Source organism: Lycium barbarum, chromosome 6, assembly GCF_019175385.1.
Source record: "Lycium barbarum isolate Lr01 chromosome 6, ASM1917538v2, whole genome shotgun sequence".
NCBI lineage: Eukaryota > Viridiplantae > Streptophyta > Magnoliopsida > Solanales > Solanaceae > Lycium > Lycium barbarum.
The window spans coordinates 2455426-2527514 of NC_083342.1; the positions used below are offsets into that span (position 1 = coordinate 2455426).

The following is a 72089-nucleotide window of genomic DNA, read 5'->3' on the forward strand; positions in this document are numbered from 1 at the left end:
TATAGCAATTTCGCCCAAAGTTGGAGTGTGTTTTGTAACCTTTTCCCAAGATTGAACTTGGGCACCAAGTTTTAATATGTGTGGTGGATACATTTGTTCATGACATTACATGGCATCAAATTTGGAGACCAAGTACTTCTTGCTATAAATAAAAGAGCTCCCCGTAGTTAAAGACACACCCAAAAAAAAAAAAAAAAAATTGAAGAGCTTCTCTTTCTCTTTGTCTTCTTCTCTTCTTTTAGAGTATTATTGTAAGAGAGTTGTGTGTTGGGAAACACTTGTGTGAACCCTTCTTTGGAGTGATCTAGTGAGGTTATTCTCTTGGGATACTTTTTGGGGTAATTAGAGTATTTACTCTAATTTTGTACTCTCTATTGTACTCTTGTTGATATAGTGAAATTGCTCCTCTCCACTTGTGGACGTAGGTCACACTGACTGAACCATGTTAAATTTGTGCCTCATTTATTTTCTTTGCTTGCCGTTGTTATCAACTTACTATTGTCTTTGTTATTGTCATTATAACGTTATTTGATTAAAATTCCGCATTATCCGGGTTCTCGATCCTAACAAACCACATAAGAGGACTTTTAAGTTTAATGGGGGAATTTCAACCTAACTAAAGTAAAATTTACACGGCAACAAAAGACTTCATGATGCGGAAAAATAGATAGGTTGAAATTCAATTTGCCGATAAATAGATAGAATGCTTTCCATATTCGACTAAAATGCGCCGGGAACCGACTAGATATTTATATTCAGTTTTTAGCATAAGTATTACTCCATCCGTCCCAAAAAAAAATTGACACTTTTCGCTTTTCGAGAGTCAAACGAGTTATTTTTTTACCGTAATTTTTTCATACATCTTTTAAATATTTTAAAATATTAATTACGGTGACTTATAATACTTTTTACGTAGTTTTCAAATATGTAAATTTTATTTCGGAAAAATAAAAGATCTTATGTTAAATCACACGCTCAAAATAAAAAGTTTGGCTCTCGAAAAGTGAAAGTGCATATCTTTTTGAGACAGAGGGAGTAACAAATTGTGAATCTATCGATAATATTAATTATAAAAATGATGGTATGTACTTCCTCCGTTCACTTTTACTCGTCCACTATGGACTTTGCACACTCCTTAAGAAATAATAAATGAAGTGCATATTTTACTATAATACTCATATTATTTGGTGTATAATTGTATTGAATTTGGAAAATGATTTGTAATGAGTAATTAAGGCTAAGGGTAAAACCGAAAAAATAAATTATTTTTCTCTTGATATGCAAAAGTGGATAAGTAAAAGTGAAAATTTATTTTTGGAATACTGAACAAGTAAAAGTGAATGGAAGGGAGTAAACAAGCTATGGAAAATCAAATTCCGAATCGATTCAATTATTAACATGGAGAAATGGCCTGCATTTGGCTAAAATGCGCACGGTGCAAAATTACACCTGAAAACGGAGTAGACATTTCAATTCAAAGTACTGTAAATATTAGCAACAAATTTTGTATCTATCGATAAGATTAATACTAATTACATTATACGAACTAAACAAGCTATGAATAATCCAATTCCAAATCGATTCAATTAACAGGGAGAAACAGATAAAATGCTTTCCACATTTGACTAAAATGCGCAGGGTGCAACGTCGGAAAACATAGTAGATATTTCAGTTCAGTGTGTAGCGTAAATATCAACAATTTCATCAATAATATGAACAATAATTATGATCTTATGCTAAAATTGCGCATAAATGACTAAAATGAACCGGGAACAGAGTAGATATTTCAGTTCAATATAGTGTGTAGCGTATTATTACCTCATTGCATTTATACTTCTGTTCGATCTCAGTATCATCTTTATCCAGCTTAGGTGAAATGAGAATCACCTTCTTATTCAGTTTCTTCTCCATTTTTTGCCTTAGTTTCGACGAATCGAATTTCCCGGTCATTGTTACCTTGTATATCGTTCCATTTTCCTCAACCTTCATCGTCGAATTCAAGTCTACTCACCAGAAATTTCACAAAAAGGAAAATCCAAAATTAAATCAAAATAGAAGCAAAAATTCTTCAATTCTAATCGTTTGGCTATGAGAATTTCACTTTTTTCAGATTTTTTTTTCACTTTATTTGAAATTCAGCGTTTGGCCATGAAAATGAAGTTGTATTTGGAATTTAGAGAACAGCTGAAACCTTGTTTTCATTTTTTTCTTCACTTTTTTTTTTTCGCTTTCTGTACATTCAAATAACCAAATATTCTTTGTAAAAACTATAATTAAACAAAACTTCATCTTTTAACCCCAACTTCAAAATTCCAAATCAAGTGAAAGACATTTGATTTTCATGGCCAAACACCTACTAAATCAAAACATAAGCAAAAAAAAAAAATATATTCAATTATAAAATTTTCAGATTTGTAATTACCATGCAAATTGTGAATGCATTTGAGAACTCTTTTGGTGCAACCTTCACAAGAACAATGCATGTCTATTTGGAGAATTGCAGTAACATTTTTCCCGCCTTTTTCCATTTTGTGTGAAACTTTTTTTTTCTTTTCACAATTTGATTTGGTTCTATTCTCGTTTACTGTACTTATAGATTTCCTTTTGGGCTTTTAGGCGACCAAATAAAATTACGCTACGTTTTATACTTTTGGAGAGTATACTTTAAGGCCCAAAGACCAATTCACAAGGGTGATTTGCTGAAATGGGATCATTTAAAATTATCGTGTAAATTCGCAGACCCAATAATCTCCCTCTCAAACTGAGTATTACGTGGCCAATCACCACAATCCACGAGTCCCATCCTCGAACTAAGTTTCACGTGGCCCATTACCACGATCCACAAGACAATTTTCGAGATTCGTTGTGTCACTCACATGATCGAACATTTATGGTCACCAAAAACTAGCTTCTTCTTGTGCACGTTGTCTCCAAGCTACCTTTGGCATGATAAGGATAGTAAACGAGCTCAATGTCATCACACTCAGCCATCTACATAGCCGTCTTGCCAAATTATGGATTCTAATACCAATTGTTGGACTAAGTCGGCAGAAGATACTTTTTGACATAATGTACTTTTGACATAATGTGATATTGTCCGGTTTGAACCAAATCCCCGCCACTACTAGAAAATTGGGAATTTTCAATGAACGTCCAAGTAAAAAATTAATCGACATTTGGCTTGGTGGTAAATTTTCGACGTAATTTTGTTCGATTCCGTCGGTAACGTCCGTTGAGAATTTCCTAAACGACAACACATCTCTCAAAGTACCCTCGCATATTATATATAGTTCTCTCGTCTTTTCAACTAGTAATATATGAATATGTTCGCACATCCAACGTATATTGGAATTGGAAAGCAAACTACAATCTTTATTTATAAACCTGATCATAGTACATGTTTTATTAATTACAGAAAAATACAAAGAACCAGCAAAATTCCGAGACAGTAAAAGAAAACAAGCAGTGGGTTCTCTTCTTTAACAGAGACAGGCATGATATTTGGCTCATAATAATGGTCTTCATGTACCAATGCGTATGTATAAACTGGCAATGAATTGAAGTATCGAAACTGCTCATTACTCTTTTCGGCCTCGTTGCTCCCAATTCCGCCAATATCATCTTCATCTTCCTCTTCCTCTTCTGTTGCAATGAGTTCAACTCTCTTCTTTAATTTTTCTTTTAATTTTTTCTTCAGCTTCGGTGGATTCAATTTACCAACTGATTTTACTATGAACTTTGTTTCTTTTTGCTCTACAGAAAGTACCACAGATGAGTACTTATTGTCCTGTAAATCTCGAATGCATTTGTGAACTCTTAAATTGCAACCTTTGCAGGCACAGTGCATGTCTATTTCAAAGTGTGCAGTCACGCTTTGATCGTGTTCGTCTTCCATCACTTGAATAGAAACACCAGATCAGTAGAAATGTAAAATGAATAAATTGGTTAAGTTGTGAAGGTCTTTGGCTAGCTCAATATGTTCAATTTTTATACATGACTATATTTTATAGTGAGCTTCAGGTTAATTCATGAGATTCCAAAAAGTTCAAACCGTGTGCATCCAGGTTCTGAGAAATTACCTTCCAAGTTAGAGGCAACTGCCCTTGTGGCCGTGTATTTTTCTCACAACTCGGGTTGTACTTGAGTGTGGGTCTAGGCTAGTGTGGGTGTTAGACCATCAATTCTTGATTATTGAAAAAAATCCCGACAAGGAGCACTTCTCTTTTAATGGGTCTTATGCTGCACGAATTCGAATAAGCTGAAGTCTCAAAGCGAATATCCGACACCGTGTAAAAATTAAAAAAAAGTGTAATTTCCGTTTTTTTTAATACTCCCTCGGATAAAAAAAAAGTCCACTTAGCCATTTGCACACCCCTTAAGAAACTACTCACTCCAAGAAAAAAATATGTAAATTGACTAAACTATCCCTAATTAAATAGACATTGAGATTTGATCACATAATAAGTGGACACTTTTTTTGACAAAAAAAAAAATGGCTAAGTGCATATTTTTATTTTTTTTGACAGGGAGTAGTTATGTAGCCTATTTGCGCAGTTCCATTTAAGGCGCACCTACTTTTCAAATTTATTGCATCCATAGCCATTTAAGGAGTTTAGCATTAATATTACCGTTCTTGCAAGCTTGAATAAGTGTTTTTGAATTTCAAATACGAAAATTGAATTTAAATCAAGTGGTGTCGTGAAAAGCTTGAAAATATTATAGAGATAAAGAGTGGTAGGTCAACTTCAAAAATTCAGCGTTGAATATAAATGTTTGTAACTTCAAACATACATATATGTTTGAAGTTTGGAATAATTGGCAAGTCAATCTTCATGTTTGTAACTTCAAACATACATATATGTTTGAAGTTTGGAATAATTGGCAAGTCAATCTTCAGGTAAACAAAATCGAAAATTTCGTCTTGCCAAGCCAAAACTTAGGTTAAAAATATTTTGCTGTCAAATTTCAAACACGAATTTTTGCAACTTAAATCGTGTATGCTTGAAATTGGTTCCGAATTGGCTAAACTTATAAATTTTGAGATACTGTCCCTGGGTCTTAAATGGTGTTCCAAAATTTGCTATTTGTGCGCACTTGCCCCCTTAACGTTTTGCAAAAAGCTGCTCCTATTTTAATGTGATCTCTAAATCTCTGAATACACTATTTCAAATAAATTGCGAATACTATTTCACAGTATAGATATTATTTTCACTTGTTTAATCACCACTTCAAAATGTTGGTTACTCCATGTATTGGCGAAAATTCGTGGAAGACTTGTGAAGTTTACTAAGGCTGCATTTGTTTTCATTAAGATTAAGACGTCTGAATCTGAATATTACGATGTCGTCTCTAGATCTGAACATAGAATGATTAAGACTGTTTGTTTTTTAACGTCTGAATGTGTATAATTTATTAAACGTAATAAGTATAATTCAAATAAAAAATAATTAAATATTATATCAATAAAAAAATCAAAATAATAATTAAAACAAAATAAAACCATAAATTGCAATTTTGTGTTGAGCGGTGTGAATTTGTATCTGCATTCCTACTCAATAATGAAAAAAAAATAAAAATCATAATGTGGGGTATAAATTATAGCCTTTTGAAAATGTGACCAACTTCTAAAAATTTTGCTACAAAAGTGGCTACCTAGCGTAAATAATATAAGTAATAGCCTTTCTCAGTTTAGGCCCACTAGCTAGAGCCCCAGTATACCTAATATTTTTGTGGAATAATTACTTGGCATAGCTACCTCTAATAGGTAATTATTGATAATAATTATCTTTTAATTTATTTATATTTAGTAGCTATAGTGATTTTGTAAATTGTCAGCTATACCAAAATACATCAAGCGACCCTGGTTGGAGTGGTTATTGGGTATGGGTTCTGCCCCTGCCCGCCCAGGTTCGAACCTAGCCAACCACATTATTCTTTGGCTCATATTGTATTTTATATGTATTTGGCTTCTTGTCTCGAATACATTTAAATACATGTGACATCAGATGAGATTGAATACAACTGAATAATGTATTCAAATACAATGAAAATACCTAATGTAGCTACGAATTGTAAATATGAAAAAGATAGTTATGGACGGTTAATTGCTCCTAAAAGATAGTTATTTATGTAAGTTGTCCTATTTTGGTGCATATGTATGTATGGATTGGGCTTAGCCCATATATGTGACTTAACCCAAGTACATTCCATCTATCAGATTGAGTGCACTAGTAACCACTTTTAGAGTTGTTACTTAAAACATATCCAACATTTGTAAGGTATTTAAAGTTTAGCAAACACTATATTAGATGCCGATTTTTCATCTTCACTGTTGTACTCCAATTTCTTATTCTTCTTCTCCCAAATTGCAGTAGTCGAACAATGCAATTTGAATTCTTGAGAGCAGCTAACTAATAGAGCATACAGCACAAAGGATCATTTGTTACTAATACTCATCATGGTCTACTAGTTAATTATAGACCATCCTCGAACTAAGTTTCACATGGCCCATTACCATGATCCACAAGACAATTTTTGAGACACGTTGTGTCATCCCCATGATCGAACATTTATGGTCACCAAGAACTAGCTTCTCCTTGTGCACGTCGTCTCCAAGCTACCTTTGGCATGATAAGGATAGTAAACGACCTCAATGCCATCACAATCAGCCATCTACAAACCTGTCTTGCCAAATTATGGATTCTTATACCAATTGTTGGCTAAGTCAGCAGAAGATACTTTTAACAAAATGTGATATTGTTCGTTTTGGACCAAACCCCAGTCACTACTTAAAAAAAATAGAAATTTTCAACGAATGTCCAAGTAAAAAAATCAATCAACATTTGGTTCGTCGGTAACATTTTCGACGTAATTTATCGATTCCGTCGGTAACGTCCGCTGAGAATTTCCTAAAAGACCTCACATCACTGAAAGTACCCTTACATATTATATATATTCTCGTCTTTTCAACTAATAATGTGTGATTTTGTTAGCACATCCAATGTATATTGGAATTGGAAAGTAAACTACAATCTTTATTTATAAACCAGATCTTAGTATATGCTTTATTAATTAAAGAAGAATACAAAGAACCAGTAAAATTCCGAGGCAGTAAAAGAAAACAATCAGTGGGTTCTCTTCTCTAGCAGACTCAGGCATGATATTTGGCTCATAATAATGGTCTTCATGTACCAATGCGTATGTATAAACTGGCAATGAATCAAAGCACCGAAACTGCATCTCATTACTCTGTTCGACCTCGTTGCTCCCAATTATGTCGATTTCATCTTCATCTTCGTCTTCGTCTTCAGGTGCAATGAGTTCGACTCTCTTCTTTAATTTGCCTTTTAATTTTTTCTTCAGCTTCAGTGGATTCAATTTACCAACTGATTTTACTATGAACTTTGTTTCTTTTTGCTCTACGGAAAGTACCACGGATGACTTATAATTGTCCTGCAAATATCGAATGCATTTCCGAACTCTTAAATTGCAACCTTTGCAGGCACAGTGCATGTCTATTTCAAAGTATGCAGTAACACTTTGATCGCTTTTTTCTTTTTCCATCGCGAGATTAGAATTGAAGAAAGTGGTTAATAGTTCCACTTTTATACGTGACTATAGTCTATATGGACTATGGTAAAGTGAGCATCAGGTTAATTTACGAGATTCCAAAAAGTTCGAACCGTGTGCATCCAGGTACCGCGAAATTGCCTTCCAAGTTAGAGGCAACTGCCCTTGTGGCCGTGTATTTTACTCACAACTCGGGTTGTATGTGAGTGTGGTCTAGGACGGTGTGGGTTTTAGACCTTCAATTCTTGATCACTGAAAAAAATATCGATAGGGAGCACTTCTCCTATAATTGGTCTTATGCTGCACGAATACGAATAAATTGAAGTCTTAAAGCGAGTATCACACAGTGTGAAAAGTTAAAAAAAAAATGTGTAATTTCTGTTATTTTTAATAGTTATTAAGCATAATTTGATCATAAATTTTATACAACTTCCACAAAATTTCTCAGATTGTAGCCTATTTGCGCAGTTCCGTTTAAGGCGTAGCTACTTTTTTTTTTTTTTTTTTTGCATCCATAGCCATTTAAGAAGTTTAGCATTAATATTAACATTCTTGCAAGCTTGAATAAGTGATTTTGAATTTCAAATACAAAAATTGAATTTAAATCAAGTGGCGTCGTGAAAAGCTTGAAAACATTACAGAGATAAAGAGTGGTAGGTCAACTTCAAAAATTCAGCGTTGAATATATATGTTTGAAACTTCAGACATATGTTTGAAGTTTGGAATAATTGGCAGGCAAAAGACATAAATTGACCCCTAAACTATACCCCAAAAGTTGATATCACACTTAAACTTTAGTAGTGACCTATTACACACCTAATATATAAAAAAGTGATATTAATACCACTCTGATGCACACATAACTAGTTGCACAAGGGGAGGTGTAATACACTCGCCCGCCACGTCCGCACCATGTCAGCGCCACATCAGATTTCTTTTAAATTTGAAATTCTTTTTCTTTTAGTTAAAATTTTATTTATACCCCCCACCCCCACCCCCACCCCCCAACCCTTCTTCTTCATCTTCTTGTGCAATTTCTTCATTGTTCTTCTCCAATCCATTTGAAGGGCAGTTCGTGCAATTTCTTCATTGTTTTTTTCTCCAGTCCATTTGAAGGGCAGTTCGTGCAATTTCTTCATTGTTTTTTTCTCCAGTCCATTTGAAGGGCAGTTCGTGCAATTTCTTCATTGTTGTTAAACAATGAAGAAAATTTCCCATTTGAAGGGCAGTGCGTGCAATGAAAATTTCCCATTTGAAGGGCAGTTCGTGCAATTTCTTCATTGTTGTTAAAAGTTCATTTAAAGGGCAATTCGTGCAATTTCTTCATTGTAGTTACGTATTGTTTCTTAATCTTGAACAAATTTGAGTGTAAGTGGGACGAATTTGAGGAGGAATTGGATGTTTGTTCCTTAATTCAGTTTTTCTGGTGGGGTGGTGGTGGGTGTGGGGATTTTTCCGGTGGGGTGGTGGGTGTGGGTGTGGATGGTTGGGGTTGGGGATGAAGAAGAAGAGGTGGAGGAGAAGAGGGAGGGGTGGGTTGGGAATTGATTTTTTATTGTAGTTAAAATTTATTTTTGCTTTAATTTAATTCTCACTCTCCTATTATTTAATTATAATTTTTTTTGTGTCACATCAGCTCAGAAGGTGGAATTAATATCACTTTTTTATATATTAGGTGTGTAATAGGTCATTACTAAAGTTTAAATGTGATGTCAACTTTTGAGGTATAGTTTAGGGGTCAATTTATGTCTTTAAACCTAATTGGCAAGTCAAACTTCAGGTAAACAAAATCGAAAATTTCATCGTGGCACGCTAAACTTCAGGCAAGAAAGTCGAAACTTTAATCTTGGCGAGCCAAAACTTAGGTTAAAATATCATAAATTTGCTATCAAATTTCAAACACAAATTTTTGCAACTTAAATCATGTATGCTTGAAATTGGTTCCGAATTGGCTAAACTTATAAATTTTGAGATACTATCCCCATGTCTTAAATGGTGTTCCAAAATTGGCTATCTGTGCACTTGCCCCCTTAACGTTTTGCAAAAAGCTGCTCCTATTTTAATGATATCTAAATCTCTGAATACACTATTTCAAATAAATTGCGAATGCTATTTCAAAATATAGATATTATTTTCACTTGTTCAATCTCCACTTCAAAATGTTGGTTACTCCATGTATTGGCGAATATTCGTGGAAGACTTGTGAAGTTTACTAAGTTGAACGTTAGGCAATTGGATTCCAATAATCATATTCGTCATCATGACTTACCCTTAATTAATCTTTGTTCCACAAAGAAATTAAAAGGATCAAAACCTAAATTGAGACCGGTATATTAATTCAAATATAATACAATAATAATGCGTCTCAGATTACTTCTTCGATACATGTAGACAAATAAAAATAAATAACATTTTGTTTAGCCGCACGAAATAGAAGATAGTTTTTTCATCAGAAGGAAAAACCAGCAGATACAATTAAATACATAAATCAAATTATTCTAGAAAACGTTAGATAATTAATTACTGCTCCTAAGACATTGATCTGAAAAAGAAATCAAATCCAAATCTACATTTCTTGTTATATAATCAAATTCTTCTATGACATAACTGTAATAAATTCCATAGAGAGTAAAGGAATATGGAAGTTTTAGTATTCTATACACAAAAGCATATTAAAAATAGTAATTAAGTACCTAATCAGCGTTCTTTTCTTTTTTTTTTCCTCCTTCTTAAACTCATCAATTATCTCACATAATTCTGCAGTACTCAGCTTCTCCATGAACAAATCGATCACATTCTGGCCCATAATAATAATAATAATTTGGACACCAAATTATCTTCACATCATCTTCATATTTATCTTGCTTGATAATCTTGACAGATTTTTTCAGCTCCTTTTGCAAATTTTCCACCAAATATTCAGTGTCAATTACCCCACTCACTATCACCAAGTTCCTTGGCTTGTCTATGAATATTCCTTCAAACCCTTATCATATCATAAGAAAAAAAAAATTAAGTCTATTAGGAAAACCCCATCAAATAGATTAAATGGAAGGGGGAAATTTTAAATAGAATAGGCATTTGGACATAAAAATGATATCTTTAAAACAATTGTATTTGAAAATTGAAGTTGTGTTTGAAAATGTATTTAACTTGATAAAAGTTAGTACTATAAGTTTTGTGACTGAAAAACAAATTTCACTCAAATAACCGGTCAAAATCACTTTTTAAACTTGAAGTTCATCTTCAATTTTTTTTTTCCGAACAACTGTCCAATGATATAACTAAACACTATTTTGAACAAAAAATTCACATCCAACGGGCCTTTAGCTCTTTGTAAATTGTAAAAGAAGAAAAATGTTACCTTTTGTTTCGGTCACTATCTTTTGCATTTTCTTGACGCATTTATCACATCCCAAATTCATTTCCAGCGTTGTTTTTTTGGGAATCTCTTTCTCTTTTTTCTCTTTTGGTTTTGGAGAAATGAGTTCCACTTTCTTTTCCAATTTCTTCTCGAACTTTTGTTGAAGTTTCATTGGATCCAATTTGCCAGTCATTGTTACTTTGTATTTCGTTCCAGAATCCTCTATGTTCATTGACTTTACACCTTTTCATAATGAAACAAACCAAAATAAAAAATAAAAAATTAAGCAGGTTTTGGTCACAAAAAAATAAAAAAGGGTATTTGAAAATTGTAGTGTTTGAACATGAATTTAACTTGAGAAAAAGTTGAAGTTTTGTGAGTGAAAATAAATTCACTTGGAAAAATGATCAAAAGCAACTTTTTCAAACTTAAAAATTATCTCTAAAGAACATCAGTCCAATATAAAACCAAACGTTGTTTTGAATTTAATTCATGTCCAAACAGGTCTTAAATAAACCAAGCAACTAGTAGAAATATTAGATGACTAAGAAAAAATTATATGATGAAGAAATTCAAAGATTGTACGTGTTGATACCTTCCATATTTTGAGTGCATTTGGCAATTCTTTTGAAACAATTCTTGCATACACAATGCATGTCTATCATTAGAACAACTTTAACATTTTCATCTTCTTTCTTATTCTCCTGCTTTTTGGAACTCATGTTTTTTTCACTGCTTTGAAATGCTCAACTTGTATTCTGTTTGGTTTATAGGAGAACTTGTTTTAAAATCCCAACATAATTTACTTTTTTACTTCTTTTTTTTTTTGTTGTGTTTAGGTGAGAATTCGCATATAAAAGCAAATCTTCACTCAGAGGTAATAATAATTGTGGCCAAAAGTGGAAGTGCATGCTTTTGAAGTCCTCTTCTGTTCTTCATTTGATGCTTCGAATAGAAATTTCTTTTTTCATTATATTAGACAAAAACGCGTATACAGAAATAGAAGCTTGATGATAAGACCTTAAAGAGACCTTAATAATATGGATGTAATGTTCTAGTTATTATTAATATAATTTCCCTTTCAACCAAAAGAAAAAAAAAAAGAATAAGACCTTTAAGAGCATATTAGGTGGGATTTGTTTTCCAGTTCATGAAGGTTCTAATAGCCACTTTGTGGTCTTGTATTTAGAAGTTAGACCTTTTTTCTAAAATTAGATGTGTGGTTTGAAGTTTAAAAGTAACCATTTGATACTAAAACTTATAGTCTAGTGGTAACAGTAGAAGCCATTTTTTCACGCAATAAGTGTGAGCTCGGTTCTCATTACTTCCTTTCCCCTTTCCCTTCCCCAATCCCCCATTTTTTTATTTTTATTTTTGTAAAAAAAAAAAAAAAAAGGGGGGGGGGGGGGGGGGGTCACTTGCTCTAAAGTTTCATACTCAAAATTAATATTTATATTTAGAACTTGATCTAATTTTGTAAATGTGACCAAACTTTAAAAATTCTGATACAAAAGTGGCTATCTACTCTAAATAATACAAGTAATAATGCCTTCCTCAGTAGCCCACTAGATAGAAGCCCAATATACCTAATATTTTGGTATATATGTATGGATTGGGCTTAGCCCATATATGTGACTTAACCCAAGTACACTCCATCTATCAGATTGAGTGTACTGGTAACCACTTTGAGAGTAGTTACTCAAAACACATCCAACATTTATAAAGTATTTAAAGTTTAGCAAACACTATATTAGATGCCGATTTTTCAAAATGGGTATGTATATGTACATAAATAATAGTGCAACTTTTCAAATTTCAGGACACATGCCTGAATTTGAATTTGTGGTTCAAACTTCATGATACAATAAAAATTCGAACTAGTGAAAAGCAACCTGTACGAATGGTGTAACGATTGTCCCGCTATCTCCGACATGGACCCGGTGAAATTGAATTCTCCGTGAAGATGGCCTCTTCTTCCTGCCTTTTCTGTAAGAGACTTTCTTTCTTGCCTGAGTATGGGTCTACCTGCCTTATTCTTAAATGCCTTACCCTTCCTTATCCTAAGTCTTGGTATGCTTAGATTCCGGTTCCCCAGCCGACTGTTGAATCATAGGCGGTATCTGAACCCTTTTAGAGGCAACAGTTGACTTCCCCTTATTTATTGTGGTCCCAAGAGGCGTAATAACCTAAAAATTGTCCATGATGAATTGCTTTATTCTTAGTTACCATCAATCGGTTTGAAACCACAACTATTCAGAATATTTTCCTACACTATAAAATTTAGTTTCTTCTTTACAAGATTCAAGTGGCATGACAAGGAGCCCATTTGGATTGGCTGAAAAAAGTAGCTTTTAAGCACTAAGTATTGCAAAAGGACATTTTAAGTTCTTGAGTTGATTTTATAAATAAGTAGTTACTTATTTGGACAGAAGTGTTTGATAAACACTTTTTCTGTTAGAATGACTGAAATGACTTTAAAGCTGTTAACATAAAATCTAAATTGATTATTACAAATTTTTTAATTTACATCTCAATTCAATTTAAATTTTAAAATGGGTTATAGTTATTTTTAACTAAACAAAAATAATTAGCTGAAATAACACATTATAATTAATTTATTTGTAATTTCGGTGTAATATATTAAAAGTTTAGTGAAATTGACCCTTTGGATTATTAATACCGAAGGTTGAGGGTAACTGCTTGCTGATTGTTTCTTCCAGTTAAATGAGGCAATCAAGTAGTTTCAATGACTAAAACACAAAACGAAGAATGCTTCAGTATTAATCGATGGAGAAGTAAAAGCAGAAGAAGAAGAAAGGAAGGTGGGGTAAGATTTTTTGAACTACCAGCAGATATATTAGAAGTTATAAGAAATACAAGGGATAAAAAGGTAATATATTTGGTCAAAGTTAAGTACTTTTAATCTGAAAAGCAATAAATTGGAATTCCTCAACTTTTTGCTTTCGGCTTATTTTAAGCAATTTTAACTTATTTGAATCACTTTTCTATCAAGCCAAACACTCCAAAATGTTAAAAATGTCAATTCAAGCACCCTCAAGGGGAACCAAGATAGTTTTAAAATCATAATACAAATACAAAGTAGAATTGTTGGCTAGCATTTCACCTGTCTGTGGAAATAAGTTGGTGTTGTTAGTGAATACATAGTGTTTTTTAAACTTTTTTAACTATGTAGAAGAATGAACGAAGCAGTACAGCTGAAGCAGGCAGTAGTTAAAGCGGCTAAATTTTAAATACTTTGCAAAATATGAATCCGCAACTTTTGTAGAACAAAAAAAAAAAAGTTGAACCAAACTACCACAAAAAAAAAAAAAACATAAGCAGGTTTCATCCACTAATTTAGTGCGTGAAAGGACCAAACTGCAAAAATAAAAGTTTAGCCTTTTTGCGCACAAAATTCGTGCGTGAATAGCCAACAAAAGTCGTGCGTGAATTAGTATATTTGTATATTGGTTCAAGTCTACATGGATACGTAACCACATCTTCAATGTGATAACAAGCTATTAAGTGTCAAATGGTCCCTTTCCTTTACTTCTTCAAATCCAAGTCAACTTCAATATCCACCTAATTCACAAGCCTGCATTTTTTCCTAACCATATCAACCTCCAACTCTTATATTAATATATATTGTGGAGGCGAATTTAGGGTTTAAATTTGATGAGTTTAATTTTTAAAGTTCTTCATATTGAATTCATTATATATTTAAAATTATGGATTCATATTTATTACTATTGTTATAATTTTAATTAATTTTTACACATAAAATTGCTCTCTATGTTAAGTATCGGGTTCAGATGAATTTGGTATCTAGTATCCGCCTAGGCATATTATTTTTTTGGTACATCGCCTCGGCATATATATAAATACAAGTTCAACACATATTTAATTATGTCGTCACGTAAGTATTATACCTAATGTTAAAGCGAGAGATTTACTTGTAATTGTTGTATTTATCATAATTAATGAAGATTAAAGATAATGATGGCACGCGATTCAATCAAGTTAATTTTGATTGTTGATTGATGTATAAAAATAATTAAGAAATTTAAGCATACATGGAGATGGTGATAAGATATGAATACAGTATCGCTGAATTCCAAGATTTCAACTTTGATCCTTAAATTAATAGCTTTATAAGCATTTTAATTCGTCGAAGCTACTGAACACAACAACTAAAATGATCCAAGTTGTGGTTAAGAAAAATTAACATGGACGATGTCGTCGTAAAAGTCTTTCGTGGAATGCTTATCATCATATATAGTAATCGAGAACAATAAAATATATAATAATTTAAACTCCCTCCGTCTCATTTTATGTGATGCATTTTTTATGGACATAAAATTTAAAAAAGAAAGAAAGGGGAATTTTTAAAATTTGTACTCTAAAACAAGCCATACATATTTGTGTAATTACAAATAATCTCATTAAAGATAAAATAAAAATTTTAAAATTAAATTGTTTGTAGATATAAAGTTGTTTTTGCTATATGCCATAAAATTTATTGTTTGTAGCTTGTTATCACATTGAAGATGTGGTTACATATCCATGTAGACTTGAACCAATATACAAATATACTAATTCACTCATGACTTTTTGTTGGCCTATAATTCGTGCGTGAAAGGCCAAACTTTTATTTTTGAAGTTTGGTCCTTTCACGCACTAAATTAGTGCGTGCGTGAAAGACCAAACTTTTATTTTTGCAGTTTGATCCTTTCACGCACTAAATTAGTGTGAAACCTACTTATGTTTTTTTTTTTTTTTTGTTAGTTTAGTTCAACATTTTTTTTTTGTCCTATAAAAGTCGCAAATTCTACAAAATATAGATTATATTTTAAATAAAAACTCTAAAAATAGATAACTAGTGTCATTTGTAATCCATCTGTCTTATGCCCTCTTATTGGACCAAAAAATAAGAATCTTAATATCTTATGCCCTCTTTCAAGAGACGACAAACACGAAAATCTTCAAGTATCGTTTTCTTTTCTATACAAAAGAAAAGCATAAACATCACTATCAAACTATAGCCTTTTAAATGTTTATAATTTCTTACCTCCACGGACATGACAACTCTATTTAGCCAATTTAGAACCATTAATAACCTCGTATGTTTGTACATAATGTAAATTAAATTCCCTAAAACGTTTTTCTTTTATTAAAATACTTTATGTTGTCTGGTTTGTTTTGGGATAATTCATAGCTTACATACGCAAAAAGTACAACACAGCTTGAGCAATGTCCTTGGTAGTTCAATTAATGTGTTATCATTGTACTTTACAAACCAAAACATGTTGTTCATAGTAGTTTTTAGAATGTCCGTCCATAGTGCTTCATTAGCAAACACGGAAAAATTATTAAAGCTTTAAAAAACTTTGACCTTTCTTTGCGAGGAGACCAACAACCTTGTTTTACTTCCTGTAAGTGTACTAGGCCACTGGATTTCCCAACCTTAGCATAAAAACCCGCATTCAGAAATTATAGAACTGTATTCCAACTATATCTCTATAAAAACAACTAATTTCACCGCTCTAAACTTTGTCTTATTTAATTTTTTGCTCTATTATTTTCTAACGCGTACTAGGTACGCGAAAGTGTGAATATTGGGGATCCACTTCACAACCTAACTTGGTTTCGGTATCAATCAAACTCGTAAAAGGGCATAGGAAAATCTACAAATGTTTTTGTTGGGGCTTTAATATCACACATATATCCTCTCTTTCTCTATCTCTCAAAAACATGCACGAAAAGAAACTTCTTTTAAATTTAAATTTGATGAGTTCAATTAATTCCAAATTTTTAACACTAAATTCCTTACATTTTTTAAATTTATAGCTTAATAATCACCTATATTATAGTTGTCTTTAGGGGTGGGCACAAATAACCGAAATCGAATTACCGAATCGAACCGGAATTTACCGTATCAGAGTTTGATTTATCATACCGGACCTATTTTTGAAAGTTTGATATTTAGTATCTACTTTCAATTATTGATTACCGAATTATCAAAATCAAATTTTGAAAATATCGAAACAAATACAAAGCGCACACCCTTAACCATATATATAGGTAACATTAGCGAGTGATTTAGATGTCATGATTGACCTGTGATGCCAAATACGTAATGTCAATGTTTGACAGTGAAGATCTAATCTTTATATGTAATTTCTCTATAAGCTAACGTATCAAATGTTAGACAAATTATGAACATATCTTGTTAAAATATCTTTTCCTTCAATACGTAATTACCCGAATTACTGTATTTAAGTTTGATTTATCATACCGAACCAAACTTTAAAAATTTGATATTTGATATCTACCTGTACTTATCGATTATCGAACTATCGAAATTGAACTTCGAAAATACCAAAAGTCCCCTCCTAGTTGTCGTCGTCGTCTTCTTCTTCTTTTCTTTTTCTTTTTTGGCGTTTGGCCTTTGTCCGTTAGAGTTGGGCCTCCAACGGACAAAAACGAAAAAGCAGAAGTGAAGAAGAGGACAGGATTAATAAGCCACGAGGGGGTGCTGTAGTTTCTACGCGTGGCGAGTTGTGGTTAGTTGAAGTACCAAATCCCACGTGGAGGACATGGTATGTGTCACATGGCAAGCGGCAGCTTAAGTACTTTGTTGGACCATAAAAAAAGCTCTGATAAAAAAGAGATAGGGACAAAGAGTACTCTCATTTTCAAGTACCATCAAATGGTTTTTGGATATCGAGAGGGTAATAACTGCTCTCCAGCACATACTTCACTGTGTTTTCCTCAGTCCTCACTCACACACAACCCTTGACCTAATTCCCACATGTTTGTTTGAGTAACTGTGGTGTTCGAGTCCATTTATCGTATATTTTGATTAAATCTTATATAATATAGTTTGAATAGATACGGAGTTTAAGAGAGAAATGAATTTTTTTGAAATTTATGAATTAAAACATGTCAAAAATATTTGTGTAGCAGTGAATCATTTCATTAAGGATAAAAAAGGAAATTTAAAGTAAGATTATTTCTAATATAGAAATGTATCATTTCTTTTTTGAACAAATTAAATAAGAAAGTGTATCACTTAAATTGAGACAGAGAGAGTATATATTACCTTGACCAATACTAGATATCGAGTAATTCTGCTCGTCAAAGTTTTGATAGATAGAAAAAGAAATCACTTAGGGTCGTTTGATTGCTGGTTAGGAGCTAAGTTATTCATGTATTAAATCCTGCATAAGTAATTATTATATTTGGTAGCATTATTTTGCTACGTACAAATTCAACACACATCTAATACGGTGTTCAGTTTACAATTTAGATTCCCGCATAACTATCCCGCAAATGAATCGATAGATGTTTTCTAGGTAGACAACAAATTTTAAAAGTTTTTTTCTTAAATGCTATTTCGGGCATTGTCAGTGTATTATTTTTTTATACTATCAGATAAGATTAACGTGCTATATCAGGTTACCAATTTCCTCCCACTTACATTTCTTTTCCTAAAATTTAGGCACTGATGTTTTATTCTCTCTTCCCTTCCTTTCAAATCCGCTGTCTTCATCCCTACCAATTAGTTGATCGGGCTTATCTCTTTTTGCCTCTTCTTACTGCCGTAAGGCTTTCATCTTCTTCAAACCCTCCTCTAGTTTGTTCTAAACTCTAATTCAAAATTAAAGTAACAAACTTAACAGACACTTAATGAAAAGTGATATAATTATTCAAAGCTTTCTTCTATTAAAATAGTAGAGTATTAAATAGTAATAAAACTTGGTACATGTAATTTGCAGTATTAGAGTTTTTGTTACATGTCCCCCTCTTTTTGTGCATTGAATGCTAGGAGTCAAGCCTAACCCCCACATCAAGGTCTCACAACCCTTGATATGGCTTAAAATAAATATAAAAAAAAAATAGTAATAAAACTTCAATTTCTAAAGTTCCATTCCAGCAAATTAAAGATCTAATAATTCTTCAGATGCCTGCAGACGCACCCGAAATTTATTAATGAGGACTTACTGTTAAACAAGAAGAAGTTCAAAGTTCAAAGTATATGATGTGTTTAAAAATTATGTAACTATTTATAACAAAGCTCACAATGATTAAAGGGTTTAGAATGACTTCAACCATGACCTTGAGAGAAAAAATACGTCAAAATTGTAAAGAAAACTTTGAGAATGAAATTATTTGTCAGAGTACAAGTAGGATTCACTTTCCTTATTTTTAATTACTCTCGCGTAAATTTACAATTTCATTAAAAAAAGAAAAAGGTAAACTCATTTACTTAAGAAAGTTACTGTATTTACCTTCAAAAATACCTGATAGTGTAAAAAATTTTATACACTAACAGTGCACAAAACTTAAACTCCCGTGTCAAGCACCTTCACAGTTAGAAGGGAAGATAACATTTATAAAGTTTGAACTTCAATATTTGAGTTTTGGTGAAATATTAAAAAAGAATATATGTTAGAATATTTAAAATGAGAGACTAATAATGTTTCATTTACAAATATTTGACCTTTCTTTCAAGTAAAATTTAGCTTCAAACACCGATTTCCAATTACTCGTTTTCCAATTTCGACTTCAAATATTTCTTTAAGCTTTAACTAAATACCTATGTTACTCGGACTCTTCAAAAATAGACACGGGTGTGTGTCGGATCCTCCAACAGTAGTACATTTTTGAAGGATCCGACGCGGGTGTGACATCATTTTTGAAGAGTCCGAGCAACATAGCTAAATACAATATTTCCAAACGCTAGAGACTTCTTCTCGACTTTAAAAAGAAGAAAAGTTCTGAATTATTAATTCTAGATTCAATAGAATCGGTCATATGATATACATAAGTCATAATGTATTGCATAAATAGGACCAAAAATAACACTTAAAAAAAGCACATTTCAAACACTTGAAGTGGAACGAACCAATTTTTAAAATCCATCACACACACACAAAAGAGAGAGCAAGTAATACACACACTTATTCGCACTTATTTTCATGTTATAATATAATATTACTCTTCCAATCTCAATTTACGTGACACTTATCTTTTTATTAGTCCATTAAAAAAAAGATATATTTTATACTTGAAAACATCTAACTATAGACTTCTCATTTTAATTACATTTTTAGGACCGCAAGCTTTATAGACAGAAATATAATAACATATTTAAAACTACAAATATCAAAAGTCTTTCTTTTTCTGCCCATTCAAATATTAATTGTTTACTTGTAAGAGTATTCATTCCTGAGATATTTTTGAAAAGTACTAGTGTGTACACTTGCTAGTTGCAATTTAAAAAGACAACTGTAAATGAACTGCGAAAAAGACAGGAAAATCACACTGGCTTCTGTATATAAGAAATGCAAAAGATTTTTCAAGTAATAATGAAGAGTAACAAGTGAAGATAAAGAAACCAAAATGTTGCCTTTATCTGCATTTGCACCTGCACCTTCTACATCTTTCTTCTCTCTTTCACCTCTTTTCCTTTAAATTTTAGATCATCAATTGTATTTGTATAAGTTTTTCACGTAATAGACATGAATTCGATTTTCTATTGTTCAGGTCCTTTAAAAATATGAAAGATTCAACGCATTAATAACATTTTGAAAAATTCGAGCAATACAGTCATTCCCAATTCTTCTCCTTTCCCCTTCCCTCAATTACTTCATGTTATAGGGAAAAAAAAGAATAAAAAAAAAAGGACCCCATTACGATAAAGTGCAACAAATTTATCCAGGGGCGGAGCTATAGGAGGCACAAGGAGGTTCATATGTATTCCGAAATTGTATATACGGAGTCAAAATTACTTTTTTGTATATGTAGTGGATGTTGATCGAATCTCCTTAATTTCTTTGTGTATTTACTTCTCTTTATATTTTGAATTTCTTTAGTGAAAATTATGATTCATTATCTATATATATATATACTACCCTCCTAAGTGAACAAGAATGGAAAAGGAGGTGCAGGCTCAAGTGCAGGTGAATGACATTTTGGAGAAGGGGAAAAAAAAAGAACCCAAGACTCATGATGCTCTTAATTATATGTATATAATATAGATGATGAATTTTTTAAGTTTCAGGAGGCAGCCAAAGACCGGATTTTCATGGTAACTTATAATTGGAGATAAAGCAGATTAAAGGTAAGGTATCCTTACATATTCTTGAATATCAACTAAACCATATTATTTGTGAACGTTATCTGAAGATCTATGTATAGCAAGAGTATTTGACAGGTCTAGGATGCATTTTATCTGATTTTCTTTTTTGAGAAGATTTTTATAAGATTCAGACTAAGAGTCTTTTAAGGCTTTAGAAGACGTCTAAACCCTAAGGTTTTTTCATCCTTGTTCATCAAATGTATATATATATATATTTAACAAAAAATAGGTGAAATGATGAAAATGATTATCTATTAATGGATTAATTGCATGTATTTTAAGTCTCAATTTATTGGCCATAGGATCTGCTTCTTCCTTTCCATTCTTGTTCTAAATTCACAAGCAACAATTTTATCTTTTGGGTTGATTGGTTTTTAATTCTGCTCATTCTTCATATGTTTTAAAGCTGCTTCATTAGCACTAAATGTAATGAGTAATATATAGAATAACTTTATTCAATCTATAGCTAAAAGGTTGGCTCAGTACCTCATTCTCCTTTAATTGAAAGGACGGTGGGAAAGATAGGAGCACGAATGAGGTAATTTTTCTTTTTCTCTTTGCATAATTAAAATAAATTAAAATGAAATTCAGAGTTTAGTAAAAAAGAATTTTATTCATAATTTCATATAGTATCATGGTTAATTACTCCATTTAATATTGAACGAATGCTATAATTTCATTCAAGTTTAAACATGCGAGGAATTACTAGTTGTTTCTGGGGAATTTTCGAAGTTTAATTGATTAACTACTTGAATTTTGATTTTGTTGGTGGGGGTTCTAACTGATTGATTACCTGAATTTTCACCTAGGTTGTTGGTGAGGTTAGATTCTTCACCTTGGCCGCTCCTCCATGATAAAAAGTTGGTCCGTCTTTTTACTCCATGTTCTTTTTCTGGGGTGTTTAAAAGTACAATAGTTACAAGTCTGAATTAATGAAACTACAGTTTCCTTAATTTTTTTCACACAATACTGGCATAGTTTCCTTGGCAACTCCCAAAATTACTAGTGTATGTTGATGTATATATACTTGTTCATCTTAGCTAAGAGTACACTTGAGATTCGACACCAACAAGTTCATTTCTGATTATGTCATTCACTTCACTAACTGTAAAATAAAGGGCATATTGATATGTGTTTTCTATTATTAGTTCTACATCTGCTTATAATTAATTGAATTTCAGCATCTTTCATTATTTCATCATGCTTTAATTACCACAAGTATATAATAAGGCATAACTGATAAGTAACTCAACTTCAATTCCTTTTGTCATAATCCAGAAGCTATAACCACCCTCATGTGATCTCTTGACATGCATTTCATAACTATGTATGAATGAACTCCACAGAACTTTATCAATTCAACTTATCATTTTGGAGCTGACGAAATGGGCCTGATCCCTTTGAAGTCTGGACGAGTAAAATCAACTACTGTGTGAGCTTATAGCCTAATACTTTATTTTAGTTTTATACTGTAGGTTTTAGTGTGTTACTTAATCTATTACTAATAGTAATCTATTAATAATAGCAAGTTGTTTGTCTTATTTCTTAGGTTGTTAATGCCGATCTTGAAATAGGTCATTCCGACTATCCCGATCTTTTATCTGTTCATTTCGTCAAGTATTTGAATCATACGATTCTGAGGATTCTGAAAAACCTAATTTAAAGTCAGAATCACGCTCGGAGCCTACCGCTATAATGAACAACACACCAACGACCATACTTCTTGCGCTAGTAGGGCTTTTGGGAAAAGCAAGAGTTTAATCACACTTATTAGGCACAACTACCTATAATTATCTTTTAGATGACCATATATATAGTAATTGTCAATGTATAGAAGCGGTGGGGAGCGACTCTTGTTCAAGAGGAGTCAATTAGAACTCTTTCATCGGAAAATTGCACTATATATGTATATGTTCTTTTTTTCTTTTACTATTATACTATACGTTGAATCCCTTAAATGCGTAAGTTACATTTTGACTTGAAAAATTGGTTCCTCCACTATGCAGAAGTTAAATTCTTTTCTTAATTAACGAAGAACTTCTGTTGTCAATATATAGAAGTTACTCTTTTCTTAATCAACGAAGTATTTCTGTTGTGTGGTCAGTCTGATTCAAAACTCTCATCTTCTTAATTAGCACAAAGCGTTGATATTTCCCTTTTCTATTCAACTGTAAACGTGAAATATTACCCTAGTCAAGAAAATACTTAACAACTATGGTATTTTTATTTCATGTTTTGGAGCCACCCCAAACCCACCCCACACGCACCTCCTTGGGTGTCATGGTTAATAATCAGTATGAGATAACACAATTTTTTACGCCAACACTATTTCTCTACTATTGTAATTTCTATGCATTGACGATGTAAATAATAGTTTTGTTATTGAAAGTTAACTAGATTCATTGGTAACCTACAAAAATGGCAACATATTATGATAAATAAGGTTAAATCACAGGGATAATATGAGAATTCATTATCGAGTTAATACATGTAACTACATTCTTTTTCTATCTGCAGATTTTGTCTTGCTTATACCAATTGGTCATATATAGGTTCGAATCCTACTCGGGAGATTTGATTGAGTCTTAATTAAAGTATTCACAAGGGGCTCGCTTTGGCCATTAATTAGTGTGAATAACCTGTTTCCTATCTTTATTTCTTTTACATTCTATCTCATTATATCACACTTTATTCTGCGAGATTCGAAAGTACCTTTAATTTATGCCTTGATCTAGGTCCAAGATAATCCTTTGTTCCATGGCTCAGGACTCTATTTAAGTTGGTTTGACTTTCCTTTGTTTGCCACTATATATTGAATTCAATCTGCAACGTATTTTTCTTTTCCTTGGCATGGTTTCTTATTTTCTTCATTGAAGGACGAGACACGAAGAGTCTGTAAGGGCATCCTACGAAAGTGCTTTGAAGTATATAAAGTCCCAATCATCCCTCTGAATATATTTTTCTGTTTTGTATAGAACCTAACCTCCTCATGTTTCACATATTACAAGAAATTTCTGAACTATATATATCATGATGCTCCTTTGTCTCGGTCTTTTCTTTAACAATACATAAAAATTCTTAGAACAGCTTTTTCTTTTCATTGCCTCTCAAGATATACGGATTTAGTCGTATTGATAGATATGTTGTTGTCACAAAGCCATGGCATGTATTGTCTGTTTTGGTCGAACCCAAAAACGTGTGTACCATGTGAACTTGAGTTATGCCTTATAAAGCTCTTTATTTTCTCTCACATTTCAATTCGTTGTGACATTCGTGTAACGTGTCATGCAGGTGCACCTCATCTTCAGAAGCTTGTCAACCTAGAAGTCTGTCAGTCCTGCTTGATCCGCCCTCATCAACCCATCCTCCATCAAAAGTGTCACAGTTGTCTATGGTAAAGTTCTCTATCCCATTCAAAAAGTCAAGTAAATATTATTTCCCTAGCTTAAGTCTTGTATAATCTTAATTTATTTCTAATTATGTATCTTTCGATTTGCTTCTTCTTTTTTCTGTTCCCCATTTATGTTTTTCGCTTCAAATTACTGGCGATCTAAAAGAATAGGGAGCTATCAACTTCTGATAATATGCTTTTGTCTTCACTTTTGTTCATATTAAAATAAAGGATAGTTCAGTGTACGACGCCATCTTGTGATTACTTAGGATTCAAAAAAGAGTTGTAGCCCAAGGAATGTTATGTAGGTAAGCGTCAATAATTAATTTCACCACTTAAACCTGTAACTCATAAATCACACGAGCTTGTGATTCTATAATAATTGGATGTCATTATAATGATTACGCCGTATAAAAGTGAAAGTGGGAATAAAAGATTTTGTAACATTTGAAATGTTCAAAGTCAATTGTTAGTTGTTACAAAAACAAACTTGAGCATTCATTACGCCATCATTTATGAGAGTGCAGAAAATGTCGCCAGACTTAGCGAGAAAGCGCCGTTTTAATTTATTGTTAAAAGCGTTGGTCATATATATAGGACCATGTTAGAACAAGTTGCAACATGAAATAGACAGACGATCATGACAAATTTACATTTTTTTATTGTGAAGCTTTATACTAGAAACATTGACATTTAAAAGAAAAAAAATAGTTGTGGTGTCCTAATCAATTTATATGTACCTCGATTATTTTACAGGGTACATATTATCTCTCATTATAACAGATACATATAGGAAGTTATCAACTAAAATTTGTCTCTTTTGAGCTTTGGGTTCTAATTTCCCGTAATTTTCGCTCAAGTGAAATCTTTCCGTTGCTTGCAATACTCAACTCCATGTCATTAGCTTGTCTCGCCAATTCTTCGATAGTGCATGACTTAATTCCTTACAAACATGTTTTCTAGTTTATATGTCAACACCCTTGGTTCTTTGAGGACTATTTCACTAGTATTAGGTACCATATTAGATAAGCAAAGATCAAGTACATAGATAAGAGATTGGTATTTTAACGATACAGCATACTCCATAATATTCAATATATATTAAAAAAGGAATCACCGAGATTCTGGTGGGATGGATAAGATCCCACCAGTTATGAATCTTTCATTATACATGTCACTTCTAATTTCACATCATTTATACAATTCTGTTCTTATTCGTAAAAATACATTACATATGCATTTAACATCCAATGAGCAAACTATGCAAATCTTACGGTTCTTTTTTGTAATTGTGCGTTCGGGCTTCATTATACATGTCACTTCTAATTTCACATCATTTATACAATTCTGTTCTTATTCGAAAAAATACATTACATATGCATTTAACATCCAATGAGCAAACTATGCAAATCTTACGGTTCTTTTTTGTAATTGTGCGTTCGGGCTAGTTTGTGTGCACCTCAACTAATTTCACCGTGTACTTGCTACCTCCCACCAGCACAGATACCGAGTACAAATCTTATAATTTTGATCGAACCTTCTCAATTAGTTCTCGTCTGAGGAGTTTCCCAGAAGCTGACTTGGGCACACTGTTTACGAATTCCACCCTCCTCAATCTTTTGAAAGGTGCAACCTACAGAGATATGGAAAATGAAAATAAGACCTTGAAATGCACAAAACACAGATTCGCACATTCACTCAGAGTAAGTCGTAACGACTGATATTTCAAGATTTCCACCTCTCAAATCTACCCAACGACCCACTGGGGTTCCAACAACAACATACCCAATGTATTCCCACAGGTGGGATCTAAGGAGGGTAGAGTGTACGCAGACCTTACCCCTAACTCGTGGAGATAGAAAGGCTGGTTCCAGAAAGGGGTTCCAACAAAATATCAAATAAAATTAGCATGAATGGTTGGTCACAATGTAGGTCCCAGGCCTAGATAAAGGAGTCGGTAGGCTGTATATGTAAATTAGTCAATTAATGGTGAATTTCAGAGTACAAAATATGCTGGTATGTGCTCATCTAAGCAACCGTTATATAATTATATTGGACGGAGACAAGTCTAGAAGGAGTGATATGCAAATTCATTGGGATTGAGGCGTATTTGTTATAGTTGTTTTAGCATGTGAGGTGAAAATTATAATTCGATAAAAACACATCCCGGCAGATAGTCTTATGAGGGTCCATGCCTAACACCAGCCAAATCTTATCTGAAACCAGATTGCCACCCTCCATTATATGAACACTAATTGTGTCAAATTGAATAATTGAGACAATGATGGTGCTGATATGACCCTAGTGACATCAAATCCATTAATTTAGCGGTTCTCTATCTTATCAAGAACCTCCACTAATTAAGTACTTATGTTTTTCTATTAGCTGATATAGAGAGATCTTCTAAGCCAATCATGCAAGCATCTTATGGATATCAACAGAGATGTCATTGTTCCACCAACATACCTGATCCGCAATGAACTTTTTAACATCTTCTTCAGTCAGAGAGCTATTAGGCGAGCGAACAACAAATGAAATTGGAACCTCACCAGCCTCAGCATCAGGAAACCTATAAGGAAAAACTCTTAACTTTCATATTTTCTTTGGATAAATCACCATTCACCAGTAGCACTAGCACATGAAGTACGAATAAGATAGTTTTAAAATTTACTAGAGCAAGACTTACGGGATAACAACAGCATCTAATATTTCAGGATGAGAAACAAGTAGACCTTCAAGCTCTGCTGGTGCGACCTGATAAAGAAATGAACTTGAAATAATCACCCTTGATTGATTGACTTGAAATAATCACCCTTGATTGATTGACATAAAAACCAATATTTATCTGGAGAACACTAAATAATCCCTTCATAATATGAAGTTCCAGCTGTCTTAACTGTTCAAAACTCTTAATTTGCATTTGGAAATGAAGACACACACATTAATGTTGAAAAGTTAATGATGACTAGTAGATCAGTTATTTTCCACTAGGTTATTAAGAACTTAATGTGGATATTAGAGCATGCTTCACTTGTCCCACATAGGTTGCATAAGGGTTTAGATAGTCCTGGCTACTTCACTCACAGCCTTAAGGTTTGGGGGTTGGGTGATCAAAATTCTTTAACATGGTATCAGAGTCAAACTTTGGTGAGCCCGTTTGCACAACCAGTTTCTCTCTTCATGTTCTATTGCTCTGAACTTCTCCCTCAACTCAGCCATTGAACCATTAAAATTGCTCCAGGCCCACTCATTGACCTGTTGAGCCTGGTATGTTTCTCTATATTTCAGACATGCTCCTGTTGAGCCTACTGTCTCTCTATTTAAGAAAGAAACAAAAAACAAAAAACAAAAAAAAAAATTAAACACTAGAACCAAGTTACACACGGGGGAGGGTGTTAGAGTATGCTACACATTTCACTCATCGATTGTGTTAAGAGTTTCAACAGGGGTTCAAATTGTCATGGCCACTCCGCCCATTGTCTTAAGGTTTTGGATTGTATACTCAGCTTCTTTTAACAGAGGATCTTTTACCCATCCTTTCAACTTGCATATTAGTGTAGATAAAGAATCCAAGAAGTTATTTCAGAAGAAACAACCATATGGAAAAGAGAAAGAATATTGCTCTCAATAACGAGGATTATTCTCATTATCACATCAAACTATTGTAACCCAGTGTTCGGATTATTTCGTTCTCTTGAATTTTCCTTTTGTTAAGACTGAAAAGGAGTGAAGATGAACGATAACACGCAGGACTCTAGTAAGCCAGTGATAGTGCAGATGGAATTTTTATCAAATGAGTGAGGAAAATTTTCCAGGAGAAGAAAAGATTCGAGCAGTAAGAAGTATCGAACGGGCCTCCTGTACTATGGAATGCAGCATTTAGCTCTTCCAACTTTTTGCTACATCAGGAACGCTCTACTCGGAGTTCAAAAAGAGTGAGTATACACAATTAAGGTTTTGACCATAAACGGTAGAGTTATCCATCTAAGTGCGGAGCAAGTTGATGATACCCATAGATCGTTTACTCTTTGTTTATGTTATGGAGTGGCATTCCATGTCATAAAGCTATTTAAATAGCATGGGTATCAACAATCTTCAATTTGACTGCAGCATTGGCTATATTATTTTCTTTTAGTTCTTTCAGAGGAGACTGAACGTGAGGAAAGGGGTTCACACAAGTAAAAAGGATAAGCAAGTAAAAGAAACTTAGGTGAATGTAGGAATCAAAATTTAGCTGTGAAACTAATTCATATGCACCACGTCAGGGCACGGACAGCATGGACAAATATGGATCCAGCTGAGTCTATGCGACTTTTATTTTTAAAACCTGAAGAAACTTTGCCATCACCAAAAAACAGGAGGGTACCTGAAAGCCTTTGTACTTGATGAGCTCTTTGATCCTGTCAACGACATAAAGCATTCCTTCCTCATTAAAGTACCCAAGATCTCCTGTATGAACCCAGCCCTGATTATCTATGGTGAGCTTTGTGGCCTGTGGATTGTTGAAATAGCCTGTAAATAACAAGACACCATGAAGACAATGTTATTTGAAATGTGATAAACCAATATCAACCCGTCCATTTCACGGAAGTCATTACAAACTACTTTATTTTTAGGTTAACAATTATTAACTTGTTCCAAAAAAAAAAAAAAATAGTAGCTGAAAAACATGTCCCTTGGAAACTAACCTGAGCTAAATTTATAAGAGACAACAAGTCAACTAAAGTAAACAAAATTGTGGGAAGGATCTCAAATGCATACTATCTCATAATAACTTCTTTGGATAAGTGAAATATCGGGAAGAATTGTCAGAAGAAAGCACATAATACTCTAAATCCCATTCTTCACCTCGAATAGTTCAAGGGCATAATTGTCCATTTTCCCATGTTCTGGATCAACCGTTAGTGAGAAGGGTATTTTTTCACTACTTAGCTAGTTGGGAGGATATTTTTGAGCTATTTGACAAACTACAAAGGTATTTTTGTGCCAAAAACAAAATGGATAGTAAAATTATCCTATTTGGAATAGTTCACAGTGGAAAAAGAAGTTAATCATAAACACCACGAAAGTCCCATCAAATCCTAAACAACACCAAAAACAGCATTAGACACTAAAAAGATATAAACAATAGTAGAAACTATATACAGAGTTAGATGGAACTTTTGAACAATGAGTTCAACTGAACACAATATTTTGACCACTCATATTTAACAAACACTAAGTACTGAACCCATAATATCATTAGTACAATAAGTTCGTATCTAAGAACACTAAAGGTTGAACTCATCAAGTTTAAATCTTGAATCTGCAAGTACGTAGCCTACTACCTTACTCCTTAGATGAACGAAAGAAGAGAATCCTATTCCAGAATACATATACTTCTTACACAATAATTACACCAAGATGAATCTAGCAAAGATTCTACCTTGCATCATGTTGGGACCACGCACCCATATTTCACCTAATTCTCCAGGAGGAAGAGGCTTCAGTTTATCAACACTAACTATTTGAGATTCCACTCCAGGAACTAGATTCCCTGCTGATCCTGTGTGTCTGGGACCTGCATACTGATTCTCCACTGAGACAATTCCACAGGTTTCTGTCATACCATATCCCTGAAATTATAGCGCTAGTACTATGAGAACCCACAGGATTCCTCCCAAGGTAGTTATCAAATGTAATGACCATACATGTAGTGCTATATGGGCTGTTTGATTATTCATTTACTCTACAGTTCTGGTGTAAACAGAGCATAATATACAAACATCAAATGATTGGGTCTCATAGAATTGTATTTCTTCCACAGAAATGTTTTGACAAACAGATAAAGAGAAAAGTTGTTTTGAAGGCAAATGCCTAGACAAGGAAGAGAACCCTATTACTGAAGGTTAAAACAACAACTACTATAATTAACACAGGTCAATCCCAAACTAGTTGGGGTCAGCTATAGAATCCTCTATTTGCATCCAGCTTCATTTTGACCTGTTTAGTTCCAATAAAAAGAGTAGCCTGGTGCATTAAGGGGTTGTTTGGTTTGCTGACCAGAGTTATGCAGGTATTAGTAATGCATGAATTAGTTATGCAAGGGTTAGTTATTCCATCTTTTATCCTGCATAAAATAATACATAAATTAACTCATAACTTATAGTACATGATTTAGTTATGCGGGATTGTAAACTGGAAACCAAACTCCGTGCTTAGTGTGCAAAATTTTATGAATAGCAACTAAAATGCTACCAAGCATGGTACTAGTAATGCTGGTTTTAATACATGAATAATTCGCTTTCTACCAGCAACCCAACAACCCCTAAGCTCTCAACATGAACGGGGTCCGGAAATGACCATACCACATTGAGTCAACAAGAGGTTGTTTACACGGCTTGAACCAGTGACCTCCTGGTCACATAGCGTCAACTCTTACTATTGCGCCAAGCTCCCCTTCATTCCAATATTCAAGATAAAAAAGATGAAGCAAAAATTACCTGAAGAACAACAGCCTGAGGAAATTTCTTAGCGCATTCCTCCATCAACTCCTTCCCCAAAGGAGCAGCACCGGAACCAATTTGCTTCAACGACGTTAAATTATATTTCTTCACCATAGGATTCTTAGCCAACGCTAAAATAACCGGAGGCACAATCCATAAATGTGTCACCCTATACTTCTCAACATTCTCCAAAAGCATTTTCAAATCAAATTTAGCCATACTCACAATAGCATTACCCCTTTGCAATTGTGCATACATAATAACAGCTAAACCAAACACATGAAACATAGGCAAAACACAAAGAAACACATTATGCATCTCCCCAAACAATTCTTGATCACATGTAACCATTAAAGACGCCGTGATAAAATTCCTATGTGACAAAACTACCCCTTTACTTAACCCTGTTGTACCTGAAGAGTACAACAATGCAGCAGTATCACTACCCTTTATCCCCATTTCATCAAAATTCAAGAAACCTGCTTTATCAACTAGCTCATTAAACATTACAACATCCAAATTACTCGAATTCAAAAACTTTTCCTCACCTAATAGCAAAATAGGCAAATTAAACGTGTTAACCTTATCAATTAATTCAAGAACAGTGATAATAAGCTTTGGTTTACAATCTTTAACTTGTTTTGCAAGTTCTTGAACAGTATACATAGGATTAACAGTTGTAGCTATAGCACCTAAAGCAATAACACCAAAGAAACAAATAGGGAATTGTATTGAATTTGGTGCATATATTAAAACAACGTCATTTTTTTTAATGCCCATTTGGTGAATTAATCCATGGGATATTTTGGACACTATGGATTTGAATTTTGAGAAAGTTAAAGTTTGATCAAAGTCAGCATCCAAAAGTGCAGGTTTTTCTTGGTAAGAGGAAATGTTTCTAAAGAGAAAAGAAACCATAGACAGATTGTTTTGGTTTTTTGGAAAAACTAAAGATGGTCTAAGTGATCTGTATATTCCATCACGTCCATAACCAGATTTTTCCATTGAATCAGAATCAATTCTTTGCTATTCTTGATTCTTGTTTTTTTTTTTTTTTTTTTTTTTTTTTTGTAGAGAACTGTTTTTGTTGAAGAGAAAAGGAAGATGACAGTGAAATACTACACTCTATGAAAATGAAGATTGGATAGAGGCTGACACTTGATAGGGGGCTGGGGTGCCGCGCCGGGGGGGGGGGGTGTTCCATAGTAGAGTAGAGACATGTTGGAATAATATTCGGACCTTTTCTGGAACCATATGATGGTTATAATTTGTTACTAGTACTATACTAGATTGGGTAAGTACTAAGTGGTGGTCCTTTATTCTTACTTTTTTATTTTGATTCAAAATAAATATTTATTTATATAATTAATAAAGTATTAATTATTTTTTTAAAAGTTATCCTTATTTATGAAAGTGAGCTTTTTTATAATTAACAAACTTTATTAAATAAATATTATTTAATCAAGTATAAGTTAGTTAAAATTCTTATTTTAATTGTATGAATTTAGTATTTTCTTAAGGGATGTATCAAATGTCTAAAGAGGACTTATTAATGGGAGGGAGTATTTTTTATAAATTAATTGTCTAGGTTGTAAAAATCAGCTAAATTCAAAAAATATTTTTAATAAATATTTTTTGAAAGAGTGGCAAGTGACTTTGTTAGTAATTTGAGCTCGACGAATATTTTTAAAAAATACTTTTTAAGTGTGAGTTACGAAAAAAAAAAAAGTAAGTAACTAATTTAATAAAGATGAATTTCAACAAAGGTAATCTTGTCCTAAAAAGTTACTATAATTTTTTATTTTTTGGAGAAACTATTTTCTTCGGCTACTATTCAAAGTTCTTATTTCTTCATCAAAATGTTGGTCAAACACCTTCATCAAAATAGGCTATAAATAAGAAATTTTGTAGCCATACAACTGCTATGACGCGTTTAAATTCATATGGTTCGAAAGTTCTATAATCTATCTAAAACATTATGGTATACATCTAAAACCACAAACTTTAATTTTATTATACAAATGCTATGACATATTTAAATTTATATTGTTCAAAAGTTTTATAATCTATCTAAAACCTTATATCTAAAACATTATCGTATATATCTAAAGAGTCAATCCCACTTTACCCCCATACCATTTAAGGGTTGGAAAACAACACCCCTTCCAAATATTGAATGGGAACGATAACCTGCTTATGCAATATTTTCCGGTGAAGATTTTCCTTAATTGAATAAAGATCTCTTTCCTTTTTCTTTCTAGAATTAAAAAACGAAAATATATAATTTTTATTATTGTCCCGTTCACCTATTCCGTTGAAAATAATGTATTTTTTGTAGAATATAACAACTACTTGCAATAATCTGTCAATAAATTTTTAGCTGTGGCATCCGTTTTAACTGCATGTGCATTAAAATTTGAGATTTTAATTGCACATCAACAGTCTACCTAATTTTTCACTCTGGCATTACCTTTGGGTCATCTATAAATATTTTGCACAATAGCAATTCCATCCGCTAAGATACATTTCATAACAATTTTCACATTAATCAATTATTTAAGCATATATTTTCAAAACACTCATATGAGACAAGCAAATAATTTATTTATTTTTCTGAAAAATCGATCCAATTTTTATCCTATATGAAACTTTTTTCTAATTATGTATATATAAGCAATTCTTTGAGGGTATGAACGAAATGCTTGGTTACATGAAATCAATCGCCATCTTATTTGAGTGCTTCTATTTATGTAAATGTATGATTAAATCTAATAAATAAGAGTTATATATTTTTGTTTTTTAGATCTAGAAAAACTATGTTTATTCAAAAATTGAAAAGGTTCACCGAATAATATTGTACAAGGGGGTCATCATTCCCATTCAACATATGAAGAGTGTGTTTTTTGTCAACCCTTAAATATTAAGCGGTAGAGTAAAATTGATTCTTAGCTTAAACTCATCAAACAGGGAAGAAAACACAAGCTTCAGTTAATTAAGAAAAGTCCCTAAAGAGTTCTTTTTTGCCTTGATTTTATTTGGTGTTTAATAGCACAATGGAAGAGGTGAATGAGATAATTCATAGATAAAGGTAATGTCAGAGTGGGAAATTAGGTAGATTGTTGATGTGCAATTAGAAACCCAAAAATTTTATGCGCATGCAAGTAAAACGAATGTCACATAGCTAAAAATTTGTTGACAAATTATTGCAAGTGGTTGTTATATCCTAAAAAAGTACATTATTTTTAACGGAATATGTGAATGAGCAATAATAAGAATTATATATTTTCGTATTTTAATTCGAGAAAGAAAAAGAAAAAAGAGTTTTATCCAAATAAGAAAAATACTCACCGAAAAATATTTACATAAAGAGGTTATCATTCTCATTCAATATTTAGAGGGATTATTATTTCCCAACCCTTAAATGTTAGGGGGTAAAGTGAGATTTACTTTTATATAAAACAAAACCGTATCAAATAATGTGAAACGGAGGGGAACCTATTTTGGTATCCATGCTATTTGGTTATGGACTGTTTGCAGGAGCTAACTACAAGTTAGCTGTTAGTATTTATTGTCATTTTTGGCAGATAAAGGATATGTTAATATTCATTGGTTGAATGTGTTTCGATGTAAACGACACTGAGATTGCGAGACAAACAATTTTAGGCCATAAACCGAAATTGTTGAAGTCTTGAAAAGAAAAGATAGGAAGGTGACAATGAAATACACGTTGGTGTATAAAGACACGTTAGGGTATGGAAAAATCTTTGGTAGAGAGCGGTTCCCTCCGAATGGGGCCCTACGTGGCGTGAATATAAATATAGTCAAGCTCCAATGCGGATACCGGACACCGGGTAGGAAACCAAAAAAAAGTACTCCTTCCGGTTCAAAAAGAGTGTCCACTTAGTTATTTTTACACCCCTTGAAAAAATATTATCTTCCAGGCAAAAATATGTAATTTGACTAAAATGTCTCTAATTAAATAGATATTAAGACTTGATCACTTAACACTTAATAAAGGCAATTTTGAAAAATTAAGTTAATTCTTTTTTAATTTAATAATTAAATGCTCTTTTTGAACTAAAAAATCAAGATTAAGTGAGTACTTTTTTTTGAACGGGAGGGAGTATAAAGATTAGATAGTGGCTGACACTTAACGGGTGCCGCACACATTGGAGTCCACTTTAAATACTAGAGCAAGCAAAGTATTTTTGTCAACCATATGATTATTAATTTACTACGACTAGTAAGAAGGATCCGCATGTCTCGTCCCAAATTTATTGCTCTTAGCACGAAATGGGGGGGGGGGGGGGGGGGTGGAAATCGAAGATCTTAGGAGTCGTTTGGACATGGTTTGAAATCATGGTCTGAAATTATGATTTCAAATCATGATTTGAAATTATGTTTGGACATGTAATTTTGATATCTTAGGTTGTATTTTCTCTTATAGATATAAAAATCCCATAAGTTGTGAAAACTATCAAAACATTCTCAATTTTTATACAATCTTACCAAATAAGCAAGTCATAGTTCATAACAAAATTAATAAGTTACTAGAAGACCTTTCTAAAAAATACAACATCAATTGATCTAAACTTTAGTTCAATAAAAACGAAAATTTAACATGAATAGTAATGTAACTACTCTTTAATATAATTCTTCCCCATGATAGACATAAATAAAGGTTGGTGGAAGTTAATGAGGTTGGTAAATGATTGGTGGGAGTAATTGTTAAAAATATCTACCAACTTATGGGTCACTTTCTACAAAATATAAACTTATGGGTTAAATTTTATATTTAATTTTTTTGAAACCATAGTTTGAAACCCCAAACCGTGAAATGAAATGCATGTCTAATCGTTGGTTTCATCTCATAGTTTCAAACCGCATGTCCAAACAACTACTTAGTAGCTAAGATGTGTGGCTAAATAAACTTTTACCTTATTCCTGAGGGTTTCGATTCCCCACATTGTAATTCCTTTCCCATTTTCCTTTCCCTAACCCCTAATTTTTTTAAAAAAAAAAAAAAAAAAGGTGGGGGGTGGTAAATCTTAAAATAAAGTTAGTCAACTCTCTCTATAAGAATCTCACTTATTGTGAGATTTTTTGCTTAATATAGTGAGTGATTGCTATGAATCTAGAACAACATTTGATATTTAAATAGTTATTTGATTGTTATAAATAAAAAGTTGCATAAAATTTAATTTTAATATTGTAAAAAATAACAAAATTAAGTAAATTTTAAAGAAGTAAGTAATTAATTTGGTAAAGATGAATTTAGATATAGATAATCTTGTCCTATAAGTTATATTTTTATTTTTTGGAGAAAATATTTTCTTCAGCTACTATCCAAAAGCTCTTATTTTTTTAATCAAAAGGGTGGTCAAACACCTTCGTTCTTTAGATAAGTGTTTTTTAAAAATAAGAAATACTCGTAAGTATAATAATTGTCTTTTAGTAGTTTGTGTATACGGTAAAAACCGGTCTCAAGAGTTGGGTGAATTAGGAAGCAACGTATCAGAATTCATATAGCTATACAACATACTTACTTTATTCTCTATATTCTTTTGTTCCGGGTTCGAACTGTTCTTAAAGGCTGAGTGTTTAATCTTAAGTCATCCTCATTAAGAGATTCCTTCGAGTTCCAACGGCCAAGACTTATTTTATTATATTCTTGCTTTATAGTTACTTGATTTCATTGCCAATTATTATTACTTGACGCTTTTCTATAACAAATCAATTCACCTATCTTTTAGACCACTAAACAAATTCAACTGTACCTTTTTGGGGTAAACAGTTTGGCGCATCGTGGGGCTAAGGATAATTATAATATTGTTTTGTTGCTCTAATTACCTTACTAATCACTCGTAAATTCGTGAAATCATGTAATTTGCAATTATGGCAAACATTTGAAATCAAGTCAACACTACTAATGATGAGTTGTTGAACAACACAACTGTTCCAGAGGTTGATCCGGTAACAAGGGAGATTTTGATAGGGAATAAACCTGTGATTTCTCCTCAAGGGTCTAAGTACAATGGGGATGATCAAACCCAGAATGACGATGATGATATTGAAGGCGGGTTAAAAGTCGTCGGGTCAGACTTACCAAAAATCTTTGATATGTTGGAGAAACAGCAAAAGGCGACTGTAGATTTACAAGGAAAAAGGGATAAAACCGGTGAAGGTTTAGCTAACACAGCGGTGGATCAAATAGAAGGTAGCGGTAGTGGCTCCGGTAACAATGCAGCACCGAAAGTCATGCAGCACCTTCAGGCTTTGTCCAGTTGGTTGGAAAAGAATGCAAATGAGCTGAATAGCAAATTAGATCGGAACAAAAGGGAGTTCAAAGAATTTAACTAGCGGATATATCAGATTCCAGGGGCACCAGTGTTGAAGGGGCTAGATTCGAAGAGATACATCCAGTTGTTGTTCTCACCGAGTGCAGCACCAAAATTGATCCCGAAGAGGTTGAAGATGCCGAATCTACCCAAATATGACGGAACCACAGACCCTCAAGAGCACGTGACATCGTATACTTTCGCCGTGAAAAACAATAATATGCAACCGGACGAAATTGAATCAGTTTTATTAAAAAAGTTTGGGAAAACATTGTCTAAAGGGGCAATGGCATGGTATTCGTTACTTCACGAGCACTCAATTAACTGTTTTGAAATATTTTTATCAAGGCACATGCCGGAGCAAAAAAGATGTCGGCAAGAAAGGCAGATGTATTCAAAATAGCTCAGGAGGACATGGAACTGTTGCGGGAATTCGTGATAAGGTTCCAGAAGGAACGTATGGCATTGCCTTCAGTGCCAAATGAATGGACAGGGGAGGCTCTCACCAAGGGTTTGAACCCAAAAAAGCTCAAGCGCGCCATTAAAGTTGAAGGAAAACTCGTTGGAATTCTCCGCAACAACTTGGGCGGATGTTCATAATAGGTATTACTCAAAGATTCGCGTAGAATATGATCAGATAGATATATCGACATCTTCTATTGCTCGGAATCAAGATCAACTGAACTTTTATCGGAGGCATTCCAGATACCGATTTGAACCACACCTGTTAGGACTGTCGATTGACAGGAGGCAGGAGCGTTTGCGGAGCGAGTTGCCAGAAAATAACTTAGATGAAGAACAGTAATGTCTACTAACACTGGGGATTGTTGCATCAAAGCTGCGAAACCATGACAATAAGTACCAGAAACATCTGAAGATGGCTCCGGACAGTTAAACAAAAAAAGCATTGTGCCCAAAGTCATCAGGTCTGTAGAGATACTTGAGATAGCCCGAACTAGCTCCGGAATAAAGAAAAGAATTGGGAACTGCCAAATCAGACCTAAAAAAATAGAAGGAGTCAGAATCAGGAACCGGCCAGAACCAATAGATGTCAACCCCGCCGCAATTCTCTTGCAATGTATTTTTGTTCATTTCCTGTGAACTGTTGTATATGCAAAGTTGTAAACATTTGTGTACGTTCAAGGAATGAATGAAGTAAAACGTGCACTTTTTAAACATTCTCGTATATGTCCGAATGAACAAAATTATTCCTAAATTTGCTTACACTTAAAAGCAAATAAGGATTATGAATCTGAACAATTATGCCCAGATGAACATAAGACGTCTTCTTCACAAGCGTCGAAAACATAAGCGGGCCCTCTCTTATAAAGCCGTTCAGTTAATTAGCTAAAAGGCCGGATGCTTTGTTTCCCAATTGTAAAGTTAACTGGATGCGTTAAGTTCCTGGACTTTACCAAAACCAGAAGTAGAAAATTCCTGGTCATTAACATCCCAGTCTCTGAGGCTGTGAGGTTATAAAAGTTTCAGGTACAACTAAAAATCCAAAAGTCAAAACTCAAAGAAAAGTTTCGGGTACAACTCAAATCCCTAGAGTCAAAACTCAAAAAAAAGTTTTGGGTACAACAAAAAACCCAAGGGTCAAAACTCAAAGATTAAAAGTTCCGTGTGAACACTAAAACCCCGAGATTAAGCTTTCTGTGGTGGTGGTATTTTTTTCAGCACCAACCGGCTGTTCATGCAAGAAAAACCTGTGGCGGAGTTGTCATCTGAATCCCTAAGTCCTGCACTCTTTTTCTCTCCGTCCAATCTTTTGTCTCTATTGAATTTTTCCTGCAAGGTTTTTTAATGAGGCAGTCGCGAGGGTGATTACATGACTTTCCGGCAAGAGAGGAAAATCTTCCACTTCCCGGTCACATCTCAACGAGTAACCAGAAAGTGGGGGGGGGGGGGGGCACTATATGTATACGGTAAAAATCGATCTCAAGAGTTGGGTGAATTAGGAAGCGACACGTGTCAAGGATGGCTAATCAGTGGTGACTCAACCATGATAACATCGGATACAAACATGTGGCCAGATAAGAAGTAATTCAAGATGTGACCGTTACAGAAACGTTATAGAAGACCCAAGATTCCTCTAGCCTTTATTAGGCTTTATTACCCTTTATCACCTTTTAATACCTTTTATTGCAGCATTAATATTGGTAATTAAGGGGGTATAATTTGTGGATCATACACCCTATAGCTCTAGTATAAGTAAAAGTTCTCATTCTATTGTAAGACATCAGAAATCATATAGCAATACAACATACTTACTTTGTTCTATATATTCTTTTGTTTCGGGTTCGAAGTATTCTTAAAGGCTGAGTGTTCAATCGGAGTCATCCTCATTAAGAGATTCCTCCGAGTTCCAACGGCCCTGACTTATTTTATTATACTCTTGCTTTATAATTTACTTGATTTCATCGCTAAGTAGGCGTTTGGACATGTGATTTCATCTCATGAGATGAAATCAGCGTTTGGACATGCGATTTCATCTCTGATTTGTTTGGACATGCGATTTCATCTCTGATTTCATCTCATGAGATGAAATCCCAAATCATCCAAAAAGGCATGATTTGGGATTTGAAATTATGATTTCAAAAAATATAAATGTAAAATTTGACCCATACGTTTATATTTTGTAAAAAAAGACCCATAAGTTGGTAGATATATTTACCAATCATGTTTATCAACCATTTGTATTAACTATTAATCTACAAGTTGGTAAAATATATTTATCAATCATGTTTATCACGTGGGAAGATTATATTAAAGAGTAGTTACATTACTATTCATGCTAAATTTTTCTTTTTATTGAATTAAAGTTTGATCAATTGATGTTGTATTTTTTAGAAAGGTCTTCTAGTAGCGTATTAATTTTATTATGAACTATGATATACTCGGTTGTTAAGATTGTATGAGATTTTTTTTTTTTTTTATGGTTTTCACAACTTGTAGGGTTTTTATGTTTATAAAAAAAATTGCAACTTAAGAAATCCAAATTGCATGTCCAAACATGATTTCATCTCATGGGATGAAATCATGTCCAAACGGCTCCTAAGTGTCATTACTTTATACTTTTCTATAAGAAATCAATTCACGTATCCTTTAGACCACTAAACAAATTCAACTTTACCTTTTTGGGGTAAACAGTTCGGTCAAATAGAATGTTATGATATATTTAAGTCCATATGATCCAAAAAAGTTATATTACACAAAATTATATTTAAAATCACAAATTTTATTTTTATATTTAATTAATTTTTTTTTTATATCAAACGAAACCGAATCAAGTAAAGTGAAACGGAGGGAGTACTATTTGGTTACGGACTGCTTATAGGAAATAGTACAAGTTAGCACTTAGCTGTTATATTTATTGTTTGAATGTGTTTCGATGTAGTACGACACTAATATTTGCCACACAAACAGTTTTAGGCCATAAACCAAATAACATGAATTTAGGAGCATAATCACATGGGAATTGCCGAATTAGGATTGGAAAATTATTTCGTAAATTCTGATTAGTCAGATCCAATAAAAAAGAATTTTAAGAGGCTAGTCTTCCAAATTTTCTTTCTGTCACTTGGTAATAGTTGTGTCAAAAATATCTTTATGTATTGAACTGTTTTATGGATTAAGCTGTGCAATAATTATAACAATTGAACTTTGATTAATGTTGCAATTGCACTGTTTTGAGAAAAATGTGAAACCTCTTGGCCTTGGTATATATAAACGACACGTCGAATAGATTTGCACGTCTTAATTCTTTGTGGTCTTACATGTGTACGTTTAATGAGATGGGACCACGCAATAAAACGGGCCAACTAATTTAAGACTTAAACCAAATTTTCCATTCTTTATTTACTCAGAGTCTTTATTAAATACTTAAAACTTTTTTTTTTAAAAAAGTACTTCAATTATTGAAAACAACAAAGTTACAATTGGTCAAATGATATGAAAGAGATTGATTACGTTTTATGAGAGAGGACCATCAATAGAACGGGCCAACTAATTTAAGACTTAAATAAAATTTTGGGAAAACAATACCAAATACCCATAAAAATGTAAAATATTTATCAGGCCAATATTCCCCCTCACAAACTAATTTCGTTTCCACCCAATCCGATCGAAACTATTTGCTCGAGTACCCCTCGCCCAAATCCTTCCTTCATGATACCATCTCAGTATATCTATATACCACGATAGTATCATGAAGGAAGGATGAAGTGTCTCACTAAAGGACTGAAGCAGTCATCAATGATACCATCTCAATATATTGTATATATAATGATGGTATCATATAAGATTGAAGAGTGTTTCATTGAAGGAGTAAAACAGTCCTTCATGATACTATCTCAGTATATTTATATAACATGATGGTTTCATAGTGATTTTTTTTTGTTGAGGAAAGCATGTTCATTTGAATGAATGAACATGGTCCTCTATAATACTATGTTAGTATATTATATATATATATATATATATATATATATATATATATATATATATATATATATATATATATATATATATATATATATATATATAGGTTTTATAGAGGACTGATGAGTGTTTTTGAAAAAATGAAAGAAATCATATCTGATATCATCATGGTATAGAAGAGATACCATTTCGGTATCATAGCTATGGGAGCATCTCAATATAATAAGGCTTTAATACCTAGATGGACCCTTAAACTTGGCATGTTTTGTAAGATAGACATATAAACTTATAAGGTGACCAGATAGACACTTAAACTTACTCAAAGTGTATTTTTCAAGTTTTTCAGTTGTTTTGAAAACAAAAACTATATTTTTCAAACACTCACAATTTTCATGGCCAAACAAGTCCTAAATATATCACAAAATATTTTTTTTAAAATGCAAAAATAAGGCAAACGCATATACATGAGACTATAAATGTGCACTTAAACCAATAAATACTCGCTAATCGCAATTTTGCAGCTTTCAATTAACTCGGATTTTTTTTTACACTTGAATAATTAAAAAACAATAACTTTAACCAATAAAAATCCTTAAAAAAAGAAATTTCAAATTAAGAAATTTCTAAGTTCAGTATTTCAAGTGTAAAAGAAATTTCAAATTAAGAAAACTGTAAAGCCGAGAAGAAAATCCTTAAAAAAAAGAAATTTCTTAATTTGAAATTTCTTTTTTTAAGGATTTTTATTGGTTAAAGTTATTGTTTTTTAATTATTCAAGTGTAAAAAAAAACCGAGTTAATTGAAAGCTGCAAAATTGCGATTAGCTAGTATTTATTGGTTTAAGTGCACATTTATAGTCTCATGTATATGCGTTTGCCTTATTTTTGCATTTTAAAAAAAATATTTTGTGATATATTTAGGGCTTGTTTGGCCATGAAAATTGTGAGTGTTTGAAAAATATAGTTTTTGTTTTCAAAACAACTGAAAAACTTGAAAAATACACTTTGAGTAAGTTTAAGTGTCTATCTGGTCACCTTATAAGTTTATATGCCTATCTTACAAAACATGTCAAATTTAAGGGTCCATCTGGGTATTAAGCCATATAATAATTTTGGGATTATGAAAGTAACAAGGCAAGATCGGGTAATGATTTTGGGTGCAGTAGGCATTTGTGCTCTTTTCCTCGAAATTTTATTCTTATTTATTCAGAGTTTTATTAAATATTAAAACTTAAAAAAAGTACTTCAATTATTGAAATTCAGAAGTTATAATTGGTCAAATAATAAGGATGAGATTAATTATACTAGTCTTCTTTGAAATAGGCTTATTGTTCTGTAAGTTTGACGAGCGAATTGAATGGGAATTCAATTTTTATTATATTTTTCATGCTTCTTTGCCTTAGCTCACATATCCAACTAAAACATAAATAAAAAAATAAAAAATTAGATATATCAAATTAGATAATTAACACATATTGTACATAAAATTTATTATGCAATTATTATTGATATACCGAATACTAATAGACATTTTATATTAAATAAACTACGCCAAAAAGTAAACAAGAAAAAGGAAAGCAAAGATCGTAAATTTATTTCCTATTCAATACACATCTAGAACTTCAGCAAATTAATCAATCACTTTCGACTTTTTTTGTTTTTTTGTTTCAATCAATCACTTTCGACTAGTAAGCAAATAAATAAACTAACAAACCTTTTACTTCGTCTTACTTATTCTTTTTACTCTTTTTTTTTTTTTTTTTAACACTTCCTTTCACTGTCAACCATTTTCAAAACCTCTAGAATTCTTCCATGTATTGTGTTTTTAAGGGTTCGTTTGGTCGGAAACAACTTATTCTGGGATAACTAATCCCGAGATTAATTATTCTATCCTCAAGGTGAGATAAAAAAACACTCTAAAAATTAGTTATTCCGATTTTTTTTTCCAATCAAATATGAAATCAAGCGATACTAATTTTTATTTTAACACTATTTTTCTCTATCCATCGTACCAAATGAGCGCTAAGAGTGTTTCAGTAGTGCAGTCCACGTCATCTTGAAAACCCCTCGGCACCTTGCATCTTCAAAGTAGGATACAATAAAAAATAGTAATAAGCGTGACATTGTTGACCATTTTCTTTTAATTCAAAGGTATAATTGCACTTGTGACCCCTCGTAGCAATAACATATTTTGTGGAATCCCTCTGTTTTTTGCCCTTTTCTAAAAGTACTTTTTAAAGAAGTATTTTTGGCGAAAAATAGTTTGTGTTTAGCTAATTAATTTTAAAAGTGTTTTTGAGCAGTAATTAATGTTTGATCAAATTTTTAAAAAGTGTTTCTAAGTGTATTTTTCTGAAAAGTGCTTTTCAACAAAAGTTTTTTTTTTTTGCTTCCGAAAAACTGTTTTTGTTAATCACCAAAAATACTTATTTTCCTCCAAAAGCTTGACCAAATACTTCACTTTTAAAAAAATAAGTACTTGGTTACTGTTGTTGTTGTTTGTTGCCGATGATAGGAATAGTAGTATTTGCATTACTTGGTGTTTGTTGGAGTTCATTTAGTTTGCAAACTCAATGTTTAAAATTTTTCACAAAAATTGTTTGGTTAAGTTAAATCTTGAACCAAGTATTTTCTTAAAGATTTTCAAACTCAAACTTGGGTATAATTTAAAACTAAATGTAATACTCATTCAATCTACTATTGACGAGTTTCTGCCCGCAATGGCTTTCCGAACCTATCCAAACTTCTTATATTTTTAATTTCATTTAAAATATAAAAACGCCTTCATTTTTTTTAAAAAAATTTCGTGTTCAATCAAATTAATACACAAAAAATGAAACAGAAAGAGTATATTTTACATCTAAGATTGTTCTTTACCACAACCCCAGCCAAACGTCACCTGAAGGTATAAAAGAAATTCTGTCCCTTACTTAAAAAAGATAATTTTAGGTAATCATTCATGATAATGAGGATTAGTAATTTAAAAAATAAGAAAAATGATTCATATAACCCACTTCCTTGGCTATACCCTCCAAAGTTTTGCAATTTTTTTTCAAACTGCCTCAAGTTTCTTTACATCCAAATGGCACGGACAGCCTTTGCATACATCATTGAGTTGAGCAGCTTGGGTCTTGCCTTTGCATTCTTGACAATCCAGTCCAATTGTTGAGCCCAATTATCAGCTACATCTATTTTAGGAAAAATTACAGTTAAATGTCATTTGACCATCAAGTTTACAAAATATGTAAATAGTGTATAGATAGTGTAGGCTTTATACTAAATATACATACATTGTACATATCTATTATGTATAATCAAAGTATATAATAAGTGTATACTTTGGCCACGTTGATAAATTAGTTGGCCGAAGGGTAACTGTTAGTTTGTCTATATATTTTTTTTAGTGCTTGTTTCTGGTAAGATCTTTGGTTACCATTTTCGCCCTTTCCTTCTTTCATCTAGGCATGCATGTCTTGTGCTAATTGGTTTGGACAGTGTTTCTTTTAGTGGTCGTTTGGTTTGAGGTATAAAATGGGTTATGCCAGTACTAATTTTTATACCACGTTTGGTATAAGGTATAGATTTATCCTGGGATTATTTTATACCTTGTACCAAACGTGGTATAAAAATTAGTGCTGGAATAACTCAACTTATACCTTCTTAACCCACTTATACTGGGATTATTTTATACCATCTTTCAGATGGTATAAAATAATACCAACAGATGGGATAAATTAGTCCCGGGATTGTAATCCCGGGACTATTTTGACTAGCAACCAAACGACCACTTAGTCTTTACTGCAAACGCCATTAAGCGTAGTCCTTTTTATAGTTAAAATATTTCTCGTGTTTGGTTTTTATACTAAATTAATATAATGTAATATGCGTATGATGCATTTTCTTTTATGGAACTTACGTAAATGTACACTTCGGTCATCTAGTTTCTAAACATGGCTGAAGTATACATTGTTTATACACTTTGACTGTATATATGTAGTATGTAGATATGTAGATATGTATGAGTATGTATATTATATGTATAGGTAGGTATAGTACATGTATATTTACTATAATTTATACACTATAGGAATTTCACTGGGTATGTTGTTGTAATATAATTTACACACTACCTACACACTGTGTAAATATTTTGTAACTGGATGGCCAAATGTTATTTGGCGGTAGTGTACCCTTCTTTTATTACCAAACTATAATTAATTAATACTTCATTTTTCCTCATAAATCTAGTCATACCTAAGAGAAGAAGCTTCAAGTATCTTGTGTTCATAGTCTGACGAGATAGAGAGATTGACGATGATATCGCACATCGTATTGACATGGGTGGGTGACATGGAGGCTCGTCTCCGGGGTGCTATGTGATAAGAATGTGTTGCCTAAGCTTAAAGGTAAGTTTTACATAGTGGTGATTAGACCAACATGTTGTATAGGGTGGAGTGCTTGCCAGTCAAGAACGCTCACGCTCAGAAGATGAAGGTAGCAGATATAAGGATGCTCAGATGGATGTGTGGGCATACTTGGAGAGATATGATTAGGAATAAAGTTATACGGGGCAAGGTAGGAGTGGTATCAGTGGCAGACTAGATGAAAGAAGCCAGACTGAAATGGTTTGGTCACGTGAAAATGAGGTGTGAGGATGCGCCAGTAAGAAGGTGCGAGATATTAGTGGTAGTAGGAGTTAGGAGAGGTAGAGGTAAGCTTCAAAAGAATTGGGGAGGTGATTAGACAAGACATGATATAATTTTAATTGATTGAGGACATGACCTTAGATAGAAGGTATGGAGGTCGATGATTAAAATAGAAGATTAATATGTAGTGGAGTGTTGTCCAGTGGGTGGTGGGTTAGCCTCCCCCTCTCCTCGTTTTCCTTTTAGCAATAGTATGCAGTTATCGTGTAATCTCTAATTCTTCGATGTGTATTACCATTTGTTGCTGTATTTGTTTTACCTCTTGTTGTCAACAACATTATTTAGTACTCACGTAATTTCTTATTCTTTGATGTGCATTACTATCTGTTAAACATTTGCATTGTATCATGCTATCTTCCCACTATAATTTTTGTATCACAACATGCCCGGTGTGAAAATAACCTTTTTACCCCACAAAAACAATAGTAGTAGGGTATCCTAATCACACGAGACATGTTGTGATTGTACTTCATTTTTTTATTACTCCACTTAATCATGGTAAAGTATCATTAAGTTGATGTTAAAATGACCAAAAAGGATGAAACAGATAAAGTGAAAGAAACAAAATTAAAGAAAAATCATGTGTTTATACACCACAAAACCTGCTAATTAATGCTAATTATCCAAACGCAGTCAGAGTCTAAAAAATCCACCAGGTAAGTTTTTTTTTTTTTTTCTTTGTCTGTATTTCTTCATCCTTCAATGGCTACTTCACTCACTAGAGCTTTCTCTTTACTCTCTCTATTTCGTTCCACCATTAATAAACCTTCCTTATCTCCATTTTCATCTCCAAATGCACCTTCTTTCTTCACCATAAAACCCAAGGTCCAAAACCCACATAAATTCTTGATTAAAATAAAAAATAAAAAAAATTCTTGGTTCCCTTTTTCTCAAATTTCAACTTTTTTTTCACACACCCATTGATTCACCTTATCAAAAATATAATTTTTTGGTTCACTTTTTCTCAAATTTCTATTTTTTTTCTCATACCCATATAAATTCTTGATTCACTTTATCAAAAAACTAATTTTTGGTTCACTTTTTCTCATACCATATAGATTCTTGATTCAACTTTTCAAAAAAGTAATTTTTGGTTCACTTTTTCTCATACCAATATAGATTCTTGATTCAACTTTTTAAAAAAGTAATTTTTGGTTCACTTTTTCTCGTACCCATATAGATTCTTGATTCAACTTATCAAAAAAATAATTTTTTGGTTCACTTTTTCTCATACCAATATAGATTCTTGATTCAACTTATCAAAAAAATAATTTTTTGGTTCACTTTTTCTCATACCAATATAGATTCTTGATTCAACTTATCAAAAAAATAATTTTTTGGTTCACTTTTTCTCAATTTTTTTTTTTCTCATACCCATATAAATTCTTGATTCACTTTACCAAAAAAGTAATTTTTGGTTCACTTTTTCTCATACCCATATAGATTCTTGATTCAACTTGTCAAAAAAAAATCATTTTTTGGTTCACTTTTTCTCAAATTTCTAGTTTTTTCTCATACCCATATATGTTCTTGATTCACCTTATCAAAAAAAAAAATCATTTTTGGTTCATTTTTACTCAAATTTCTATTGTTTTCTCATACCCATATTAATCATTGATTCACCTTATCAAAAAAATAAATTTTTGGTTCATTTTTTCTCAAATTTCTAATATTTTCTCATACCCATTTTTGTCTAAAATGTTCTTTGCAGGTTACTAATTTTTCCAGGTTTATATCATCATCATCAATGGCTTCAGATTCCAAGGATTTGCCTTCCAATAATCCAGGTCTTCATGCCACACCTGATGAAGCAACTAAAGGTTACTTTTTGCAACAAACTGTAAGCCCCAAAATTGGTTCTTTGTTTTATACTATGGATACTTGGTAAATTAATTTTTTAGGTTCTGAGTTTCATCCTTATGATATCTGACTAAGCATATTAAACCTTTAGACGTTGTTTGCTAGCTGGTTAGAGTTATGTCTCTATTAGTAATACAGGGATTAGTTATGTAGGGTTTGGTTTATTCCATTTCCTATCTTGCATAAAATAATACATAGATTCTTTCGTAATTATACATTATTAGTTACTCCCTCTGTCCCAATTTATGTTATACACTTTTCTTTTTAGTCAGTCCCAAAAAGAATGATACATTTCCTTATTCGATAATAACTTAACTTTAAACTTCACCTTTTACGCTTAATGAGATGATTTGTAACCACACAAATATTTTTGGCTTATTTTAGATCACAAGATTCAAAAGTGTACCTTTATTTCTTAAACTCCGTGCCTAGTCAAACTATATCACATAAATTGGGACGGAGCAAGTATGTGGGTTTCTAAATTGCAAACCAAACACAGTATTAGATGTCTTGAATTTTATACATAACAAAAGATGCTACCAAACATGGTAAGTATTACTTGTGTAGGATTTAATACATGAATAACTTAGCTCCTAACCAACTACCAAACGAACCAATAATTAACTGAATTGTGCAGTTTTAATCCCTTTGTTTGTGAACATTCTCAAATTTACCATAACTAGTGATCGTACTACCACTTAATTACTCATAGGATATGTTAAATTTGTATTGTTACTTACGATAATACGGTTCTACAAATAGTCAGATATAACATATTTTCAACATTAAGGGATCAAAAACACAAATTTTAATTAATGGTTAAATATGTTGAGTCATAGATCACAAAGACAGAACAAAACAGAATTTACCAATAATTTTGAGGACCGAAAAATGCTATTATCCCTATGCTCTATTAATTGTGTTAATACCCCTTTCTTGTTTGTTTTTAAATGTAGATGTTCAGAATTAAGGACCCTAAAGTCAGTCTTGAATTCTACTCCAAAGTGATGGGCATGTCGTAAGTCTTTCTATCTATCTCAAATATTTGTTTGCCTGTTTAATTTTCTTTTATATTAGGTATTGCTAGAGATGCCAATATATCTTTCAAACATGAAATTTTAGTGAGCTAATTTTATTTACTTGATTTTTCTCCCTAATATTGTGTTATGCTAATGCTTATATTGGTAAATTACAATTTAGTCGAACTCAGGGACATGTTACTATAGGATTTAAATATGTATAGTGTTTGGTTAAGTTCTGAAAGTTCTTGTTTGGATTTCCCAAATACTATTATGTTTGACGAATACAAAATCTGAACTTTATGATGATCACATCCTTAAATCCGTGAAATATAGATGTGTTTTGTGTTAGTTGTACCTAGGCATGGCAAATGGGCGGGTGGGATCGGATATGGGCGGATAAAAAATGGTAAAAACATTCGACCCACCCATATTAACACAGATAGAAAAATGGCTTAAGCGACGGATATCCATAATATCCATGGTTTCGGGAGTAGTTAGGTGAAAACACAAGCTAAAAGCCAAAATAAGCTTAGACTCCTCGAAAGCAAGAACTCATGAAAAATAACAAGTAGACAAATGGGTATTGATAATTTTGGATATCCATTTTTAGTGGATAATATGGATAATGTTCATATTTGATATATTTTTTAAAAAGTCTGTTATCCAACCCATGTCTAAAGGGTCGGATTGGATATCTGGATGGTTACTTGTTTCTTTAGCCATTTTAATAGTCCTAGTTGTACCAAAGATTACGCTTAAGCTAACTGCAGTGTTGAAATTTTGGTATGATTTATACCTTGTCCATTACAGCTTGCTCAAGAGATTGGATTTCCCAGAGATGAAGTTCAGCTTGTACTTCATGGGGTATGAGGTAGGTTTCTGAAATCTTTGTGTTTAGAATGATGTTTTGTCTTCTTTCCTTTTGGATATACTTCCTTTCTCCAATTTCCATATTCGTTTCCATTTACATTTGCTTGCGGGTGGTACAGGATTTATCATCAGCACCCACTGATCAAGTTGAACGTACAGCTTGGACCTTTAGTCAGAAAGCTACAATAGAGCTTACACAGTAAGAACTCTATTTTGTACATTGTGCCTCTACGATTATTTGCTCTTGCTAGCTATCTGTTGATTCGTTGTTTCTATTTTTTTTTTTGCAGCAACTGGGGTACTGAGAGTGACGCTAATTTTACAGGTTACCATAATGGGAATTCAGAACCACGTGGCTTTGGTATGTAAATTTACACATTTTTAAATTTCTGTTTGCTTGACTTTAGAGAGCTTCTTTGTTTGTCTTCATCTTCTGTCCCTCTATTTTACTCCTTTGCTTTTCTTCTAAAAAATGCTGTGTTTCTCAAGTAAATATCATGTGAGATATGTTACTTACTGATTTCTGTAATCTATTCAGACAAGGCATTGTCTCTGTCTTTTTTAGCTAGTCTCATCTGGCAAGTCTGGAGATTGGAAAAGTTAAGTTGAAGGATATTATACTAGTCGCGTATACTTGCTGAAATAACAATTCAATTGAGTGAAAAGTGGAGTAATTATGTTAAAAAAATGACTCCGTCTAAAATTAAAGACTTTCCACTGTAAAGAAGTTGGTCTAGTCGATTGAGACGGTTCGTGGTAAATGAAGAAAATGTGTCATATATGGAAAGAGTACAGCCTTTGCCAGAATAGATTAAAGGGATCACTAACTGAAGATGGGCATTGGTTCCTCTACTAACTGATTATTACCCACCAAAATGGTTATGAATGAAAGCCATATCGTACATTACAAGTTTCCAACCTAATCTCTTTGACAAATATGTTACAAGCTATGTAGCTATATGAAGTTCAATTTTTGTGCACTAGAAAGTTATCTTCCTATCTTTCCAAACCTTGGTGGATAGAGTTACCCCTTAATTCTGCTGGTGGGAGGTAGGATGTATTCAGTGGAATCAGTCAAGGTGTGCGCAAGCTTGACAGACACCACGGTTATCCAAAAGGAATGTTACAAGCTACTCCTTCTGTTTAAATTTGTTTGTCCCGCTTTCCTTTTTAGTCTGTTTCAAAAAGAAGGCCTCTTTCCTAATTTGGCAACTCTTTAATTTCAACATCCCACATGACATGTTTAAGAGCACAAGATTAAAGGGCATTTTGGTAAATTAGACATAGCTTTAGTTTAACACCACAAAATTCAAAGTCTTCTTACTTTTCTTAAACTTCGTGCCAAGTCAAACTAAGACTTGTTGTAGATATATGAAATTAAAACCGAGGGAGTATGTAGCTATATGAAATTCAATTGTTGCACACTAGAAAGTTTATGGCTGCCTATTTTCATTTACTTCTGTCTGCTCAATACTTCTTTGTATCTAGTGCGGCAATTCTATGAGGAACTAGAGCATGTCCCTATAGATGTTAAAATTCCTATTTTATGCTGGTTGACTTGCTTCCTCCTATTTCAGGACACATAGGTGTTACCGTTGATGACGTCTACAAGGCTTGTGAGAGATTTGAAAGTCTGGGTGTGGAGTTCGTAAAGAAACCTCTTGACGGTAATTTAACCTTAATTTATAGGCCTCTTTGAGACAATTTTTGTAATGAAAATGCAATCTTAACAAGCGAATTGAACTTGTCTATGCAACACTTTACTAAAGGCTGCATTATTTGAAAAAGTGATAAATTGATATGAGGTTAAGTGGATAACAAGAACATAAAAAGACTGAACTTTAAATCAAAAAAGGAATTGGGGTAGCTTGCCCGACTGTGATTGTCATGTTTGGGATCCGTTGGTCAATGTGACCGTAGAAAAGATCAAGAATAAGAAATAGTTGAGGACGGAACTGATTACCAAAAACATAAGCGACCATTACCAGAAATATGGGTGGAAGCTCACGAGTCAATGATTCAAGATCCAAGAGTGAAGAACTGTGAGACTTAAGCAACACGATGCTAGATTAAATGATGAAACTGATTAATCTTTAAGCGATTATCATATAAGTACTCAATTTGATAACCCTTACCTCATCTGCTATTGTTCTATAGTGGATTTCACTTCTGTCTATTTTCTGGCAAATACTCGTCTTGAATGCTTTGATCCCTTTTTGGTTTTAAATCATATTGTCAGCTGATCTTAGCAAATAATTGAGTTCATCTCTTAAATAAGGCAAGTTATTTTGCAGGAAAAATGAAAGGTATTGCATTTATTAAAGATCCTGATGGCTATTGGATCGAGATCTTTGACACAAGAAACATCAAAGAAGCAGCTGGTCCTGCTTCTTGATTCAGGTAAATCTCTTCTATTTATTTCGATAGCTATACTTTTTATTACTATGAGAAGCCCAAAATTTTGAAATTTCATTTTGGTAACACAACGTAGGTTAAGGTTCTCACTTTCTTCTAGCCTTCTAGGTCATGTGGAACTTCTTTTTATATGAGACCCTGAGACAATGTTATTGGTGTATCTGGTCCTTAAATGCACCCGAAAAAAAAAAAAAAAAAAAAAGGATGAAAGAAAGCGTAGATATAACATAACTACTATTCTTATTTAAGGGAACCTGATCTGTTTAGTTCGGTCCTTGGTGTGAAGGACTAATCTTTGAGGGGTTAGTAATAAGGTAGTGTCTCTCTGTCATCGACTATTATTTCCCCTTCTTTCTTGAGGTTAATTTGGAAACATCTAACATTAAGAATGTCATACAGTAGTTTAGGGGGGAAATAGCTCTGCATATACTGCATAATAATATAAAAAGAAAAAGCGGACAATGTTGCAAATGACAAGTAATTGGATATGCTTAACTTCTTTTTCTGTGATACATTTGATACTACTTGATTAACTGTATTGCTGATTAATACAGATATATTATGTGTGTGTGTTGATCCAATAAAAAATTGTCTTGTGCTAAAATGTTGTTTGGAGTTCATATAATTTTAGTGTCTCTTAGTCAACTGAGGGTCTTATATCTGTAACGAGATTTGATTGGTTTACAACAAAATGGTGTTGCTCCTGTTACTTGCAGACTTACAACCATACAAGCTTTTGGTATACCTTTCCATATTCTAAGTATTAGACTTCTTTAGGTGCATTTGCGTCTCCTCATATTAGGTCTAAAATTTCCCTCGATGCCGTTGTCCAATGATTTTGTTATGTAAATTCCGGTGTCCATGTATGCATCTTTTAGTCGAGGTTGAGCCTCACGGCTATATATATCTCCATTGTAGGAAGATCAGTAACTTGTGTGTTCTAGCATGTCTATTTCCTTCAGGAATTTCCTGTTACGACATGTTGTCCACCGTGTATAAATGTTTTGGATTAATGATTATCGTGGACCCAAAGACTAGGAGTGGCTGATCCCTAAATACGCGATTTGTTCTTGGTGCAGGAGCGTTTGAGCCTATCACGAGTCTTGATGAACTCAGATATCTGTTGAAGAGAGATTTTCCAGTAAATAACATTTTCGTGGTGTGTTCAATTCGTTAGTGAATGAATCTTGTGCTACGTTTAGGCAAAAGATTTTTCCTGTCCAATGTGGACACCGCAGATGCATACTGTATTTGAACTAATGAATTGATCAAAACTCCTGTGATTGAGAAACAAAATAGAACAAGTAAAACAAACTTTGAAGCTCCCTATGGTTTCTCATAATTGTGGACTTCATGCTAATATAGTCTTTACCAAAATTCTGAAATTAGATGGCAGGGTGAACATGAGTCAAAGATGAAAAGAATTCTATGGACTATAGCTGCATTATTTCAACCATAATATTAAATTTTGGTGAAGTTCGCATTTAGTTATTTGAAAGAAGGAAAGGATTAATTTTTGTTTTTTCTTGTTTCATTTTTTCTTTTAGATTAAGATAAGATAAGCTACAAAGGTGGCCTATGTAATAGAGGCAACTTCCAAATAAATAGCACATCATCCCTTTTAAAGTGAAGAAATTGCAGGATTTTTAATTTTCGTCCTTTAGCAATCGAACTTATGCCTAAGGGGATATACATTCTTTAATCAAGCGAGGTAACTTGTGGGATATTTTGATGCGAAAATATAAATTTTTTCCCCCCGAAAAAGTTGTTTGTTATGAAGCACAAAAATCAAAGAACAGCACAAAATAGGGACATAAGTGCCAATGACCCCTACACCTTTTCAGGCCCCCATGACCATTTTTCCAGGCCCAAGTCCTGCTAATCGGCCCATCATGACCCATTAAACCCAACCAGTGTATTTATTCATGGGCAATTTGCAGGATTGGCCTTCGCTGGGGTAATCTTTAATTTTTGTCCCTCAAAATGGTGGTCTTTAATTTTTATCTTTCAGGCAGAATTCTGCCTTAAGGCCCAAATACAGATTTGCAAAATTCTGCCTTGCTATTTTTATTTATTTATTTTTATTGAGCGGGGGTTGATCCCACAACCTCGGGGCATTAGGCGAAGGTGAAAACTTAAAAACCACCAATTTGAAGGACAAAAATTAAAGACCACCCCAAATGAAGGACAATCCGCGCAAAAAAAAAATTTATTCATTCAACTGAAACTTTTCTTTGCATCTCAAAGTTTTTAAAAAAACACATTATGAGCCATAATAATAAACGTGCAAATGTAAAATGGAAGCTACTTACAAATGTTTTTATAAGTCTTTAAGTGTTAGTCCATGAGTTATTTCTCCAATGTTTCTGTAACACCCCGTATCTTGGAACTAAGTTTAGACTCATATCATTAGAGTTTTAGTGGAAAAACTGAAGATTTGAACGTTTTGCGAAAATGGTTGATAGGCCTACTTCGGGCAGAGATAACTCCTTGATTAGTTGGGAATTCGGGAAAGTACCCTTAATGAAAGTTGTAGTATGTAGAAATACCTTTCTAACGATATAAGGACCAAGACAATCAGAGATCGGAGCAAGGAGATATGATCATCTCAATATGGCTAATAGTAAGGCACTTAAAATTCGATACGTCTGTCTTCCAGTCCAATTTGGTGAAAATCCGTTGGGAATTTGAGGAAACTTAAAACATGAAAGTTGTAGCCCTTTAAAATATCTTTCCAACGGTATATTATGGAGCCCAAACAGAGCTCTGTACAAGAAGTTATGTCTATTTTACCGAACGCTGTGCAGAACCGACACCAATAGCTCTTTCAAGCGCGTGGGGGCGCGTGCGATGTCCCCGCATCGCGGGCCGATCGCGCAAGTCTGAGTATTTAGCTGCACACCATTGCACGATGGTCCCGCATCGCGGAACAATCGCGAATCGGGTCAGATTCGGGTCAAAAAGTCGGGTTACGCGTTTTTAGTTATATCTAAGGTTTGGGGTTTATTTCCCCAGCACCCCATTCACGAAAAATTACCCTAAAGTCAATAAGAACAAGTCCCAAGCCTCAAGAACCATACAAGGTAAGTGTTATCATGATTCTAGGTTGAATTCAAGTCCCTAATCTCTTTCTAACTTGAGTAAACCCTTCTAATCAATAGATTTGTGAGTGGAACATTATTGTTGGGCGTGGAAACCCTAGAACTTGAATTCAAGAGGATTGAACTTCAAAAAGGTAATGTTTCTACACTCTAATCATTCATAATAGTGAATTGATGAGTTCTTGGGAGAATAGTAAATGGGTTTAGTAAAGAGAATTACACGAACTATAGTAGGGTTTTGAATTGTTGACTTGAGATTGTTATAATGATATGGGTGATGGAGAATGATGTTAATTACATCTAATTGAGATTGTAGAATCACCTAGAAGTAATAGACTGAGAATTGGGTGAAGAAACACCATTAATGGAGATTGTGGAGCTTTATGCCCACTAAGTGTTTGATAAAATGCTTAGATGACCAAAGCATGAATATTATTGCTAATATAGAATCTCTTTGACTTGTATTGATATAGATCAAAGTTGAAAGGGTTGACGAACATTGTATTACGCTCAAAGGCTGGAATTAAGGTATGTGAGGCTAACTATCTACGTTAGGGAATGTTCATGATTCTCCCTACGCCTCATTCTTCATACTTGTCAGTAATTTGACTCAGAATACAGTTTAGCCCTAGTTTTATGATATGTTGTAGAACTGTTATCTTCTAGGGTTGCAGTTACAGAATTCGTTCATGGTTATCAATTTGAATATCATGAACTCAGCACGTAATCTTTATAGACTTATGTATTGTTACCACATGAGTCTCAGTCTAGAAATTCAGTATGCTCAGAAACAGTCAGTGTTTTCAATTCAGTCCAGCATGTCTATTTCAGTTCAGCATTGTTCATTGTTGTTATGGTCTCAGTCCTTATTAATTAACCATAATTATACATATGTGATTTTGCCCGAGGGCACAGCACAGTCTTGTGTATACGTATACATGGCCATTGACTGACGCACTACTAGACCGAGGCCATAGCGTGCATTTATTATTGGGCCGAGGCCCCACATATACAAACACAGATAATACAGATGATTCAGATACAGAGCAGGGAGTATTCATATCTCTACTTCCTTGCTATTACAGTTACAGTTATCAGTTTCAGTTTCAGTATTTTATTGCTTCAGTTGCTTTACATACCAGTACAATTCAAATGTGCTGATGTCCCTTTTTATTGCTTGGGGGCCTGCATCTCGCGATGCAGGCAACGATATACAGGTTGACGATTCAGCTATTTAGGGGTGCACGTATCAGCTACTGGTGAGCCCCAAATTCCTTCGGGGCGTTATCAGCTATCCAGTTATTTCAGTTTATAGACAGCTCTATTATTCAGTACTCTTAGAGGCTTCATAGACACAGTTCAGACAATCAGATATTTATTATGTTTGCCTTGTTGGCAGTTGTTCAGTTGTTTTGGTTTAAGCCATGTTGGCTACGTTCAGATATTTCAGATTGTCTAAGTATTTCCGCATTATGATTTCAGTCAGACCTTTAGTATATCAGCATGTGTTTAGTTGTTTCCACATTCAGTTATGTTTTTGATATCACATGTTGATTCAGCCAGCCAGTTGGTTCGCTCGGTCACATGCAGTCAGGCACCGGGTGCCGTGTTACGTCCAGGCCCAGGTTCGGGGCGTGACAGTTTCAAATAATTTTGCACTTGGTTTTGTCTTCATAAGCTTCTTTTGCAACTTTTTCATTTCTCCTTTTCGCAAAAACTCTCTCTTGAAGTTTTGTTTGAGGTGTTTATTCAAAAAAAGAAAAAAAAAAACCCCCCCCCCCCCGTCCCCCCGTCCCCTCCTCCAAACCCAAGAAACGATCAAATAATTTTTTGAAAAAGCTTCAAATATTATAGATTTTTTTGTTTGAATAAACACCTCAAACAAAACTTCAAGAGACAGTCTTTGCAAAAAGGTCCATTTTTTTTTTTCATTATCGTATTCAAATTATATAAACAAGAAGCGACATAATAATGTATAATCCCATTATTTCATTATTATTATACAATTAATGGAGCTGCTAAAAAATTATTTCTGTGAATATCTCTATGTGATTGATTGCCTTCTGTACGTATATCCAACGCCTTACCCTAAAAGATGGAGAAAGGAAAAAAAGATTTTTTTTTTTAAAAAAAGGATTGTCAGTTCCTCTTAACATCTTTTGCAACTTTTGATTCTTTTTTGTTGTTTCTTTGCAAACTAAAGTAAAACTATTCTCGGTTCTTATCCTTCATGTTTTGTGGTGCTTTCATACTTTTCAGAATCTTCATGACCGTAGTTAAGATTTCACTGAGTGTCAGTTTGTCACTTAATTAATTAATGGACTTATCTAGAGATAAAGTGCGTGCCATTCAGATTATCTAAGTATTTTATGATCATCAAAGTTCATAGATTTCTTTTTTTGTGTATATGTCTCTAAAGTATGGATAAAGGTAGTAAACCGACCCGTAGATGGGCAAACACAATAAGTCGGGTCATAACATTCTTCCGTCATTTAAATACTCGTTTTACAGAAATATTGCCTCTGATAACAGTTATTGGTTTAAGTAAACTCAAACATACTCTTAATATGGTGTATATTGTCTATTTTAAGCCAAGCCTGAACTATTTTCTGTAAGAGGTCTCTTCCTATAAATTATATATAAACTTTTTTTCTTTTCATCTACTAATTAATATACGACTTTGTTAGCACCAGTGGCGAATCCAGAATTTTCCAACTCGTGAGTACTCACTTCTTTTAGTATAAAGTTAGTACATATCACATATTAGAAGTGCACAACTATTTAACCGTGATAGTTTAAAAAGTTAATGAGAAAGGTACGATAAATATTACCATCATTTAAAAAAAATCACTTTTTGAGAAAAATGATTAACCTGAAGGATTTCTTAGCCAAATTGTCAAAATTTCTCAAGAAAAATATGAAATCTTTCTATTTGTCACAAGAAATTACATACATGCAAAAGGAAATTAAAAACAAGTGTATAAGTAAACAAGAAAGTTCTAAAAAGGAAGAATAGGGAAGACTCTATATTGGGAAAAAAGGAAATGTCATCTAAAGATTTTTTGTGATAAAACAATTGTCGGACCTGAGAATCGAACCCTCACACTTCCTAATATTACGACCTTCAAGCCAACATCCCGACCAAAGCACCCACTGGGCATTTTATTCAATGGATGTTGTTGGTTTAATATATATCATTTTCGGTCAGTTTCTATACAGATATATATAATTTACGTCGGAGTTAATGGGTGCTCGAGCACTCGGTAGGATGTACGTGGGTCCGCCCCTGGTTAGCACACACAACATATGCAATAAATGGAGCCGTGTAAAAACTTATTTCCATTACATCTCTATGTACTTGAAAATCACCTCGGATAAAGGTTGTAAATCGGCTTTACAAGCAAAGGCAGTAAGCTCAGCCCCACCAAAATCACTCTGTCTTTTTTCATACTTGTCCCACCGAGTCATTAATTCAGAGTTGGTTTAAGTCAATTAAAAAATACTCTTAACATTATATATTTTAGAATCGAACCTGCACCTTTATATAAGTATTTTTATATCTTATATATAACTTTCTTTTCATTTCATTTATCAATATAAAACTTTATTTGCACACGTATAAATCACAAGACTCACAAAAACTAGAGCCCTTAAAAATATATATATTTCTATTACATCTCGATGTGATTGCCGTGAGTACATGGACATATGTCCAACATCTCACGATCGGTTCTTATCCTTCATGTATTGCGGTGCTTCGATAAATTTTCAGAATCTTGGTATAGCCTAATAATTTGTAGTCATTTTAAAAGTTAAAAAATAACTCCAAGGTCTCTGTATGATTCATTTATTAAATGGTAAAAAGAAATCTGAAATGTGTGGAGTATGATCTGCTAAATTTAATGGAGAGAGACACAAAGTGATAGAATTTTATGCTTCTATCTTTAGGCAAAAATTTCCAGAGTTTTATGTGTGAGTCATTTCTGATTGTTGACGACATAAATGATAGATACTGTTCAATCAGAACTTATAAAACTCATGCGTCTTCACTCAATTTTAAGAAAATATATTTTATTGAGTACTGTCAGTTTTGTCAGTTAAGATTTCGCAAACTTTTGACCTTTACACTTCACTTATTAGAAAAGACATTCTCTTGCCCCACTTCTCCCTTAAATGACAATGTATAGCAGTGACGAAAAAAAGGACAATTAATTATCTTCGCCCTTTTTCTTTTACTTTCCCTATTAGTCTACAACCACACGGTCGGTGATAAGCATGGGAATTAGGATTTAAATTTGATATTATTTAAGTCAGATAGAATTATTCAGTATCTATACATTTGTCTTAATGCCACATGGCAGGTGCTCGATGAAATAAAGCCAGCTGATCAGACTAGGAAGTGGAGCTACCCTTATCAAGGGAATCAATTAACACTACTTTATCGGAAATTACACTGTATAGATAGATCATTATTATGCATATATATAAATACACACACCAAACTATATGTTTAATCCCCTTAGGATATATAAATTATAATTGACTTTCGAAAGTAAAATAATCTGAATCTGCCATTTATCCCGCTACCACAGTTATTAAAAAAAACGAGCAAGTTACAACTTTCTTCTCAGTGTAAAACTTTTTAAACCAGTTTCTTCACTTGAGCAAGTAACATATTTAAGTTCAATTAGCGCACTTCAAGTGCGGGCTCTAAGACACCACACGAATTTAGTTGAATTTGCTACTAATACTAATAGTACTTCAAGTCTTCAAGTCTTCAATGATTTATTACAAAAAGAAAGCAAAACAAGGAGATGCAAATAGTACACAGACCAGATATACTTTGATAGTGTAATTTTGGACTTTAGTCTTTTTGATGGACTAGTTCCAAAGGTGATTCCTTATTCTTGTCATTCTTTATTGACACAAATTACATTCATCGAGCCACAAAACAAATTTGTTGTCATATTCGTTGCTTTTATCATTCCTCTTTAACTTTTTACACTTTAAAAATTGTATCCATTTGGTCATGGTACGTCACATGTTGAACACAAATGACTTTCACTTTTTAAGCTAAACAAAAAAATGAGAAAAAAAAGAGTCTATTTAATCAGTGCATCGTTAAATTTGGTGCCTCAAAATCAAGTGACTCGAACCTTCCACCTTGAAGGTTGAAACTACACCCTTGGATAAATGATTTGAGCGGCAAAGTCGTGGGGTGACAGGGTGATGGTAAGTTCTAGTCCTAAACTATAGACATAAATAGGAGAAAGAGGGATATATATACCGAATAACTCTGTTTACCAGACTTAAATAGATATGGGAAAAAGTCAGCTAGCTAGGTATCCGCTTACATTAAAATTTGAATATAAAACCTCATGATTTCCAATCTACTTCATCGACCATTAGGCGACACACTAATACGCGCGGTCTTTGGAATGTTTATTCTAAATTTTTTAAAGCACTCAGTAATTCAGAGGCGGAGCCAGGATTCGAAGCTTGTGAGTTCGGGATTCTAATTTTTTAAAGTTACTGGGTTCTTAATTAATAATTTATACATATTTAACAATTTTTTTTAATAAAAATACATGATTTGAATAAAAGCTACTGGGTTCGGCCGAATCCACATCCGATGGGCTGGCTTCGCCCCAACTCAGTATGCACTAGATTATTAGATAAAGGACACATGCGTTTTCAAAAAAGATTATTGCTTAAAAGATTATTGCTTAGTTATGACTGATTGACGTGTGTGTTGATAAAATGTTAGAAAATTATAATATTAGAATGATACTTCCTCTGTTTCAATTTATATGAACCCATTTGATTAGACACGACATTTAAGAAAGAGTGAAGACTTTTGAAACTTGTGATTCAAAATAAGTCTTGAATATTTGTGTGACTGTAAATTATTTCATAAAGTAAATTTGTTTCCAAATTAGGAAAGAGGTCATTCATTTTGATACGGACTAAAAAAGAAATAGGTTCATATAAATTAAAATAGAGGGAGTACAATTTAAAATTAATAATTCATGAAAAGAAAAGAAACAAAAAATGGAAATAAATTTTTAATTAAAGAAAAAATCAAAATGAGTGTTAAGCTATATAACCCATCAAAAAACTTTAACTTTTTTAATTATTCAAATTAGCTAGCTATTAAAATAATTTTTATTTTATTTAATATTGACTTTCAGAATTAGCATAAACATCATAAAATATAACTTGTTGATTGAGATACACACAACAGCACAAGCAACTAAGATTGTGCATATCTTTGTGGTTATGCCTGTCAATCAAAGTAGAACTTGAGATCAATGTAACAAAGTGGCCATCAGGTTGATTGGCCCACAAAAAATCGTGGTCCATGAGTGTCAGGTCTCAGGTGCGGTACAAACATCAAATTTTTGGCCCTCATTGACTTTTACATCTGTCACTTACTCTACTTATTTAATAAAATATTCGATATGCTTTACTCAATATAAGGTCTGTAACATTTTTATATTTGAAAATTGAATTTTTTCCTATAAGAAAAGTTCTATAACAATTAAGTTACGAGAAACATGGGTGCAAGCTCACGAGTCAATGATTCAAGATCCAAAAGTGAAAAACTGTGAGACTTAAGCAACATGAATGATGAAACTGTTTAATCTTTAAGCGATTATCATATAAGTACTCAATTTGATAACCCTTACCTCATCTGCTATTGTTCTATAGTGGATTTCACTTCTGTCTATTTTCCGGCAAATACTCGTCTTGAATGCTTTGATCCCTTTTTGGCTTTAAATCATATTGTCAGCTGATCTTAGCAAATATTTTAGTTCATCTCTTAAATAAGGCAAGTTATTTGCAGGAAAAATGAAAGGTATTGCATTTATTAAAGATCCTGATGGCTATTGGATCGAGATCTTTGAAACAAAAAACATCAAAGAAGCAGCTGGTCCTGCTTCTTGATTCAGGTAAATCCTTTCTATTTATTCGATAGCTATACTTCTTATTACTATGAGAAGCCCAAAATTTTCCCAAAAGTTTAAAAATTTCATTTTGGTAGCACAACCTAGGTTAAGGTTCTCACTTTCTTCTAGCCTTCTAGGTCATGTGCAACTTCTTCTTTTTTGTAAGACCCTGAGACAATGTTATTGGTGTATCTGGTCCTTAAATACACCCGAAAAGAGAAAAAAAAAAGGATGAAAGAAAGCGTAGATATAACATAAGTACTATTCTTATTTAAGGGAACCTGATCTGTTTAGTGCGGTCCTTGGTGTGAACAGTGGCGGATTCAGGATTTTCACTCAGGGTGTTCGGAAAAATAATTGAACCTAAATATACACTGTAATATATGTTCAGGGTGTTCAAAAGTTAATATATATACATAAACACATAAAATTTACCCTAAATATACACTATAATTTTTTGTCCAGGGTGTTCAGGTGAACACCCTGGGCTCTTGGTACATCCGCCCCTGGGTGTGAACTGTGAAGGACTAATATCTAAGGGGTTAGTAATAAGATAGTGTGCCTCTGTGTCATCGACTATTATTTCCCCTTCTTTCCTGAGGTCAATTTGGAAACATCTAACATTAAGAATGCCATACAGTAGTTTAGGGGGGAAATAGCTGCATATACTGCATAATAGTATAAAAAGAAAAGTGGACCACGTGTTGCAAATGAATTGTAATTGGATATGCTCAACTTCTTTTTATGTGATACATGTGATACTACTTGATGGATTTAGAGATCTTTTTGCTCCTCCACCGCACAAACTCAACCACAAGAAGGAATAGAAAACCAAAATTTAAACTAGCACTCGACCAAAATAGAGGAAATTTAACTAAGTGTCCAATTGCAATGTCTGTCACTCGTTAAAAAAATCTAGTATCGAGTTTTATGTGAATATATTGCTTGCCCCCTTTTCTTTTGTAAATTGGGGTCCATTTATATAGAAACCCCCAATTCTTTCAAACCCTAACCGCATCAATGTGAGACAAGTCCATTTTTTGGACTTGTTTCCTCACAATCGCCATCGCATGGTGTGGATTGAGTGTGAAAACAAATAAAGGGTCGGATTTCACCCAACCTCAACAGATCCTCATGGTCACCTTTGAACCAATTGCGTTTGAGGATTCAAATTCACAAAACAACAAAGGTAATTAAAGGAAGCCAATCATAGACCATTGAAATATCATAAAAGTAAGAGAGAGGAGAGGATTTTATCATGCTAAGGTAGCGTTTGGTGCGATTTGGAGACGAGACATTAATTGTTGCCTCAAATGATCGAACTAAGACTGTAAAAAACATCTCCCTCCTGCCATTTTGCCATTTTAAGCAATGGTGATGAGGAGAGAGGGCTTTCTCCTTGAGGCGGCGCTAGAGTTTGGGGTGAAGGGGAAAGGGAAGGGACGCGGGGTGCGTTTGGTCGAGGAAAATAAAGGGAAAGGGGGGCTTTCCCCTCTTTAATTGAATGTTGGGCCTGGTTTGGCCCTTGTTGGGCGATTTTAAAAAGAAAAGGGCAGACCCGCTTTCTCTCTCTCACACACACACGTGTATATATATATACACGTGTGTATATACGTATATAGGTATACACACATAGTGTACGAATACATATATTAGTGTATATATATGTATAAGGGACAAAATGTGCAAATTAATGAGTAGGCAAAATTAAAAAGGTAGATTACTAAGCATTTTAATTAAAACTAAATAATCAATTAATTTAAGGACATGTCTGATTTCACAGAATAAACTGGATTTGCAAGTATGGCCTTAATTTGACTAATCGATTAATTATTTCTATTGTAGCTGTAATTAACACATTGATGTGGTGTGATTTTACGCCACAATCGATGCTTTTCGGCTATAAGTTTTACTTGTTTTTGGGCAAGTCTATGTGATTTTACGTGGTTTTATTATGTTTCAGGTAATACGAGGTCCCTAGAGCCTAAGTGTGGAAAAACAAGCGAAAAAGAGAAAAAAAAAGTTGATCACTGAAAGCAACTGGACGTTCTGGAAATTTTGGTGGAAAATAGCTCTGCGCGTTCGCGCAGGTAGTACACGCGTTCGCGCCCACGCGCGGAAGTGACTCTACGCGTTCGCGCAGGTATTCCACGCGTTCGCGCTGAAGTAAAAAGAAGTGGTGCTGACGTCATCAACGCGTTCACGCAGACACGTGGCGCGTTCGCGTTGAAGGATTTTCGGCTCAGTCCGAACAGAACTTGGATTTTGACGATTTTTGCTATTCCAGTTCTTTTAAAAAGCCAACTGAGAGCATTGTAAAATTATCTTTGGCATTATACTCAAGTTTGGAGGCTAGGGTTCCTACGTAAATATTCTTTCTTTTATTTAATCCTTGCTTATGGAAATTTCTTGGTCACAATTAAGATTGATACTCTTGTTGTGCTTATTTATTCATCGACATTATTTATATTCAAGTAAGTTCTTGTTATTTTAATTATTCTTGTTCTTCAACGTTTCTCAAGGGAGTAGCTAACCCTAGGACTCACCCATTTATTTTGTTTGAAACTCGGAAGAGGAAAAACGGGATTGGGATAGAATAATTAACATGAATTTGGGGCGTTAACCCTCATCTAATGGAAATTGACCTAGGAATAGGCGATACCACTTGTAGCCATATTCGGGTGTTCTTAATGATCCTAATTGCTTGAGGGATCTTCAATTGGTTAGTCTAGTTAATCTTCGGGAGAAGTTAATTTAGAGTCATTATCCGAGGCTAAATAACATAAACTTGCTATTATTTATAATTCATGAAATATATTGGATCGTTACTTGAGAAGTAGTTTCCTTTATTCCATTCTTGTTGCCATTGATCAATTTATTTGCTTTCTAGAGTAGAATTTATATTTCCGTATTTTATCAAAACCTTATCAAAAACCACCATTGATGCGTTCGGTCTAGCTATTGTTAGTGATAATTCCTAATCTGCTTAAATCGCCTACATATTGTTCTCTGTGGGATTCGACCCCAACCTTGTTGGGTTACTATATTTGACAACGTCCGCGTTATACCATTAATAGGTGTAATCTGAGTGTATCAAATTTTGGCGCCGTTGCCGGGGAATAATTGACGTATTTTGGCTAATCTAAGAAATAAGCTAACTTGCTTTGAACCGAACCTGTGAATATTTGTATAATTGTTTTCTGTGTTTTATTTTATAAAAAAGAAAAGAAAAAAAGATGACATCTTTCCATGAAAACTTGTTTAGTGGTGATTTTTATTGTGAGCATGGCCAAATTGGTGAGTTCAAACTCATGATGGAGTGCTTGCTAGGTGAGGGTAACGAAAATAAAAAACCCTTGGAAGAATACTGGGAAACTAGTCTCCAACTTGGTTTGATGACAGACGAACAAAATCCTCCATGGGCAAATCATTATGAACTCCCCAATGCTCAAGATGAAAGGGTAAATCATGAAGATGATTTTATTGGGGATGCCAAAGAAAAAAATAAATTGGAGTCAACCATTGTTCTGAAAAATATGGTTGGTGTTGACTCCAATCTGGGGGAAAAAGAGGACGTCGTAATTCAAGAAGTTCAAGAGCCTTATATTTTGCAATTTGAAAATTCAAGAAGGCAACATGACATTCCCCACTTGAAAGCCAAGAAGTGTAAGATGAAAAATATTATGCTTGGCTTGTTCATCTACTTACCACCCCCCGCTGCTCATGGTCACAAACTTGAATCCAAGTTGGGTGCCCAATTCATAAGCTCCAAATGGCGAGAAAAGCGGTAAAGTTGGTAACCGTCGTGCCGCGACGTTAAATCAAGCGCTTGGTGGGAGGCAACCCATCATTTCTAAATTTTTAGAATAGCTTAGTTTATTATTTTTTTTACTAACCCAAAAAATAAATAAAAAAAAAAACGATCTGGAAAAATGGGGTTTTATATACCTCTGCGCGAACGCGTATCAATTGGTGCGAACGAGCTGAACAAAAGAAAATGAAATAGAAAAATTGGTCAGCGCGAACGCGCCATTTGACCACGCGAACGCGCCAACACGGCTTTCCCAGGTTACAAAATAGAACCAAAGGGGGTGTAACCCCCATTTCCCTCCCCTTTCTCTCACTTTTCTCTCAAACTCAACTTCAAATTTTAAGAAATATTCTTCAACTTGCAACCACAAGGTATGTGATTCTCTCATTATCTTGTTCATAGGGTTGTTTTTATCATCTTTTCATGTTAGAAATTGTGAGAGAAATTTTTTGACTTTCACTTGTTTAAGCATAAAAATTTGATGAAATTGTTGAATTTCCTGTCATGTATATTGTTGTTAGTTTTGAGTGATGTGAGTTGAGAGTTGGGTGTTGATGTGTGCAAAAGATGGGGCAAAATACATGCCTAGAATCATTAAAATCGAAGCCCTAAAAACCACGCCCATAAACTATTTGTGAAAATGCCTGCTGAAAATCTGAAGCAACTTAGCGCGATCGCGCTGGTACATTGCGCGAACGCGCAGAGTTAATTATTTAAAATGGCGCGGACGCGCCCCTTTGTTGCGTGAACGTGCTGAAGGAAAACAGGCAGTGCACAAACAGAATGCTCGCACAGAGCTGCTCGAAACTTTGGCGACCAATTCCTTTGGCCTAATTGCCTCATTATACATTGTTTTAGGTATTAATATGTGTGCTCGACATGTGTGTTCATTTTGTAGGTACTTACGCTTGAAAAATGGCTACAACATCCAATGTTGCCCAAGTGCCCTTGATTGAATACTATGATACTACCACCTTTCAGTCAGCAAAATGTTCGAAGCTCTATGATAGACTGCTGGGAAAGAGCTTCATCGAAGAAAGGGGAATTGTAACAGAAAATTTGGAAGAAAAGATGCCCGAGTTCTATGAAAGGCTGGTAACAAGCAGATGGTTACGCTTTGCGGATGAACCAATCAAGGCAAATTATACCCTTGTGCGGGAATTCTACGCAAATGCTGCAGAGGCAGACATTACAGATCGGGCGATTGTCAAAGTCAGAGGCGTAGATGTCCTGTGCAATGCTTCTCGAATCAATGCCTACTACAATCTGCAGGATGGTGATAACAGTGAGATGGCGCAGAGGTATGAACAAATGCGGCAACAATGGTTTGTGACGCACCTCCACGGTGGGGAGCAACCAAAGTGGTTGACCACAATGCAAAGAAAGATTGACTCCACAGAGTTCACTGCTGAGGCCAAAACTTGGCTAGATATTGTGACATCCAGGGTGCTGCCTTCTAAAATTGATTCAAAGGTGCCCCTTGAAAGGGCTAAATTAATTTGTGCTGTGATGGAAGGGTTGCCGGTTGACGTGGGGAGACTTATTATGCGAGAAATAGGGGAGGTGGTGCTTGAAAGGACTAAGAGTCTATTCTTCCCGTCGTTGATCACTTATTTGTGCTCCACTGATGGGGTGCCCACAAGGCCAGGTGACAAAGAAAAGGGGCCCGGTGGACCGATTCATCCATTGAAGAAAAGAGGGCCCGGTAATGTGCAGAAGAAAAGGAAGATTGATGTAGCAGCCTCGTTATTTGGGCAGTCCACCTCTACTGCATATCTTTCGACTGATGGAGCGCCTACTCCGCCTCCAGCTATACCAATCTTGCCACCACTGCAAGAGGCAGCCAGGCCTTTTCAGTATATCTCCACCCAGGTCCATGGGGTGGACAACCAGATTTAGCAGCTAGTGGCTAGTCTCCCTTCGGGCCCATCTGGAGAGGGCACATCTACAACTCCCTCTGGATCTGTTGGTCCGACATTAGCAGGTGTAGTGGAGGAGCTGAAGCATATAAAGGAAAAATAGGGTAAGATGGAGAGGAGGCTGAAAAAGGCAAGAGAGCACGCCAAAAAGCAAAGCAAGTTTCTGAACAAGATGATGAGTATTCTGAGGAGTGTATGCGGAGCACAGAATGAGGAGGAGGAAAATGAGGAAGATTTTGTCCTGCTAGAGCCCAGCAGCTCCAGCTCCGAGGGTGAGCAGAGATGACCACAACACTCAGTGCTAGCAGGTATGCCTAAGATTTTTTGTATGCTTATGTGATACAGTGAGGACACTGCAAAATTTTTTAGTTGGGGCTGGCTATCTGGTATTGTTGTATTGTAAATATGTGTTTAGGACCCCCCTCGGCTTTTCTTTGCCAGAGTTCTTTTCCTGAGGGGTTTTATATTTTTTGTTGAAACTGGCATGTTTAGGATGTTACTTAGGTTGAATAGAGTAGTTTTGACTTATTTGGTGTTACTCTGTAACTGATGGCATGTTGTTATGGTTTGTTGGAAATTTTGGACCCCTCAAAAATTTGAAAAATGCATACTTAGAACAGTTATTGTTTGACATGATTGATTCTTTATATGACATTGTGATTATTAGGGTATTGTGTGTGATGAATGACTACTTGGGAGGTCACAAGTGTAAAATAATTGTCCTTATGCCAATGTGTGTGTGAGTTGTTAGTTTGGTTCTGTTTATGCATGTATAATCTAGAACTTGCCCGGTTGGTCTTGTTTGAAATCCGAAAGTTAGTTTGGTTGTGAGATGATATTATGCTTTCTTTGTGTAAATAGTCACTTTGCCTAAATAAGCCTTACCAAAAATTTCAAATATCCCTAGTTTCCCTTTTTGAGCCTTTTGACCTTTTTCTTGGCTAGCCAATTATGAAACTTTACCCTTTGTGCAATTAAACAATCTTCACACCCGTTCCATCCTTGATGCTACTAGATAGATGAGGCAAAATGCTAAGTTGGGGGTGAATAAATGTGGAGTATATGTTGAAAAACATAAGTTGGGGGTGGTGGAGTTTGCTAGTGGAGATTCGATGTGGAAGTTGCATATAAAAAATAAATAAATCGTAACACAAAAAGATTTGCAAGTTGGATAGGAATAAAACCACATCGAGGTCGAAAACTTGAAAGAAAGGGGTTGGAAAGAAAAGGGGTGAATTAAGGTGAAGAGATGTTGTAGTGTTCAAGGAAGGGGAAGTCATTAATATCCAAAAAGTATCCTACCCGTCCCTAATCCTACATTACAAGCCAAAACAAGTCCTAATGTCATCACAACCGAACGAGCCTAGGATGAAAACATAGAAAATAAGGGCAAGCCTATGGTATTTGCATGTGTAGATATGAATATCTTTGTGAGTGTGAGTGTTTTTCTTTTCTCTTTCGTCTTCGTCCCATTCTTGTTGTATATATGTGTGTTGGAACATTCTTTGGTCTATGTGAGGGCATAAGGATGAGAATTGAGCAAAATAAAGTGACCGCCTAAAGTAGCGTTTGTGTGCATCATAATATGTTCGATAATGTAATGTCATGCATTGAAGCTTCATTGTTAGTCATAGTGTTCCTGAGTTGTGTATATTGCTTTAAAATAGAAAATGGGGGTGGTCCTTGGAAGAAAAACATGCATGCCGGTAGTTCAGAGTCAAAACCAATGTAGACATTGTTATTCTATAATATCTAGGTGTTAGATTGAGTCGTGTTTGTATGGCTTGCTTGAGGACAAGCAAATACTTTAAGTTGGGGGTGTTGATGTGGCGTGATTTTACGCCACAATCAATGCTTTTCGGCTATAAGTTTTACTTGTTTTTGGGCAAGTCTATGTGATTTTACGTGGTTTTTATTATGTTTCAGGTAATACGAGGTCCCTAAAGCCTAAGTGTGGAAAAACAAGCGAAAAAGAAAAAAAAAAAAGTTGATCACTGAAAGCAACTGGACGTTCTGGAAATTTTGGTGGAAAATAACTCTGCGCATTCGCGCAGGTAGTACACGCGTTCGCGCCCACGCGCGGAAGTGACTCTACGCGTTCGCGCAGGTATTCCACGCGTTCTCGCTGAAGTAAAGAGAAGTGGTGCTGACATCATCAATGCGTTCGCGCAGACACGTGGCGCGTTCGCGTTGAAGGATTTTCGGCCCAGTCCGAACAGAACTTGGATTTTGACGATTTTTGCTATTCCAGTTCTTTTAAAAAGCCAACTGAGAGCATTGTAAAATTATCTTTGGCATTTGCTGAAGTTTGGAGGCTAGGGTTCCTACGTAAATATTCTTTCTTTTATTTAATCCTTGCTTATGGAAATTTCTTGGTGACAAGTAAGATTGATACTCTTGTTGTGCTTATTTATTCATCGACATTATTTATATTCAAGTAAGTTCTTGTTATTTTAATTATTCTTGTTCTTCAACGTTTGTCAAGGGAGTAGCTAACCCTAGGACTCACCCATTTATTTTGTTTGAAACTCGGAAGAGGAAAAAGGGGATTGGGATAGAATAATTAACATGAATTTGGGGCGTTAATCCTCATCTAAGGGAAATTGACCTAGGAATAGGCGATACCACTTGAAGCCATATTCGGTTGTTCTTAATGATCCTAATTGCTTGAGGGATCTTCAATTGGTTAGTCTAGTTAATCTTCGGGAAAAGTTAATTTAGAGTCATTATTCGAGGCTAAATAACATAAACTTGCTATTATATATAATTCATGAAATATATTGGATCGTTACTTGAGAAGTAGTTTCCTTTATTCCATTCTTGTTGCCATTGATCAATTTATTTGCTTTCTAGAGTAGAATTTATATTTCCGTATTTTATCAAAACCTTATCAAAAACCACCATTGATGCGTTCGGTCTAGCTATTGTTAGTGATAATTCCTAATTTGCTTAAATCGCCTACATATTGTTCTCTGTGGGATTCGACCCCAACCTTGTTGGGTTACTATATTTGACAACGTCCGCGTTATACCATTAATAGGTGTAATTTGAGCGTATCACACATCATAAGCAATTTACAAATATAACCATAATTAGTTACCTAAATAAATTATGATTAATTTAATTTAATTTTTTTTATCAATATGACTTGATTATGCAGAAATTAAAATTTGAGAGGCAAAATATATTCATTTTAATTAATCAATTTCCTTGAAAATAGAGTGAAATACTTAACAATTTGATAATTTGAAAATTTAAACAATTAGGTAAATAATTATTATAAATTATTTCCTCTTGGTTAATTTAGCAAAAACATCATAATTGTAAAATACTTAGATTAATTTAAACTATTATAGAAATTACTTTATCAAGCAAAAAATTGGTAAAATATTATCTAAATAATAAAATTATTTTGACTTTTAAAAATACAGATTTCACTCTGTTTGATATTTAAGGACTCTGGGTAATCAAAACAAATTATGAGAGGTCAAAAATTAGGTGTCAACAGTAATTACGAAGCTATAGCAAAAAAAAAATCGTCACGTTTCACCTCCATTTGAGGAAATTATGACCATTTTTGTGCGGGTTGTTCCAACAGGTCCGGCCGCTATAGCAGGACCGCCGCAGTGACCAACGGGGGTAGCAATCCTTATTTTTGTATTCCAACTCTGAAACATTACCCAAAAGACCCAGAGTCAGTTTTC

General features: G+C 33.7%; 3 protein-coding genes and 1 long non-coding RNA gene across 5 annotated transcripts; 2 read left to right on the forward strand and 2 right to left on the reverse strand.

Moving 5' to 3' along the window:
* Positions 1-10106: 10106 nt before the first annotated feature.
* On the reverse strand, positions 10107-11787 carry LOC132600448 (heavy metal-associated isoprenylated plant protein 3-like). Its single transcript, XM_060313623.1, has 3 exons — positions 11529-11787; positions 10934-11176; positions 10107-10555 (listed from the first exon to the last, which is right to left on the reverse strand). The coding sequence occupies exons 1-3, from the start codon at positions 11653-11655 to the stop codon at positions 10317-10319; spliced, it is 609 nt and encodes a 202-aa protein (XP_060169606.1). The 5' UTR covers positions 11656-11787; the 3' UTR covers positions 10107-10316.
* Positions 11788-21398: 9611 nt separating this feature from the next.
* LOC132600450 (uncharacterized) lies at positions 21399-24660 on the forward strand. Its single transcript, XR_009567205.1, has 2 exons — positions 21399-21615; positions 22424-24660. It is a non-coding gene; the product is annotated as an uncharacterized LOC132600450 (long non-coding RNA).
* Positions 24661-25546: 886 nt separating this feature from the next.
* Positions 25547-32086, reverse strand: LOC132600449 (probable CoA ligase CCL7). The gene is made up of 6 exons (XM_060313624.1): positions 30951-32086; positions 29894-30083; positions 28835-28980; positions 27155-27222; positions 26935-27037; positions 25547-26101 (listed from the first exon to the last, which is right to left on the reverse strand). The coding sequence occupies exons 1-6, from the start codon at positions 31956-31958 to the stop codon at positions 25988-25990; spliced, it is 1629 nt and encodes a 542-aa protein (XP_060169607.1). The 5' UTR covers positions 31959-32086; the 3' UTR covers positions 25547-25987.
* A 14856-nt stretch (positions 32087-46942) lies between these two features.
* LOC132600451 (lactoylglutathione lyase) lies at positions 46943-53928 on the forward strand. 2 transcript variants are annotated; one of them, XM_060313627.1, is made up of 9 exons: positions 46943-47093; positions 48149-48277; positions 49254-49315; positions 50130-50190; positions 50309-50388; positions 50480-50550; positions 51767-51856; positions 52484-52589; positions 53684-53928. In XM_060313627.1, the coding sequence occupies exons 2-8, from the start codon at positions 48185-48187 to the stop codon at positions 52582-52584; spliced, it is 558 nt and encodes a 185-aa protein (XP_060169610.1). In that variant the 5' UTR covers positions 46943-47093; positions 48149-48184; the 3' UTR covers positions 52585-52589; positions 53684-53928. The 2 variants fall into 2 exon arrangements, with proteins under 2 accessions (XP_060169610.1, XP_060169609.1); XM_060313626.1 differs by lacking the exon at positions 46943-47093 and adding an exon at positions 47108-47262.
* Positions 53929-72089: the final 18161 nt, after the last annotated feature.

Bases quoted from the DNA above. Each gene is read 5' to 3' on its own strand.
- LOC132600448 (XM_060313623.1), bottom strand. From the start codon at position 11,655: ATGAGTTCCAAAAAGCAGGAGAATAAGAAAGAAGATGAAAATGTTAAA. The intron at 11,177-11,528 runs GTATCAACACGT...CATTATGAAAAG, and splicing joins ATGCACTCAAAATATGGAAG to GTGTAAAGTCAATGAACATA. The intron at 10,556-10,933 runs GTAACATTTTTC...TGATATGATAAG, and splicing joins GATAGTGACCGAAACAAAAG to GGTTTGAAGGAATATTCATA.
- LOC132600449 (XM_060313624.1), bottom strand. From the start codon at position 31,958: ATGGAAAAATCTGGTTATGGACGTGATGGAATATACAGATCACTTAGA. The intron at 27,038-27,154 runs GTAAGTCTTGCT...TTTTCCTTATAG, and splicing joins TTAGATGCTGTTGTTATCCC to GTTTCCTGATGCTGAGGCTG. The intron at 26,102-26,934 runs GTATGTTGGTGG...ATATCTCTGTAG, and splicing joins AAAAGTTCATTGCGGATCAG to GTTGCACCTTTCAAAAGATT.
- LOC132600451 (XM_060313626.1), top strand. From the start codon at position 47,140: ATGGCTACTTCACTCACTAGAGCTTTCTCTTTACTCTCTCTATTTCGT. The intron at 49,316-50,129 runs GTAAGTCTTTCT...TGTCCATTACAG, and splicing joins TCCAAAGTGATGGGCATGTC to CTTGCTCAAGAGATTGGATT. The intron at 50,551-51,766 runs GTATGTAAATTT...CTCCTATTTCAG, and splicing joins TTCAGAACCACGTGGCTTTG to GACACATAGGTGTTACCGTT.